The sequence below is a fragment of the Nyctibius grandis genome, chromosome 10, assembly GCF_013368605.1.
Source record: "Nyctibius grandis isolate bNycGra1 chromosome 10, bNycGra1.pri, whole genome shotgun sequence".
Classification (NCBI taxonomy): Eukaryota; Metazoa; Chordata; class Aves; order Nyctibiiformes; family Nyctibiidae; genus Nyctibius; species Nyctibius grandis.
Window position 1 is genome coordinate 16,365,296 of NC_090667.1, and position 60,948 is coordinate 16,426,243.

The 60,948-nt window shown below is 47.7% G+C and overlaps 2 protein-coding genes and 1 non-coding gene across 4 annotated transcripts; 2 read left to right on the top strand and 1 right to left on the bottom strand.

Annotated features, from left to right (window-relative positions):
* Positions 1 to 39,275: 39,275 nt before the first annotated feature.
* On the top strand, positions 39,276 to 44,714 carry LOC137668113 (DNA polymerase beta-like). 2 transcript variants are annotated; one of them, XM_068409407.1, is made up of 6 exons: positions 39,276 to 39,364; positions 40,053 to 40,123; positions 40,758 to 40,844; positions 43,405 to 43,552; positions 43,726 to 43,860; positions 44,456 to 44,714. In XM_068409407.1, exons 4-6 carry the CDS (start codon positions 43,519 to 43,521, stop codon positions 44,515 to 44,517), a joined length of 231 nt encoding a protein of 76 aa, XP_068265508.1. In that variant the 5' UTR covers positions 39,276 to 39,364; positions 40,053 to 40,123; positions 40,758 to 40,844; positions 43,405 to 43,518; the 3' UTR covers positions 44,518 to 44,714. The 2 variants fall into 2 exon arrangements, 1 of the variants encoding a protein (XP_068265508.1); XR_011048876.1 differs by lacking the exon at positions 43,405 to 43,552.
* Positions 44,715 to 46,538: 1,824 nt separating this feature from the next.
* TRNAE-UUC (transfer RNA glutamic acid (anticodon UUC)) lies at positions 46,539 to 46,610 on the bottom strand. Its single transcript has one exon. It is a non-coding gene; the product is annotated as a tRNA-Glu (tRNA).
* Positions 46,611 to 47,099: 489 nt separating this feature from the next.
* Positions 47,100 to 60,403, top strand: LOC137667996 (ras-related GTP-binding protein A). The gene is made up of 10 exons (XM_068409264.1): positions 47,100 to 47,232; positions 47,827 to 47,860; positions 49,816 to 49,915; positions 50,907 to 50,973; positions 51,986 to 52,208; positions 54,294 to 54,389; positions 55,573 to 55,695; positions 57,384 to 57,475; positions 58,274 to 58,389; positions 59,858 to 60,403. Exons 2-10 carry the CDS (start codon positions 47,834 to 47,836, stop codon positions 59,953 to 59,955), a joined length of 942 nt encoding a protein of 313 aa, XP_068265365.1. The 5' UTR covers positions 47,100 to 47,232; positions 47,827 to 47,833; the 3' UTR covers positions 59,956 to 60,403.
* The last annotated feature ends 545 nt before the right edge of the window (positions 60,404 to 60,948 follow it).

The following is a 60,948-nucleotide window of genomic DNA, read 5'->3' on the forward strand; positions in this document are numbered from 1 at the left end:
GAGTTTTTTCACTCTGCGATGAAATGCATAATGAAAGCATTGAAGATGAACAGTCACAGAGGTTCTGAAAACCCCTGATTCTTCTGCCTCTGAGAACAGAAATAACACAACCGTACCTTGACCTGTTATCCTGATGCGAGGCAGCAGACACAGCTATTGAAACGTCTGCACACATTGCAAGTGTCTCTCCACTGTCATCCTGCCAGAGCTGCAGCTGAGACCTCAGGAGAGAAATGAGTTCCAAGCAGTGCCTCACGTTTGTCTCCTCCTCCTCATCGAGAATCACGACTGCAGCCTTTCAGCCCCTTGAGATGTTTGTTTCTCAATAGCCAATGAACCCTGACAAAGGAATAGGACAGGTCCTTGCGATGAAGCGCTTCATCCTCAAACAATCATAGGGCTGGTGTTCACTCATCTGCTCAGCCAAGGCTGTCTGGGGACACAATATAGTAAAGTCATTTGATTTCATGAGAGAAGCCCGTGGGATGATTAGCAGAACGCTTGTATCCTGATGCAGAAAGGATAACATTGCACAACGCTGTGAAGGCTCTGAACCCAACCTGTTAGGCAGCCCACAGCCAGCTGTGCTCCGCTGGAAGGCTCCTTGGCAAGCCCTGCTCTTAGGATTTTGCCCCCCCTCCTTCGAAAGCCAAACCCATGCCCAGACAACAACTCCCAGGTATTGTTGTTTCTCAAGATGATACAGTCTAGAAAAACAGCAAAGAACGAAGCCAGTCTGAGAGATTCGGCAGGTCTGAGGAGCGTAAGCATGTAGTGATGCCCTGGATGACCAGCTGTGGGATGGTGTGTTGGGACCATGTGTTGATGCTGTGGGATGGTGTGCTCGGGAGAGGGGAAGTACTGGGTGTGTTGTAAGGGACAAGGTAACTTGGGAAAGGAGGAGCTGTAAAATGGTAGGGATGCTGTCTCTTACCACAGCATATGAGACGGCTGATTTCCACTGGAGCAAGGCCCTGCACAGGGGTTGTCTTCCTCCATTCTCCCCTTGATGTCTCTCTTCTTGTTATTTTGTCACTTCATCGCTGGAAGGGATGTGCCGAGGTGCAAGAGCGTGCTCTGTGCCCACGGTGCAAGCAGCTGTTAGCTAAGGAATGAGATGCTCAGAGAGGCACTTTAAAATATGGTGTGATTTTGATGGACATCAAATTTCTTTTAGAGGACAGCATACAGAGACACCAGATCTCTTCCCTGTGACTAGACAGCAAAGTATCAATCCTTCCTTTAAAAAAGAAAAAAGGTTTTAATTGTGAGACAAATTAACATGAATGCCTCCCCCTCTGTCATTTTACAAAAAGAGACTGACTAGGAAGCTAATTAAGTGGTTGGTTAACTTTATGCATATAAGTAGCTCCATTTAATTTTAAGCCAAGTTACTGCAGCTTCTTATTGAAACCATCAGCAGAAAGGTGGGCAGCTAAATCTCCATAAAAATGCTGTTAATCTTGAGAAGACCTTGAATAACTCCTGCGTTCCCTAATGGAGCCCTTCATGCTCGTTTCGTTTCACAGCCTCATTCCTATGAGATGCACTTTCGCTTGCGCACCAGTAAAAATACAGTAATTCAGGAAGAACCGTGAACCTTCCTTGAAATTCAACTCCCGTTGAATAGAAATAGAAGTAGGATGCATATTATGAAGCTGACACTGCTCAGCAGTGCAGCAGGTATATGGGACAGCGCCATGGCTCGGATGAGACGCCCGTCAGGTTTCTTCAATACGCGCTACTTAAATTTTAGAAGAACGGATTCATCATGTGAGATTTCTGTAGGTCTACGGTAAAGTTATATGGTGGTTTTCATAACTCCATGTCCATGGTGTGACTTTTTGCACTGGAAGACACAAATTTATGCATATTCTTCATAAAGGAAAAAGAAGATGTTTATGTATTTAAGCTTGGGTTCACATCAGAGACAGCAGGTAAATCTATACGATATTTTGGGTGTGAGCTTGCACCAGTGCTTGAGTCCAAAGTCCCCTTGTATCGCACTGTTTGCACTCAAACCTACGCTTAGATTGGATATCAGGAAAAATTTCTTCACCGAAAGGGTTATCAGGCATTGGAACAGGCTGCCCGGGGAAGTGTTGGAGTTGCCATCCCTGGAGGTATCTAAAGGACATGTAGATGTGGCCATTAGCGACCTGGTTTAGTGGTGGCCTTGGCAGTGCTGGGTTAACAGTTGGACTCGATCTTAAAGGTCTTTTCCAACCTAAATTATTCTATGGTTCTATGATTCAAGCACAGCTTTTGGTAAGCTTTGGTAAACGAGGGAGAGCCTTTGGGTTCATGCTGTTGAAATACAGAATCATAGAATTGTTAAAGTTGGAAAAGACCTAAAAGATCATCAAGTCCAACCATCGACTCAATGCCACCATGCCCGCTAAACCATGTCCTGAAGTGCCACATCTAGATGTTTTTTGAACACCTCCAGGGATGGTGACTCCCTGGGCAGCTTGTTCCAATGCCTAATGACTCTTTCAGTGAAGAAATTCTTCCTAAGATCCAGCCTGAGCTTCCCCTGGTGTAACTTGAGGCTGTTTCCTCTCATCCTATCACTGATTACCCAGAAGAAGAGACTAGCCCCCACCTCACCACAGCCTCCTATCAGGTAGTTGTAGAGGACGATAAGGTCTCCTCTCAGCCTCCTCTTCTGCAAACTAAACAACCCCAGTTCCCTCAGCTGCTCCTCATAGACTTGTGTTTCAGACCCTTCACCGGCTTCGTTGCCCTTCTTTGGACACGCTTCAGCAGCTCAATGTCCTTCTTGTAGTGAGGGGTTCAGAACTGATATATTTCTGATGTATTCAGAAAGGGCAAAAGCAAAGGGCAAGGCAGGGAGAAGGTGGGGCACCAGCTGAAGCAGTGAAGGCAGCAGCAGCCGTCTCCCCTCGTGTGCTCTGTCAGACCAGCCACTGGACACACTTTACCTGCCAAAACCAGTCACCACGAATGTGTGACACCTTGCTGCTGCCACAGGTTAACGTTACTGATTTATTGAGCTTTCAGGAGTGTTTAGAATGGAGAAGAGCTTTCATGTCATTCCCCGACACCCCCTCCAACACTGGCTGTCACTGGCAGCGAGCACACTGTTGGTTGGTTGGTTGGTTCAGCCATTTGCCTGCTGCTTGGGTTTCACAGGGGCTTCCTGGCTTTAAAAAAAGTCCAGCTGTTGGTTTGATGACAGTGCAGAGGTGGGGTTCCAGTACAGCACATGAAATGGCTTCTACCCGTTTTATTTTAATCCTGTGGTGTGCCGTAATGTGTGGGGCTGAGGCTGGAGAAGAGGGTCATACATTGCCTTTATGCATGGCTGTATCATTACCTGCGTACCCCTCACTCTTCCTGAACACTGTGTGCGCTTAATTTCTAATATTTCTTAGAGTATACTTCCTATTTTTAGTGTGACTGCATCTGTACCTGTTTGTGGACTAGACTGGAGAAATCAGTCAGCCTTCTCCTCCCTGTTCCATCTTTGTTGTGGTTTTGTTACACTCAACTGACATGAGGTGCAGCAGCTGAGCGTTGGAGAGTTGTTTATCCCCCGAGAAAGCTCTTGACTGTCAGGCTCAGTTTGTGTTCTAGCAGGAGACTTTTGCTCACGTATTTTACTCCAGAGTTGCAAAATCCAAGGCTGTCAAGTGTCAAACAACATTTTATCCAGGAGCCCAATTTAAGATACAGAAGTTCAGCCATGAGTTTGTCTGGTTTTTTCAGATAATCCAACAGGCAAGAACAGAACTGTGTAGGACGATGGCTAGTGAAAGAGAGGATCACCACCACACCGTTACAGGTAGTACATTATTTATGACAAGTTTAGAAAAACAGACTGGGTCGTACCAGTTCATACCAGACCATTGAGTGTGGACTTCAAGGAGGAGCGCTGGTGATTGACTTGGTAGCAACCTTTATTCCTCCATACTGGGAGGAACTGGTGTTGCTCAGATAATTCTGGCTGTCAAGATAGTGGTCGCTTGCACTTTTTAAAAGGTGAGGTGGCACATTTTGCAAGGGTATTTTACATCCATGTATTGGACTGGCCATATTCCAGGGTGAGTTACTACATTGCACTGTCCTAAGACTCAGATTCGTTTGGGGTATAGGATTCTCCTTTAGTTTCCTCTTTCAAGCTGTTCTATGCTAAACAACTGGTGTGTTCCACCCCAGAGGTGCGAGTTTTGTAAATTGTCAGGCTTGTGCAGCCTTCATTCCTCGGGTCAGCAGCAAGATGGGAAAGTTCAGCCTCTCTGAAGGCAGTTGGGGCTGGAGCAGTTAGACGGTGGAGGTGCCACCATCTCACCCTTGAAGGAACTTGTCCCCTTGAAGCAGCCCCATGCTGGGGAGGGCTGAGGAATTGGCTGCAGGTGTCTGTCCCTCAATAACTGGCCTCTTCCAAGGTCACAGAATCACAGAATCGACTAGGTTGGACCTCTGGGATCATCGAGTCCAACCTTTAACCTAACATCACTGTGTCAATTAGACCATGGCACTAAGTGCCACATCCAGTGTTTTCTTAAATATCTCCAGAGATGGTGACTCCATCACCTCCCTGGGCAGCCTGTTCCAATGTCTAATGACCCTTTCTGAGAAGAAATTTTTCCTAATGTCCAACCTGAACCTCCCCTGGTGCAGCTTGAGGCCGTGTCCTCTAGTCCTGTCGCTAGGTCGTGGAAAGACATAGGGGATTTGGCCCTAGGAATGCAGAAGTGTTTATCTTAGATACATTTTTGACATTTAAAATCCCTTTAAAGAACTCAGAATGTGGTGGTGAGGTGATTTATGGGGTAGATGTGCAAATGAATGAAACCCATGAAGATAGGATGCACCCCTGCTGTATTACTGCCTTTAAATTATATCCATATGACCGTGCGTGGTGTGGTGGGGAGAAAAAGGGGAGATACTGAACTTCAAAGAAATGCTATTTTAAGCGTACTTTATCCCCAGTATTTGCTAGCCCAGAAATCTCAGTAAACACAACTGCTCGTTCAGCGTGTCCTCATTGTTTTCGGGATATGTGGCAGCATGGCACTGATATTAATTGCGTGTCATTGGTCCTGAATTAAAGTGTTCCTATTTACTAACCTCCTTCCTCATTACAGTCCCGAGCCACTGGAGAGTTTGAAGCTCATCTATTTGTCAAATATGTTTTGTGAGTTAATTCTTCTGTCACCATTGTTGGGTCTTTGTATCTACTGGTAACAGCCCAGGAATTGCCATTTTAGCCAGAAATGGATCATCTAACCTGCCTGTGCTGTCAAAGATTATGCAAATAAATAAACAAATAACTTGCGACATTACGTGCCTGTGCGAGGAATACCAAGTCCCACGTCACTGTTATGTTAATAAATTAACCAACATTAATGATTTATAATTGTTATAGATAGGTGCTCATTGTGAAATGGGTTGCTTGGTTTTCTTCTGTTTGTTTTTAGTTAACAACTGCTCAAATACTGCACAGCCTGACTGTTTGCAAGCTGACAACTACTTAGGACCCAGAACAATTTATTTTCTTAAATAAAGGTAGGCAGGAAGTTATTGTTCCTGGAAATTATGGAAGATTTTTTAAGTGTCTCCCATGCTGAAATGGGATGAAAGGTCAAAACTCATTAAAACTTTAGCAAAGCAGAAATCTACATGAAAAGATTCATTTAGTGTTTAATTTTTATAGGCCTTGATTTATCAGAGTGCCTAAGTGTATGTTTAATGTTCTATATCTTTAATTTCAGCCACTTACTTAGGGTTTTATTGAGTCAAAAATTGAGATTTCTGGGAGGCTGGTCTTGGAGTGCCTGGGGAATAAACTTGAAAAGCAGAGAAAAACAACATGCTCTCCAAGCTTGCAGTGAAGTCGTGAACCTCTGCCACTATCCCCTTCCTACGCTGAGCAGTGAACAATGGGAAGAACCCTTTCTTGGCAGAGCAATGGCCCTGTAGAAATCAAATTGTGCTTTAAATGGCACATACAAGACTCATTCCAGACTGCTCGCCCGGAGTGCCTGCAGGAGTGGGTGGCTGCACCTTGAATCCTGTGTCCAGTTCTGGGCCCCGCACTTCAAGAAAGATGATGAGGTGTTGGAGCGAGTCCAGAGGAGGGCGACCAAGCTGGGGAAGGGTCTGGAGGGTCTGACCTCCGAGGAACGGCTGAGGGAGCTGGGGGTGTTTAGCCTGGAGAAGAGGAGGCTCAGAGGTGACCTTATTGCAGCCTACAACTACTTGAAGGGAGGTTGTAGTGAAGTGGGAGTCGGCCTCTTCTCCCAGGCAACTAGCGATAGGACAAGAGGACACAGCCTCAAGCTTGGCCAGGGGAGGTTCAGGTTGGACATTAGGAAGAATTTATTTTCAGAAAGGGTCATTAGCCATTGGAAGGGGCTGCCCAGGGAGGTGGTGGAGTCACCATCTCTGGAGGGGCTTAAGAAAAGCCTGGCCATGGCACTTAGTGCCATGGTCTAGTTGACAGGGTGGTGTCAGGGCAACGGTTGGACTCGATGATCCCAGAGGTCTCTTCCAACCTGGTTGATTCTGTGATTCTGTGATCTGGAAATGGAGCTGTTGTTCAGACCTGTTTATATCTGGTACTGTCCCACGGTTACTTACTTCTGGATAAAGAAAGGAATGAAACTTTTTTACTATTGTGTTTAATGTTTTCCTTTCTGGAACCTCTGCAGGCCCTTCTCTGTAGTCTCAGGGTTCCCTTTCTCTGCCCTGCTAAGTAACAGCTGGGTGATGGAGCAGCCAACTTGGCTGAAGATTTTTAGATCCTTTCAAATTGTCTCTGTCAATGTCAACCAGGATTTTATTCCCATAATCCCATGGCTGTGCTTGGCAGCTTGTACCTCACAGATGTAGGGCAGTGGGAAGGAGTGGATTCCTTCTGTCTTAATCTGCAGCCTCTTATGACTCCTTCGCATCGTCAGTCTTTATTTCCATCACAAGGAAAAAATGTCTTCCCCCAGCGGTTGCATCCAGATGAATGTGTCTTATTCTTGGCAAGATGTGAGGAAGGCGGTTTACAAGGGTTCTGGGCGCTCAGGACGCGGGAGCACGGGTACTTTTCAAACATGCCTTGTATATGATGGATGGGGCATATTATCTAAATGCTAATAAATACCGAGCCACAAATTGCCTCCATTTTTCTTCATTCCTTTGCTGCCTGTGGTTGGTGAATGATGCTAAGTCCAGCCTCAGACACATTACAGTACTAATTAGTGCTGATTTCTTTCTTTGTTCTTTCTTTTCAGTAGGGCAATACGGGTGTGCTGCCTCTGGGCATATTTATGTTTCAGCCTCGTTGGCTTGCCTCCACCAAGAGCGTGTAGTACAGTTTGGTGTGAGAAAGACAAGGTACAAAGCTGGTGTAAACCTCTTGTGCTGCAGGACTCTCGAGCATCGTTTAGAACGGTCAGTAGGTTTGTATTTCTTACTAAACTCCACAGGACTTTCCCATAGGGATGATGTCCTTTGAATGTGCATTTGATCACATACATGTGATGTAACGTACTCTATCAGATGGACACTTGCTGCAGCATCTTCGTTGTAAATTGAAGAACAAATCACAGAATCACAGAATCCCAGAATCAATCAGGTTGGAAGAGCCCTCTGGGATCATCGAGTCCAACCATTGCCCTGACACCACCATGTCAACTAGACCATGGCACTAAGTGCCATGTCCAGGCTTTTCTTAAACCCCTCCAGAGATGGTGACTCCACCACCTCCCTGGGCAGCCACATGCATCCTACAAGTCTTACATGTTATTCCAAATTAAATTAAAAAAAAATAAAATAAAATTTGTGGCTCATAGGCAGCCTCTAGGAAGGCTCTCTGGCACCTTCTGTGAGCTTTAGGGACCAATGCTGACTTTGTAGCAGCTGAAAACTTTGAATAACTTGGCACTTCAGTAGTAGGAAATAGTATGTCCTTTCTTAAAGACCTGGTTATTAAAGATTCAGAGTCTTTTCAGGCTACTGTGAGATCACTAACAATTTTGTGTCTCAGAGAATTCAGATGTTTGCTAGGTACTTGTGGAAAAAACTTTGCAATTTAGTGCAGTGGGAATGGCCTGTCTGAAGCAAAGGCAAAATGAACAAATAAATACATATTTAAGATACCCACTGCTCTCATATGTTTATCCCGTGAAATACAGCAGCAAATTTTTCCATCAATTGGTTTTTGGTCGTCTACCGAAAGACTCCAGAAACTGAATGTACTGAATTTTGCAGGCAGAGATTATGAGTGACTTCATGACAGTCTGTGCACAAGGAACAAAACTCGTTTTGCTCCTCAGTGTGGCAGACAGAAGCGTAACATCATCTGAGCTGAAGCAAGACTGGAGGTAGGGCGCTCACTTTTAGTTATGCCAGTGGTGAATTGCAGGAAACCCTGTCCAGGCATTGCGATTATTTTTTATAACCAGAGTTTTTGGTTGGTCTCATCTTCTAGACTCTTCTGTAGCTCAGACAACAGGTTGTATCAAGGATATAGTTTATGCTCTTTGTTAAAGATGGGATGAAATGATTCAAATGGTTCTTTCTGGCTACAAAAACAGTCTGTGATTCTTATAAACTCTGACAGGCTGCTGTGTGCCTTCCTTGCTAGAGAGTTCTCCCAGGCTTCCTTAGGAAGCTGGGTTACGGTCTGAGATGTACATGGCCTACATCAAGAAATTTAGATACGAGATTGCTGCGTTTGTGGTTACCCTGCGGTACGAGTGAGGCGTATCGGGGGGTGGAACGACAGAAGATCTGTTGGGACGTTCCCATCGGCTCCTTCTGTAGAAGAGGCTGATTGTTGTATGCATTTATCCTGGGGAGTGGGTGATGGACATTCTGTGAGTGAAACATAAAATACTGGAGGTGGGACAGGTCGGTGTCTCCTACCGACTCCTATGGGCCTTGGCTGAAATATGGTTTTTAACTTAATATTTCTCCAGCTTACAAAAATGGATCAGGGAAGACATTTCACGTTCTTCACAACTTAGACATTGAAATAGCTCAGGAGAGTTTGATGGTACTGGACTAATCATACTGTCTGGCTCTGGTCCCTAGCAAAACTACCCCCGGCTCCAGATGCAGGCTTGCACAGCATGTGTGTACTGCCTATATTTCTGTGTTATTACTGTCATCTGTGTGTGTTTGTTTAGAGCCAAGTCTGGACTCACCTGATCTCGTTGATTTCTGTAGGATCAAGCTCAGCTCTGAGCATCTGGCTTTGGGTTTTTTTTTTCCCTTGTTCATCTTTTCTAGAGAAGGCTGATAAAAAGCAATTCAAAGGTGCCCAGTGGGTGCAGAGATACAATATGCCGGCGCTGTCTGGAAGCGGGGATGATACGACCTCAGCAGTCCTGAGGTTTGATCATACTCGTCCAAATACATAGACGAGACAATCTTGTTAAATAATTGAAGTGGTATTAAGTTCAGGCCTCTCACATTTAGTGCTTTTCAACTCTCCTGCCACTTATTTCATTGCTCTTTGCAGAGAAATTACACTTTTCTGGTTTTAGCGTTTGTTCTGCTCTGTGCCACCGGCTTCAAGCAGCTCCTGCAGACCTCCCGACCTCCCTCTTGCAGCCGGTAAGATCATGACTTGTTTCCATGGAGACCAGAGTAAAGTGATAAATAAACGTGGCTGGGAATAGCAAGCTTTCACCTTCCATCACCAGGATAAAGCCAGAGGGGGCATCGTGGCCTGAGTGTGTGGTTACACAAAGAGGCCGGGAGGGCCCCCGGTGCCCTCCTGCTCTCCGTGTCACGGCGAGGTGGCTTTGTGTGGCCTCAGCATCCCCAGGTGGAGGGATGAGCAAGCCCCAACCCCCGGATTGTTCCTCACCGCAGCTGCCTATCAAGGAACCAGTGTATTGGGTGCATCTTCCATCCTCACCGTCACGCCTTGGTGCGGTAGGGATGGCGTTTGTTCCGGGGTGCGCTTAGTTCCACTGACAGATGCTGAAGAGCGTGAACTGGGCGATGCACGTTTAGATTACAGGAGTGAAAATACCCGTGCTGCTTTCCTTTGATTTGGCTGATGGAATTGTAGCCTGGGAGCCAGAAAAACTGGGGTTTGGATCCCAGTCGTGTTGCTGAGCTGCTGTGTGGGCTTGAAAGGTCATTTCTCATTCCTCTCTCATGCTTTACTTCGGAGGTTGTAACACCTTTGGAGCAGGGAATTCCTTTCTGAGCACTGGTGAGGCTGCATCTTGAGTACTGTGTTCAGTTCTGGGCCCTGCACTTCAAGAAAGATGTTGAGGTGTTGGAGCGAGTCCAGAGGAGGGCGACCAAGCTGGTGAAGGGTCTGGAGAGTCTGACCTCCGAGGAACGGCTGAGGGAGCTGGGGGTGTTTAGCCTGGAGAAGAGGAGGCTCAGAGGTGACCTTAGTGCAGTCTACAACTACCTGAAGGGAGGTTGTAGTGAAGTGGGAGTCGGCCTCTTCTCCCGGGCAACCAGCGATAGGACAAGAGGACACAGCCTCAAGCTTTGCCAGGGGAGGTTCAGGTTGGACATCAGGAAGAATTTCTTTACAGAAAGGGTTATTAGACATTGGAATGGGCTGCCCAGGCAGGTGGTGGAGTCCCCATCTCTGGAGGGGTTTAAGAAAAGCCTGGACATGGCACTTAGTGCCCTGGTCTAGTTGACACGGTGGTGTCAGGGCAGCGGTTGGACTCGATGATCCCTGAGGTCTCTTCCAACCTGGTTGATTCTGGGATTCTGTGATTCTGTGATAGTTTATATGCTGTCTGTCCAGGGGAGGACTTTGTCATGGTTAAAGTTTATAGGTGAATTGTAATAATAATAGAAAATGAAGTTCAGGAATGCTCCTCAGGGCCAGTACTATGTTTCACTCTCACACAGAGTTACAGGTCCTGCAGGGATTAGTAGGGACTGCTAATGAACATGGGTCTTGTGAAACTGCCCTGACAATGAAAATAGAAAACTAGTCTCAGACCACCCTGATTTGCTGCTTAGAGAGAGGCTGTTCTCAGAACAAATGACTTTTCTTATCAGAGGATTCAAACTAACGTCACCCTGCAATGAGTATTTTCTCATGCGGTAGAGAAGGTGAGTGTGGTCGGACTGAATGTTTAAAGCTGTTGTAGGTTCAGTCTGAAAATTCTCACCCCAAATCCTCTTCACCTCTGGTGGAATGAAAAGCTGAACCCGGATCTGAGTTCACCTTTAAAACAAATTTAAAAAATAAAATTCAGAACTTCCACATTGGGAGTGGAAACCTTAAACTGTATCAGACTCAAACCGTAACCTGTTCGTGCTTCCTTTGCTGTCAGCTCCTCTCTGTCTTGTCACATTTATTAATTACTGCAAACACCCCTTTTGTCTGTAAGCAGGCAGTCTTTTCCAGGCCTTGTTACTACTCATTACTTGAATCACTCTCTCTTTATCTTGTTGGATTCTCCTGGGACACCCAGGCAATTTTCCAAGGCTGTTAGCACAGGACTGTGTAGAAATAATTGCCTGGCATTGATGCTTCAGCTGAAGATGCTCTCTCCTGTGATTTACCAATAAACCAGCAAGGCACTTTGCTGCTAGGGGCCTTATACTGCTGAAAATTGCTTTTCAGGTGAGATGGTAAATTGTGGTCTTTCACTTTCCATAGACGTAGCTGTTTGATAGATCCAGTTTTGGTGTCTTGTGTAGTCAGACTGGAAGTCCCCTGTGTTTTCCCTTCCTCACGTTAAAAAAAACAGTTGCTTTGTGTCTGTGTTTCGCAGAAGTGGCTGCATTTCATTAGGATTTGTATATGCAGTGTAGACAGGGGGGAAAAAGATCGGCATAGCAGGAAATACCTTCTTCCTTCTCTTCTTGTTCCAAAGGCAACCAGTCCACGCGTGCCGCTGACGGGCTGGGTGTTGTGCTACACTCGTGCCTAGGCATCGCGAGGCGTTGCCGTGAGTTATGTACCTGCCTGGTTTTGTCTACTCCAGTCTAGTCCTTCTGTGATTTATGTTGCTCGTGGGATACAAGTCTTATGGCTGAAGGGACACTGAAGGGAACTGTTCCTTCTGAAAGCCTTTGGCCCTCTGACGTGTGTCCTGTGGTGCTGCCTTACGTGTTATGGATCCCCCATTTTCCGTTGTCTGAGCAGTTCTGTGTGAGCCGTTTACTGTGAGTGAATGCTTCTTTCTCTCTCTACCCGCTCTGGTTCCTTCCTTTAATGTTTGCTAGCTTTATCTTTAGGATTCCTCTTAATTGTGAGTTCTGAAATGGGCTTCTGATTCACCATCACCTATGAATGCCATTAAAAAAATGCCAGAATTGTCCTTGAACTCTGGTCTGTCCTTTTTCTGCTCCGATGGGACTGAACACCCAATTATAAAGAAGGAAGGAAAATGAAAGGAACTGTTCTGTCCTTTCTAGAATCCTGTTTGACAGGCCGATGAGCCTCGAGAAGAAAGGACCATCCTGGTGCAGTCCCAGAGGAGAAGGATTAACAGCCCTGGAAGCAATGAAAGGAGGTTCACGCTGCTGTGAAGAAGACAGATGCGTGTGTAGTTCAAGTTCATCTTGGCAGGCTCATGCTGAAAATGCCAATCTGACAATTTTAATGCTGGCAGGAGAAGAAATGTATGAGGGGGCTGGGTAAGCGATGGCTCATTCCAGCTCAGCACGAGCTCTGGCAGGGAGGCTGTGTGCCCCAGCAGCCCCCCACGTGCCCAGGGTGGCTGTCTTCTGCCAGCACACATCGTGGTGACAAAGGTCGCCAACTGAGAGAGGATAGTTGGTCTTGGGCTGTTGCTGCTTGGTGGTGAGAGACGTGTGGGCTGAGATGGTTTTGTCTCAGGCAGCAAGGTGTATCTCCTGGGAAGACAAAGATGTAGCTATACATGAATTTGCTTTAAAGTCGCGGGTGCTGGTGGTGGGGCAGCTGCAGCAGCACAGAGCTGGGCACGGGCTGCACAGTTCACCTAAGAAGGGAGGTAGATACAGCAGGAGAAAGCTGGTGCTGGAAAACCCTTAAGTCTCAGTTGCTTTTTGAACTTGGTCTCCTTTGAACATCCGTCTCTCAGGAATTCGGTCGTGCTCATCTCCACGGCTGTCTTATCCTTAATATGGGAGGTTTGGGCTTTGGTTTGGGGTTACTTGTTGCTGCAACAGAGGGCTCAGTGTGCAGGAGGATGAAACTATGCAGGAACTAGAACTGGTAATCTTGGTGATGCGGGAGCTGTGCCAGGCAGCGCAGGACAGAGGGACCATGTGGGTGGAGGAGGCATGGCTGGGGGAAGGCAGCCTGCTCCTGCCCTGGGGGCTGTCTGCACCAGAGACTGGGGGAGCGACAGGATGCCTCCAGGTCTGCATTGCTCTAAACTGCAGAAAATTTGGAGTCACAGTGTTTACATTCCATTCTGTTGCTTCTATGGCCCAGCAGTAAGTCAGAGAGATAACAAAAATGATTGAGGAATTGGAAGGACTTACTCGGAGAGGTGGTTAAAATTGCTCAACATGCATCATTTGCCTTCAGGGCAAGCTGGGAGGGGATGGCAAGGGAGTAAAAATTGGGAGGATGTGAAGACAAAGAAGAGACAGGCTGTTCATGGGAGCCGTGGAGGAGCCACCCTAGGGTCAGGGCATAAAGTGAAGAGCAGGAAAGTCGACAAAGTATGTTCTGTTCCCAGCACTGCAACTGATTTCTGGAATGATCTTGAACAAGTTATTTACTTTATTTATTTGGCTGCCACTTCCTTGCACAATGCTAGAAACTTGATTTTTTGTTGCTGCTGAACAAGTTTTAGGTGGAGTCCTGAAACCACGCTCTTCTCATACAGGTGGATGGTTGCTGCTGTGTTGTCTCCTTCAGTTCTAATATAAGAATTTAATTAAGAGTCTTCTCTCTGTATATTAAATATTGCTCTCTCTGCTGAAAAAATAATAGTGGTGGTAATATATCTGTGAGATACTTTGAGTTCTGTGGATGAAAAAGTATATAGATATGGTTGCATCATGTTTTAAAATTACCAGAATGTTTAAAGTTATGGTCTGAGACGGCATCATACACAGCAACCACAAGGTATTGTAGTAAACTGTGTGTCTGGACATACTGCTGCTAAATATAAGACTCCAGCTCTTGTTGCAATTACATAGCCAGGGCTTCTAGCAGGGAGTCGTAGGTCAATGAAAGATGGAAAGTTAAATACAAGGTGAAAATGCAGGCTCATGAGATCCATTAGATGGGGATCATCTCCCTGACAAGGTGCTGATGCTGGAAAGCAATGGTCAGTGCCCTTGAAATTACAACGGTAGAGAATAATCTTGTGATATGCAACGGCATCCTAAATGAAATAAGAATCCTTTCCTGTTTGCTTGCTTAAGACTCGTGGTACGGCTTGAAGAAGAACAGCAAATGCAGAACATTTGTTTCACCCTCCTCTCAGACGTGTGTTTGAGTGCACAACGTACACGGGTGGTGAACTCTGCCCAGCTGGCAGCCCCTGCTTTGGAGAAATAAGCGCTTAGAAAACAAGAGCGAGAAGGAAAGCAGGTGTGTGTGCATTGTACAAGCCATTGTAGTTCTCACTGAGCACTCAGAAAAAAGCCCCAAGAATGTCCCAGAGCCCTGGTGAGGTTAACTGGCTGCTTGAAGCTGTTGCTACAGACTTGCCAGGAGAAAATGATTTTTATGGACTAAAATCAGCAGTTGCATGTCACCTGTCTGTGTGACTGCCAAATGAGCACTGTTCTCCCTTGAAGCTCCATTTTCTAAAGTGGCCAAGCCAGTACAGAGCTGGAGAGGCAAACCGTGTTTGCAGCAGGTCTCTGTGGGATTGACATGTGGCTTAAGGTGTCTTAAACAGGGACAGCAAGGTGCTAGGAGAGATTCTGTGCCAGGCCAAGCAGCGGTAAGTGGTATTTTTGGCATCAGGCAGATTCAAAATCTTTCCAGTCACTGTAGACAGGGTAGTCATAGGTGGTCACAGATAAGTCAAAATATTAAATCTCTATTTCATATTCAGATAGGGTTCAAAACGGTAGTTCACAAAACCAATCCAAAATGTTATCCTGTAGCTCAAACGCCAGCACTACGGAGCCAGCTGACTTCTACCCCAGCGTCTGGTGCATCAGTGTGTTTTGCACCATGTGTACCACCATGTCAGACATCTAGGGGCACATTTGTGATAATAATTCATCACATCTGAGTCTCATTACAGGAGGATGAGGTTGTGCTTAGGTATAAGTGGAAGCAGTCAAGGAACCTGACAATACCAGTCCGAATCTTTCAGGGAGTCGGAAGTTTCAGAGGTGGTTTGCGCACTCCGAGAACGATCTCCAAGATCCCTGCTCTAAGAGTCAGTATCTTGTTGCTGATGTTCTGTGTGAACAGCTGGACTCATACCTGACCAGTATGTTCATCTAAGGGTTTTGTTAAACAGCTGGCATCTGCAGCCTCACCATGTCAAGCAGTTAAGTGTTCTCCAACAGGCTGATAGATGTCATTAGCCATTGAAAGGGGCTGCCCAGGGAGGTGGTGGAGTCACCATCTCTGGAGGGGTTTAAGAAAAGACTGGACATGGCACTTAGTGCCGTGGTCTAGTTGACAGGGTGGTGTCAGGGCAACGGTTGGACTCGATGAGCCCAGAGGGCTCTTCCAACCCGATTGATTCTGAGATTCTCTGTGTGTGTGTGTCTGTGTATAAACAGAGACCGTGGAGGGGAGGCTATGCCCGTTTCCACCTGCAAACCTGAGCCTGACTGTCTTTGAGGTACAGGATTTTGTTTCCAGTTCCTCAAATAACCACCTTAATCCTGTTCACAGCAATCCCAATACCAACTGATTTTTGGGAGAGAAGGAGACTTCCCCGCCTCAGGACAAATGCGCTTAAGAGTACGTTCACACCACTGAAAAGCAGGTGAGCACGTAAAGTTTTCACTAGGGCTTGCTCTTCCTACAGCTGTGAGGTTGGGCTGTATACTCCAGCCACCTTAGTGCTGTCTGTGACGGTGAGTCAAGTATTGGATACTCAAGAGGGATAACAAGGGCAAGTGTAGAGTCCTGCATCTGGGCAAGAATAGCCCCATGTATGAGTACAAGTTGGGGACAGACCTGTTGGAGAGCAGCGTAGGGGAAAGGGACCTGGGGGTCCTAGTGGACAGCAGGATGGCCATGAGCCAGCGATGTGGCCTTGTGGCCAAGAAGGCCAGTGGCATCCTGGGGTGTATTAGAAGGGGTGTGGTTAGCAGGTCAAGAGAGGTTCTCCTCCCCCTCTACTCTGCCCTGGTGAGGCCGCATCTGGAATATTGTGTCCAGTTCTGGGCCCCTCAGTTCAAGGACAGGGAACTGCTAGAGAGAGTCCAGCGCAGAGCCACGAAGATGATGAAGGGAGTGGAACATCTCCCTTATGAGGAGAGGCTGAGGGAGCTGGGTCTCTTTAGCCTGGAGAAGAGGAGACTGAGGGGTGACCTCATTAATATTTATAAATATGTAAAGGGCAAGTGTCATGAGGATGGAGCCAGGCTCTTCTCAGTGACATCCCTTGACAGGACAAGGGGCAACAGGTGCAAGCTGGAACACAGGAGGTTCCACATAAATATGAGGAGAAACTTCTTTACGGTGAGGGTAACTGAGCACTGGAACAGGCTGCCCAGAGAGGTTGTGGATTCTCCTTCTCTGGAGACATTCAAAACCCGCCTGGACGTGTTCCTGTGTGATATGGTCTAGGCAATCCTGCTCCGGCAGGGGATTGGACTAGATGATCTTTCGAGGTCCCTTCCAATCCCCAACATTCTGTGATTCTGTGTGTACTGAGCAGCTCTGGTATCTTTCCCGTATTTGAAGCTATAGCCTTTTCTGGATCATCAGCGGGGCTGAGCCCAGAGGTTTCAGCACCCCCAGAGCCTGGTGGTGTTGCTGTACTGGGGACAAACATGTTCTCAAGAATATCTGAATCTGGCAGTACAAAGCCTCAGTGCATTTTGTTAGCAATAACCCACAGGATAAGAAAGCTTGTCAAAATTATTTGCATGCCTCTGAACGCCTTGTTCCACTAAAAACGTTACAAAATACAACCAAGCGAAACTGGGCTTCTTGTCGCTACTTGCCTGCTTTTAAAGATGTTTAAGACATAAATTATGCAACAAATGTGGTTTGCTACAAAGGGAAGAAATGCACACGTTGAGGTTGATGTGCTGCTCCGCAGTGCTGTAGCTAGAGCTAAGAAAATGGGATGGGAGCAGAAAGGAGGGGAGAGAGAAGGGAGAGAAGAGGAAAATTGATGCAGTGCCAGCCTCTCCTAAGGACTGGAATGGCGAGGAGTAAGTTTAAGGATGCCCGTTACCACTTAATCTAAACATGATTTCTTTTTTCTTTATTGCTGCCAGGATTGGGATGAATAGTTTAAGTAATTAGTTTAAAAAGACTGGATCAATAACTGGTTAAACAAACATTTCTATTCTTGTTTCAAAGCACAGATTTCATTTTGGCTGCTTCTGGAGGGTTTTTAGCAATTTGGCTGGGCTTAGCGATGCTGACAGTGTGCTTTTGTATGGTTTTGGTGGGTTTTTTTTAACCCCATTCGTTTGGCATGCTTTTTCTTGTTTAATATACAAGAGGGAAATAACCACAGAAGAAATTCTACTCGTGCGGCTTAAGGATATGGATCAGGAAGACAATGGACTGCAGCGGATTTGGAGTGGATATTGAGATTTCCGTAGTACTTTAAACTCAACCAGTCCAGCAGTGCTTGGTAACCATTTCATCCACGTGAAATGGCAAGTTATAATGCGCATCAAAAAGCCTCTGTACTGCTGCTGGTTGCTCTTTCCTCCTCCTGAACTGTCAGACTCTGCAAAGTGCTGAAGCAGCTTGCCTAAGGCTACGGATGCAATTGATTACAGGGTTGTAATTAGGAGTCCTAGCCTGCTGGTTGTTCTTTTGGTCTCTCTTATCTTGATTTTTCAGATTAAGAGCCCATCTGAGGTGCTCTTCAGAAAATCCAGGTCAAGTTTTTCAACTCTTAGAAATCTGGAAAACTTCATGTCTAGTCCCAGATTTGGTATTTAAATCCATCTCTTATCAAACCAACATCAAACCAGCTCGAAGATGCACCACACTGTGACCACTCAAGACTTGAAACGCAGTAGAGGATTTGATAAAGGATCCTATAATCTTAAAGAGTTATCCTTTGAAATTCTACATTGCATATGTTACAGTTGTATTCAGTATATAATGAAGCCCAAAGCAGCACACCCGGCTAGTGAGAGATGTAACCACTCTTCAGTTTAGTGTTCTCAGGCCTTTCACATCTTAGATACTCATGGAAAGTAGGTCTTCCTACTGCATTTCCAGAAAAGAGCATGTTTCTTACCAAGGGCAGAATGCTGACGTGTCATTTACAGAAATCTTCATAAGCTTCTAGCAAGGCAAGAAAACACTGTATATATCTTCATTTTTTTCTGATTTTTTTTCTTTTTTTTTTTCTTTATTTTTGGAAGATTGGAAACGTGTTACTTTACTTTCCAACTTCAAGCAATGTTCCCTGTGTACACATTTTATGAATCACTATATTCTTTGGACTGTTTTAAGGGGACGCAGCGTGCTTCCACACTTGGACTTCCCTAAACTCTGTCTCCTTTCCTTTCCAAGGTACCTGAAGCTGAAAACACCGCTGCTTGGTGCACGTTGGTACACACAGCATGGCCTGCCTGCGTGTTCATGCCGAGGAGGGGAGCAGAGAGCGGGGCAGGAAGAACAGGTAGCAGATGTACAATATTTCTTACACACTTCACAGCTATTAAGATGGGCTATGTGAAAAGGAAGATCAGGTCTAGGGGGTGGAAAGGAGAGGGGAAGCACATTTAGAAACAACCCCAGCTGATCTGACCTACTGTGTATTTACTCACTGTTCAACACAGGGACAATGAAAATAGAAGCTTGTATTTCCACAAAAGATTTTCCCTCTCTAGGAAGGCTGTTTTCTGATCTGTTCAGCGTGCTAAGGTATGGGGCTGTCAGACAGAATCACAGAATCACAGAATCAACCAGGTTGGAAGAGCCCTCTGGGATCATCGAGTCCAACCATTGCCCTGACACCACCATGTCAACTAGACCATGGCACTAAGTGCCATGTCGAGTCTTGTCTTAAACCCCTCCAGAGGTGGTGACTCCACCACCTCCCTGGGCAGCCCCTTCCAATGGCTAATGACCCTTGCTGAGAAGAAATGCTTCCTAATGTCCAACCTGAACCTCCCCTGGCGAAGCTTGAGGCTGTGTCCTCTTGTCCTATCGCTAGTTGCCTGGGAGAAGAGGCTGACTCCCACTGCGCTACAACCTCCCTTCAGGTAGTTGTAGACTGCAATAAGGTCACCTCTGAGCCTCCTCTTCTCCAGGTTAAACACCCCCAGCTCCCTCAGCCATTCCTCGTAGGTCAGCCCCTCCAGACCCTTCACCAGCTTGGTCGCCCTCCTCTGGACTCGCTCCAGCACCTCAACATCTTTCTTGAAGTGCGGGGCCCAGAACTGGACACAGGATTCAAGGTGTGGCCTCACCAGACCAAGCAGAGATGCTCACGAGGGCAGGCAGACCAGTGCTGGCACAGGCGTCCAGCCCCAGACACGCACGCCACGAGTTTGTGTCTGGGAGGCACAGAAATCTCGCCCTCTGCGCAGGCTTCCTGCTGGAGCTTCGTGTGGTGTACGGCTGGAGAGAGACGTTGGAAAACAAAGCGTGCCCCGGGGGAGCTCGTGCTGCCGAACCACGGAGATGAGTTGGCAGCATGCCGGCCCCAGAATAACGAGATGGAAAACGAGCTCTGACAGGTTGGATGTGGCACTGCAGGGCCGACGGTGCCAGATACCAGCCTCGGTGTTGGCATGCAGAGGGACTTCAGCTGCAGTAGCTTGCGCAGGGAGAAATAAATACTCGTTCCACTGTAGGATGGAAGCGACAACCTCCTTGAGTGCTGGGGCTTCTCTGAAGGCTGGATCCAGGAGGACACGTTCTCTGAGGCAGGGATGGATAGTCAGTGCCTCTGCCGAGCGCAGGAGGATGCACAGATAGAGGTCAGCTCATGGGCAGCGTGCAAGAGCCCTTGCTTTTCAGGGTTGGGGCTGCAAGGTCAAGGTCTAGCTTGTTTGGGAAAACCCATTCTAGCTCAATCTGCATCAATTCCTGAATCCTACCAGATGGACACCCCTGGCTTTCTGTGTGCAAGACCTTTGGTCCTGGAATAAATTGCGTAGCGCAAATAGGGACTAAAATGAAACTGCTGAGCTCTAGGACGGCTCGAGAGGCGAACACGCAAGCACAGGAGTGGGTGTGGGTGGATGGATGGACATGCACTGCCCAGTGCGTGCTTGGAGAGAGGGTTACAGGGTAGCTCATGGTGTGAATTTGGATGAAGTGTGTTGGCAGAGCTGTGTTTGGACAGGAGCTCTCCATATCCGAGATCATAAAGGAGAGTTGGAAGGAAATGGTTCTGAAGTGGTGAACTACTGACAGACCCGGGTAATGAGAAGTATCTGTCAGCTTTTCTGTGCACACTAGATTTATTCACCTGAACAATAACTTTGCTAGTAAATTTATACCAAGCCTACTCCAGTGGAAAACGGAGCCCTCGTTACTGTGCTAGTGTATTCCTCACACAGGACTTAAGAAAAGATTTCCAGCCTCCCCAAGTCTCTTCCAAAATTGGAGCATGGACACAGAGAGGAAAGGGAAGCTGGGTCCCGATTCATGGAGGTTAGTCTGAGTTAATTCCTTGCTGTAATCAAGCCAAATATTTTCCAGAGTACATTGATGTAAACTGGTTGTTTTCCCTGCAGCAGCTGTTCAGGGAGGAGGAGTGTGTGGGACGGTCTTCTGGATCTGCAGGGTTCATGGCACGTGTTCTGCCCCTTTGGAGAAAACCAGGTTTTATGTTGGCGGCCCCCCTCCCTCTTACTGTGCAAGGAAGAAACAAAATGGGAAAAATCGGAGAGGAACTCCCTTAACTGTGACACTGCCTAGAAAAGTCTGCAGTCTGTGTATTTCACAACAGCTTTTATTTGAAACTTACCTTGATATTTCATCCATCTTATCCATATAGTGGGAGTCGGCCTCTTCTCCCAGGCAACCAGCGATAGGACAAGAGGACACAGCCTCAAGCTTCGCCAGGGGAGGTTCAGGTTGGACATCAGGAAGCATTTCTTCTCAGCAAGGGTCATTAGCCATTGGAAGGGGCTGCCCAGGGAGGTGGTGGAGTCCCCATCTCTGGAGGGGTTTAAGAAAAGCCTGGACATGGCACTTAGTGCCCTGGTCTAGTTGTCATGGTGGTGTCAGGGCAATGGTTGGACTCGATGATCCCAGAGGGCTCTTCCAACCTCATTGATTCTGGGATTCTGATTCTGTGTTATAGTTCCTGCAGGAGTTATGGATTCAGAGGTTGTGAAAATCACTTAATAGGTTTGTAACATATATTTTTTTATCGATAGGTATTACAATACCAGGAACTGTTTGTGGGTCTGAGGTTTGGCACTGCCAACGGAGAAACTAAGGCGCAATCCAGTATGGGCGTACAAGGCAGAAATGGAGCGTGCAAGGCTTCTCCAGGCAGAGTGGGGAAAAACATGGTGCTGCATGAAGGGAGAACAAGGAAGGTGGCAGAGCACGGAGGGGGAAAACTGCAGAACCACAGGAAGAGAGACGGAGAGGGAAGAGTAGGTTTGTAGAGGCAATAGAGGAGAGGTGGAGGAAAAGCAGAAGCCAGGTGTCTATGGAAGCAAACGAAATATTGGGTATGATAAAAGCCGAGCTAGATCGGTACCAGGAGGGGGAAGGAGTTGATAGCACTCACTGCAGCACATCCTCTGCTATGGCCTCCCGTACGCTGCTCGTACCACGCGTTGTCCATGTCAGGCTTTGAAACACGCAGAGAAACTCCCAGCGCAGCCTCCGGTGGTCTGGCTCTCTGTGTCTTTGCTTCTGGCTCTGAATTCTCCAGGGGGACCAGAGGGCAGCAAAGGGCTTAAACAACGACTTGGGTTTTTTTTTAAACTTTCTTTTCATCAAAATACGTGGTCTTTTCCAGCATTAGTCTGAAGCCTCATTTAGTAGAGGAAACTTTGCATTTAATCCACGGGCCTACTAGGGAGACAGCCCAGCAGGAAACTAGTTAGACTGTTGAGTAGAAAATAGACTTGTAATAAACCTCTTGTTCTCATTACAGTCCCACGATGCTGAACGTTTTTTTGTTTTAATAAACAGAAGTTGGTGATTTTGGATGACACTTCTTCCCCCCACCCCCTTAAATTAATACCTTGCAGTCTGGTTCCAAGGCAACGAAATGGGGTATTTCAGACAGACTTGTACATTTCTTGTGTGCATCTCATCCGTTTGCTTGACAGATATAATCACAAAGAAAACAACAACAATATCAAGGCAAAGACATAAAAATTTAAATTTAAATTTAAAAGTGTTATTTCACCTGGGCACTGTTGTGAACTGGTATCTGTGGGAGCGAGAGGAGCTTGGGACCAGGAGCTGTTAGTGCTGGTAAAGCCCTGACAAGCATCTATTGGTGAAGGTTTGAAATCCCTTCAGATGTTTTTTCCTCCCCCAAGGATGTGCTAAAGTCTGTGTCCAGTTTGGGTGTGGAACTTGGATATCCTGAGCCCCAGATCTCGGCTTACACCATTTCTGTTCATTCTTCTCCAGTACTTTTTGGATGTAGCTACAATAAATGGGAAAATTCTTCTTATGTCTTCAAAGGTAAAGGCTTAGATGAAGCTACTGAATTTATAAATACTCCCTCCGAGCTGTGTCAGGGCCCTGAGCAGTCCTGCCTGGGACCCCCCTGGTGCAGGAGCCCTGCTCCAGCTCAGCCCAGGGCACCGAGTCCTTCCCACAGCCGTGCTGCAGGAAGGAGCTTGTAAGCTCTCAGCAGTGTGAAAAAAGAAATGGATCTATTTTGGAAGTGCCAGAATAGTTACAGACACCCCCAATAATAATCTAAACGTCACCAATCCCCGGGCGTGTGGGACAAGAGCACCTACAGTCAGACCCGCGTGTGTGTAGGAGGCGAAAAGTCATTGGTTTCTTTTGATTCTAATCAGTATTTGTTTATTAGTCTTAGTAGTAATGGTACTGATTTTAATAGTAATCACTGTCTGCCATGGTTCTTACATTAATTTTGTGTCATCAACTGAATGCTTCACAAACATGCTATCAAAGGGTGTTCCGCTTTCTTAATAAGCGACCTTACATCAGGTAATTAAAAATCAAATCCAGTGTAAGGACAAAGACCTCGCATGCTTTTTAAGTACTTCTAAGGGTAAATCTTGGTTTTGCTGGAATTGATGGGAGTAATTTTCTTTTGTTATCACAGGTCTAAAAAGGAATTTCGTATTTTTCTGTTCCATTCACAGAATTAAAAGAGGGATGGCACTGGCAGAGATGTAGCCCTTCTGCTGGCTAGAAGGTGAATTTGGTGGCCAGTTCTGCACGTTCCTGTAAACCGTGGGACTGGCAGGCAGCACCAGAAGCTACGTACAGAGTGTGAAATCCTAGAGTTCTGTTTTCTTCAGATAGTTCTGGCTGTAGGAAGATGGGAATTGCTGCAGGGGGTTATAGCACGAGCCTCATCTCATCCTTTCTCCAGTCTCAAAGAGCAGCCACCTGCCTTTTAAGGACTCTTGTAGAGAACAATTGTGGAGGGACCTGTCTAAAGAGAAAGCTCCCAGTTGTGGGTGAGTGTCTGACACAGACCACGTTTAAGCATATCTTTTATCCTGTTCCTATAACTATAGATGTCCTCTCTGAGGCAGATTGTCAGTCAGTTGTCATTGCTGCAGTGGCTTCGGTGGGGCTATGACAACTAACCCCTCTGAGAGCCTACTCTGCTCTCTCTGCAACAGTCTGTTTCTGAGACCCTCTCACCATTCTAGCTCTTGTTCAGATTTGAGCCATGGAAGTCCAGGGCTCTTGTCTCCTGACCTCAAATGCCAAGATTCAGACAACTTGAATGAGGTGTTTGATTTAGGCATCAGAACCATCTTAAGGAGGAATTTCCTCTCCAGTCTGTGGACAGAATTGATTACCACCACCGAGGGGTCCAGAGCATCGACGGGAGGCACCGTCCTCTCCCCACTGGCTGCAGAGGGGCCCTTGGTGGCATCAGGACGTAATTTTGGTGTTCTTGCTTTAGTCTTGTTCACCAACTTGAGATGGGCTGTGTAGCCCCTCAGCAATGTGTCTGTGTGTCTCTGGACCCTGCGTGCCTGATACACGCCGGGAGCCTCCATCAGCACAGGATCCAGAGACGACTGACTGGCTGTAAAGTCCTTCCAGGTACAGGGGAGCACAGAGCATCAGTTTTCTGAACCCTCTGTGGGACTTAACTGCCACTATTGTGTCAAATACAAACCCGAGGGGTATTTAGATAGTCTTAATCTCATCCTAAAACAATTAGGAAGAGTTTTTCAACTTCTTGAAACCCTGATAGGTAGATCTCACTCTGTCTGTAACAGATGATTTTGTTGATATGTTCAAATGAGGGGGTTAATTTTTCCTTAGGGTAAAAAAATGTATGAAATTCCCTTATCGTCTGATACAAGTAGAGTCTGTAACTTCTCTCTCGTTAATTTTCAGCCAGTTTATCTGTTTGAGTTGCAACTTGATTCATTTTCTCAGGATTAGGGCTTCTTTAAGGGCCTCCTCTTCTTGCCATCCTTCTGCTAAAACCAGTTGATTTTCTGAAGAGCAATGAGTCCACTTAATTTGTAAGTCTTTTCAGAAGCCTTACACATTCTGTGAGGTTGTTTACTCTGCGTTTATTTTCATTGCCAGTTTGATTAGCTCAGTCTTTCATACTTCGTTCTTTGCCGGAAGATACGGCTCTGAAGTACATATCTCCACAGTACCAGCTCTGAGACAAATAAATCAGTTGGCTTCTTTGCAGTGTCTCTGCTCGGATTAGTTGCTCTCCGTCCTTTATACAAGGACTTGTAGCATCAGGCCCAGATTAGCTTTTCTTGATTGGATCATCTGTCTTGTAAAAGACATGCCCTTCTCCTTCTTGCTGCTCTGAGCGTGCTACTTATAAGCTGGTGTTCATGGAGATGGCTGTGAGAGTCTTAGCTTCAATCCTCAGGAGAATTTTTTCTTGCAGGGTGTAAGCAGCCCAATCTTTCTTTTGAAGCCGAAGGATGTGACTGTTTAGGTTAGAGAATGTGAAACTCTTGAAAGAAAATTAGCACTCTTGTACTATTCAAAGTAACTTAATCACTGGTGATCAGTAATAAACCAGGCCATTTGTTGGACAGGTTCTGTCTTTGAGGGCATGGGAATAAAGACTTTGGCAACAGAAAGACAGAGACAACTACTTTTATATAATTTAGGAAAGAGATTTCTCTGAGGAGACGTAACCGGAGGCTCTGTCTTCAAGGTAACCCAGTATATATCCCTTACTTTGCTAATCCCTTTCCTGTGGGACAGTATAATCCGTTTCGAATGGTGATAGGACAGAGAATGATGACCTGAAGCTAAAGCAGCAAAAATTTAAGCTAAACATCAGTAAAATTCTTCAGGAGCTCTGAAAGTGAGCACCAAGAAAGGGTACAAATGTTAGAGGGATTAAGTACCATTTCTTAAGCGAAGCAAAACTGGCAACAATTAAGGATGACGCACCAATATTATTTAGAACACATTTAGCATATTAGAGAGCGTGTCAGTGTTTAGAGAGCCAAAGCACTCTCTGTAGTTGCTGGGGTGGAAAAAGTATCACCTTCCTTAGCAGTGTTGGTAGGGCAGTACGTTTTTATCACTGCAGCAAATGCTGCCAGGATTAGTGTTATTTTTTTTGTCGTTAGGTGGCCAGGGAACACGTTGGATGGCAGCAAAATTCACCAAAGCATTGGTTTGTTTTTGTTTCTGGAAACAAATAAAACCAGGTACAGACCAGATTTTATTTTCTGAAGTAAATAAACCTAAGAATACATTTAGCTAATTACCACCCAACAAGATAACCTGTCGGATTAAAGTTATTTACAGGTCAGTGGCAAGGTCTGTGCAAGGAATTTAAAAGCAATGGTAGTATTTTAAGGCCAAGAACTCAGACATTAGGAGACAGTAGAGTTACCATTGCTCAGAAATGTTAATTTGTTAAATATGTGTACCAGAGTACCAGACTGCCAGCTCAAGCCAGCAGCAGATTTCAGTCTGTTTCTGTCTTGGTCGATCCCATTTAGGATCAGGAGTAACTGGCACTGATAAACCCCCGAGCCTAAAAGTAGAGATGGCTAAAATTTTTCCTTCTGTACAGGTTTCCTTCTTCGGTGTACTCTCAGAGCTGAGTGGAATCATCTGCATAACGTTTTAAAGGTCATATTTGTGCATATCCTATTTATCTCCATCTCTTGGATTGAAAGGCGAAACACTGGTTGTTTATTTTCCTTGCTGCTTTCAGCCGCTTCAGTTCCTGGGCTCAGTTTTGCTAATTCAACCTTCTGGGGTCCCCTTAATTCTGGGGACTGCTCGTGTTTTTAAAAGGTTTCAGAAACCACTGTCTGTGGCATATTCTGAAAAGCTTCTGTAGCGTTAAGCTTATTTTCCAAAGCCCTAAATATTCCAGTATCACTGTTTTAAACTGTACATCATTAAATGTATCACATTAAACTGGAGTTCGGGCTGGTCTGTCTGTGTAGTGAAAGAGTGACTAAAGGATGCTGGAGGAGTTGAGAGGATTGTTTCTATGGGTATAAAGTCCTTTGGAAATGGAAACCATTTGCAGCTCTCTTGATGCTCTTGCTCAGCAAAACTGCAAACAAATTGGTCCCTAACACCTTATTTATGGGTCTGTTTAGCAATGAGAATTCTGCTGGTGTCAAGATGCAAAGCTAAAAAGGGGCTTAGACAGGGTCTCCTGTCCTGAAGCTACTTTGCACTCAGGAAATCCTGTATCTTACAATATACCAGACTAAAAATGACTCAATAAATCAAACCAGAGGAAAGGACTTCAGTTCATTCTTCACTTAGGTGGAAGGTTAAAGCTGTCCAGGTAAATCTAGCTCTTCTGAAGCTAAGAAAATGGGCTATGAAATAACCTTAAATCATAAGTTATGTCCTGAAGGTTGTACTTAACATACCTAGCATGTATAATTCATTTTTTTTTCCTGCAGGACACAGTTCAACGCCTGATTAAAGAGCATACTGGAAGTGGGCCAGGCTTAAGTCGATTTTGGTAGACAAAAATGGGTTGAAAGGGAACGGAAAGGTTAAAGTATTCCTTTATTTATGTGGATAACATGAACCGAACAAGGTCGTACTGGAGCAGTACCTGAAAAGCCAAGAAGTGAGGCAAAGCATAAATACAAAGGGAAGCTAAACCAACATGTTAGTATGTGATCAAAAGAAACAAAGTGGCTTAGCACATTATTTCCTGTCAGCTGAGCCACAGTAACAGTTCACATGCACATTTTCAGTCCACACCAGTGAGCTAACATCCATTTCACACCCGCAGCGGGCTGAGAGTGAACGTGCACTTCGTTATACAGGTTAGCAGCCAGGTAGCAATTCGCAGTGATCGCACAGAATCACAGACTCAGTGAGGTTGGAAGAGCCCTCTGGGATCATCGAGTCCAACCGTTGCCCTGACACCACCATGGCAACTAGACCATGGCACTAAGTGCCATGTCCAGGCTTTTCTTAAACCCCTCCAGAGATGGTGACCCCACCACCTCCCTGGGCAGCCCCTTCCAATGTCCAATGACCCTTGCTGAGAAGAAATGCTTCCTAATGTCCAACCTGAACCTCCCCTGGCCAAGCTTGAGGCTGTGTCCTCTTGGCCTATCGCTGGTTGCCTGTGAGAAGAGGCCGACTCCCACCCCGCTCCAACCTCCCTATGTGTTCATTCTCGGCTCTGTGCCTGTACTTTAAGATGATGACTGGCTGTAAAATGCAGATTAACCACTATTAGTGACAGGGAGAAGGATCAGGTCACTGATTTATTTTTTCGCCCCTTAGGTTTTATGCGGGTCAGCTTAAGTTGGTACAGATGCCTGTTTTACTGTTTAGCAACAAAAGCAGTCAAAATATTCCTCAGCCCATTCTAGGTACGTACCATTGTTGAAGCCATTGGTGATACAGGACGGGCTCTCCTTGCCAAGGACCCCCACAGACTGGCTGTTTCTTTGGAGCCCTTGACTAGCCCTCGCGTGCCGAGAAGCGTAAGCAGCAAGAAGCACCGTGTGGTTTGTCACCGGGCTCTTTGCTGCCCTTTCTTGATTGTGCAGATCCATTTAACATCTGACTCAGCTTTACAATTTTCCACGGGAACATTGTTAGCAAGTCAAGTCCCAGTGCATGCTCAGGGTTTTTTTGCACCCCCGCCCTGCATAGTTATGAATTTATTGGCTACATTATAGAAGGTGGCAGCTGTTGTTTTGAATTTGAATACAGTGCTGATTTCTCTCAAGGAGTCTTTGTCCCCATATGAGGAGGGAACAGAAGGAATACTGTACTGGAACCATCTCATGGTATTTTTACTGCATCCTACTCATTTTTTTTTTTTCTGACAGAGGGTTATATATCTTAATTACCTTTTGGCAAATCGTTATTTTTTCCAGTTTATCATTTATTATGTTTGGAACTGAAACTATTTATAGCCTTCCCTTTTACTTGCTTCTGTCTAAATATATTTTATGGTTGCTTGCAAGGGACAAACAGACAGACAGAGACATCCTCTTTTAGGAAAACTGGGGAAATACATCACAGACTCTTTTTTTCTTTCCTCTCAGACGTAGTCACTCAAATTATTTACTTTGAGGGCGACAGAGCATTGGAACAGGCTGCCCAGGGAGGTTGTGGAGTCTCCTTCTCTGGAGAACCCACCTGGACGCAACCCTGTGCAACGTGCTCTAGGGGAACCCGCTTTGGCAGGGGGTTGGACTAGATGATCTCCAGAGGTCCCTTCCAACCCTAACCAGTCTGTGATTCTGTGATTCTGTGATTTTACCACTATTGTGTGGTCAATGTGGAGAAGCAGAGTGAAAATAAGCAAAAAGAGATAAAATAAATATGCTCCACTTTTTTCTAAGTTACTTAATATGGCTGTATTAGATGGCAGTTGTGTGAGAGAACAGTACAAGATACACAGGGCATCACTGTTTAACAAAAGCAAGGATGTATTCCAGCGTGCTCAGAACGCTTACCCGGGAACCTGCTTCCCACTACGCTTCAAGGACTTCTCTGGACATCTAAATTTGCAGTTCTATTACCTTCCGCAGTTTCTCGTTTGTGTCTCATTCAGTGACGATTTTCATCGCCCTATGAAGCAATTGGAGGTTTTTCTTTCCTGGAGAGCAAAGCTAACAGATGATATAGTAAAGAAGAAGATGTGCAGTTTCTAGAGGTGGTTTATTTTGTTATGTTCTTGAGACATCTTGCGAGCCCGCTGGCCAGGGTTGGACAAGTCCCACTGAGTCTCAGAATTCACAGTAAGAGAATAATGTAAATGCGAATTCTTTGACAAAGGCTAACGACCAGATCCTGCTCTCTGCTTCGTTAACTGTAGGAATTTCAGTGTATCAGCAGAGTCATTCTAGTTTTACACTCAGGTAATAGAATTTGGCCCAAAGAGACTGAAAATAACGGATATATCACTTTTATATAGTTGAATATTGTCGTGCTCTGTTCGGGAGAGTATTTTAATCAAGCCCCATATAATATTGCCTGTACTCTATGACTAATTTCTACAGCAATATTAATTTAATTCTGTAGCAATTTATTGACTAAGAAAGAACTAAATTGCTTGGCAGGATAATGGAGAGAAGGAGGAACCTAGCAGGAGGGTTAAGTATGGCTGATTTCATTGACCACAAGAGTACTAACTACAACCCAATGAAACAAAGCTCCTGTAAGAACAATAAATAACGAGTTTAATATATCACTAGCAGGTACGAGCTGCGTGATCTGCTGAAAGACCTTGGGCTTTTGTCTGCTTCGAAGCCAGGCTCCATCCTGCCCAACATAAAAATTGCTTCAGAGCCTCAAGCTGTTAGCTCGTAAAGAACACAGGAAATAATGTTGTTATTGTAGCACTTCTGCTAATTTCATCTCCATATCATGGCCATGCTAAATCAGAAATAAAAATGTTAGAAGATGTAAATTGTTCTTAAAATCAAGGGGGAGAGTGTTTGTGTGGTTTTATTGTTGTTGTTTTTTTTTAAACATTATGGATGATGTTGATAAACTCGTATTAAGTGGAAAGTGGTTTTACTTCTTCCCCTGCAGGTTTTACAATTATTAAAATACAGAGGTTATAATGTAATTTATTTAAATCTGTTCTGAGGAACATAGAATGAAATATTCAAAATGACTCAGACCTGCTGAGTTTTTGAGGATCCTTTCAAAAAGATTTCTAAGTGTCTGAATGAATCCAGGAAGATTAAGCATCAGAAATACACTGCTTAAATAATGAGCTTGTAATTGCAGCTTTTATGTCCTAGGAACAGGCAGTTTGGTCATTTGCTCTCCTTAGCTGAGATGGGAACTGCCTCCTCTTAATTCGCTTTTACTCTACCATGGAACATAGTTTATACAGAGCGCTGAGGCTCCGCTTGCTTCAATGGGGAGGCTGTAACAGCAGACTGGATCATCAAACATCCTGTTATTCGTTAGAGGAATTCTGATTTCAGATTCCTAATTTGCCAAACCAGAGACCGAGATCAAAATTCATTGCTGGTGTAAGCAGATGTAAATCCACTGGTCTGCAAAGGTTAAAGATCATTGGAAATCATCCCAGTACAAGCGTGGAATATCAGAACTCCTTTTGCATCACCCATTTCTTTGAAACCCAGCCCTCCTTCTTCACCCCCTAAAAAGAAAGCAGAGGCCATGCAAGCCTCAGACAGACACGCTCTCAGAGCTGGATCAGGAGAGGGTTTCAGGATGATGAAGAAAAATAACAGGGTTTTCCCCTCTCCATCCAGCTGCTCCCTTTGCGGAGCAGAGCCAGGACAGCTCATCCTCCCCGGGGTGCTGGCGGGGGGAGTGTGTGGCACCTTTCATCCCCTGGTCCCAAAGTATTTAAGCAGCAGTGACATCTCAAAGCACGCCTGTAAGAAGGTGGCACCTCTGCACAATCTTTTTTCCACACGGGAAAGAGCATAGAGCACTGAAAGATGCGACTTTTGCGTGATGACGTGTTGGTGCTGCCTGGGATCGGTAGGTTAATACCCACCCTTTGGCTAACGAGGAGCAAGCAGTTGTGCATTTGTGGTGTTTGCATGTGCATCTTTGGTGCACAGTTTTGTATCTAAATGTTCAAAAAATTATGTCTCCAGGCTCCTGTTGAAAGCAGCAGCGTGCTCACAGCTTTGCTAAAGACAGTCTGAGTCCTGCCCCAAACAGCAACGTACCCGACCTGAATCCTGCCTGCTTTTCGAATCTGTATCCGACCTGTGATGGTTCTCATGTAATGTTTTTATCTACTTATTTTCCTCTTTCTGCTCCCCCGCCGGTGAATAGGCTGATCTGTTGCAGTGGGGGAAGGTCCAGCGTGCAGGTCACTGCTGCGATACCCCGCTGCTGGCTCTGGCAGAACGCTGCTCTCGTCCAGGGTGAAGCCCTTCACCTCGTCGGCAGGTTAGAAACTTCAAAAGTACAGTGCTGAGAAATGTATTAGTGTGATCCTTTCCAAACCTGAAGGCTTGAATCCAGTTTTGATCAGAAGATAGTGAGCTAATTTCTTGGAAAGATAAACGTGGTGTCAGTCCTCCCTCCTAACCCCCTTCTGCAGCTTCTGGCCCAGAGCGCTCCTCAGTCGTACCTCGAGCTGAGCAGGACCCAGCGCCTCTCCATCCCCATCAGAAGCTGAAAACATGTTTCAGCGTAATGATAATAGCATTTCCATTTCATCTGCGGGCTCCAGGCTGGCACGCCTGTGACTGGAATCGAGAAGGAGGTTTCTCAGAGCCACAAACGCTCGCCTGGCTGTTTGAGGGGACAAACAGCTCTCAGCTCATTACCTGGCCATCAAAATACATTTCCTATATAGAATGTGTCAAATCCTTTTCCTGGGGTGACAGTAAATGCTAAGAGGATTGTCAGTCTGGGATAGACAAACTTGAAATGGTGCTGGAGTATTGCTTTTTTTTTTTTTTTTTTTAAAAAAAGGGGAAATTTAATGCTGGAAACTGTCTTTAAATAGACATTTGGAGCTAAGGAACATCATGACATACCTGTTCACTCTGCACCCAAGCAGATTCCCGACGTGTCAGCCACTACAGGGTCTGTTCAGTGCGAGACGTTTGGAGGCTGGGAAGCGCTCTAGACCATGTTTACACCCTGAGCAGTTTGGATGTGAGACAACTTAAGACTCAGAGGTAGGGTTCTGGCCCGACTTTAACAACAAAGCAAACGTAGCTGTGATTTAACTGGCAGCAGGGTAAGTTATGAGAGTTGAAAGGCCTGTGCAGTGCATTCAAATGCATAACAGAGCTGTTGATGTTGAAATACTTTATTTCTCCTTAGACCATACTTTCTTACAACTGATGAAATATTGATGAGTGTTTCAGCACATGAAGAGACTATTAACTTTTGGCTTTAGCCAACTTAGTGAGGAATTTGAGAGCTGCGGCAGCTCCGTAAAGAATTCTCTGCCACCAGGTCACTCCTCCTCACATGAACACCACCCCAACTCATTTCTCTCCCTGGTCTCAGCTTCAGCATTTTTGACACTGCTGCTAAAGAATTCTGTGCTTTATGGATGAAAACCAAACATCCCAAATTCCACCTGGGTCCTGCTGGCAGCGAATGCAGGGCCCAGAGCAGTTGTGTGGTGTTTTCTCACGGTGACACGTGCCTTGGTAAGCAGGATCTCACGTTACCTTTTGCTCCCCAGCAGTTTCCAGGTGCAATCCCACAAAGAATGCAGTGTAGAAATCTAATCTCGAGGTGACAAAAATAGATGGTTGCAGCAAGATTCCTGCATAGGCGGGGGGTCCCACACACGTCTGCAGGATACTTGCAGCTTGTGAAGCCTTTTGTAGTTGCTCCAGAAGGAGTTTTCAGGGGTGTGTTAGATTGCATTGCAGGTGGGTTTTGCTACATGGCTTCCATCCTGCTCTCCACCCAAGCAGCCTTTCTTGGACAAAAGTCTGGGCTAGTGCCCTGCACTTAGGACAGTGTGTATATTTAATAATTACAATTAATAATTTAGTAAAAATGTGCCTGCTTTTCACAACTTTCACATGGCTCAGCATGCTTGTACTTCTTGCTTTCTCATAACGAGCTGTCTACAAAAGCTGTATCTTCAGTTTCGTTCCAGACCTTTAACCTGAGCTGAGGGAGAGAAACAAACTGCCAGAGGAAGCAATTAGCTTAAAAAGTACCTGAAACCAAAGGCTTACACAGTGACATGAATGAATCCCGAGTGGTTCATGCCTGGGAAGGAGCTTCAGCAAGTAGAGATCAAGTCGCTTTTCAGCTTGGATGCTCTCAGGCTTTATGTCCCTTGTTAGATGCCTGCTTGTGACCCTGTTTTCCTCAAGAAAGGCTTCACCAGCCTAAGCTTGGCCCAAGGTCCTCCCTGCATGAAGAACAGGGTATATGGATATAGAACTGGATTTGTCCGATAGAACAGGCATTTTGGGTGACTCTTTGGATTATCCTTTGGTAACTTCACGATGCTGAAAGCTTACCTTCTTTACTGGCCTGGGCTCGATGATCAGGGGTAGACCAGAGGGGTCCCAGGGATCCTGCCCAGCAAATTACCAAGATTACCTTTGCACCAGACAGGAGGGAGTCAGTCTGCATGACCTGACAAGCGTTCTGTGTGTCAGGATTTGATTTAGCTGAGGGGCTGGACAGCAAGGTGCAAGTCCTGAGCGACGGGGGCTTTCCTTTGGAGTCTGTTTAGCCATGTGTTTGTGTGGAGGCAGAGATTACATAAATGAGTGGGAGATGGGGTAGTGTTATTTATGTTACAGGCTCAGCCTGTATGTGTGAAGATTGCAAACCTGAACTGATCATGTGTGCTGCCACTGCGTGCGGAGGAATACTGATGCTGGGTGTCCTTCCTGCCTGGTTTAATGCTGCCACCCTATAAACCCATTTGTAACTAAATAATCCATGCAGAAATGGCACGGGTTTGGTTAATAATGCTTGGCAAACAGTACGGGCTGGGTATCAACATCATGGTCAGATCTCTAGGCAACAGCTTCTCCTCTGCCTCGTACTGTTGCTCTTTCTGAAATGGGAGGGATAAAGAGTATTAATAAGCACCCAGGCAGGCTGTGAAGGCAGCACACCGCTCAGGAAGAGGGTGCTGCTGTATCTTCACTCATAAATCAGGACCATTATCACACCAGGGGAGAGAAAGAGAACCCAGAGCAAAGGCAGCTGGTGTGAATTATGTCTCTGAGCCTGCTGGAGCTCTCTGTCTTCCCCAAGCACTTGCTTCAGCTGCGTACAGCCTGCCAGCAGCCATTCATCCCATCCCCTCCTGCCAGAAAGCTGATACCGGGCCGAGGAAAATATTTCTTGTGTCTGACAGTTTTTTGTGTTTTTTTTTTTTTTTAATGCTTGCTGTAATGAGCAAGAGCCCAGAAGTGCTTGGAGTGCTTTCTGCAGGGTCTACGGACGTGTGTGTCAACACAAGAAAATACGAAAGCCAGAGCAGCTTTCTCTTTGTGCAAGTTCAGTCACCCCTTTTGGCTCCAAACACATGTGCATGTATAAAGAGGGGAGTGACAGCTGCTGAGCACGGGGACTTAACTACAGCACTGTAGAATCCATCTCCTATACAGTACTTCTCCTTCAGGGGAATTTGGGGGGAAAGCCAGTAGCAAAACTGCTGAATCCATTAGTTTCTGGTTTCACCGAGACTTGTTAAGACACAAATGCCCTGCATGTGATTTTCTAAGAGTAATCCTGACTTATGCAGCTAATCCTAGTTGTATTTTTTTTTTGATGGGAGGGGAAACACCAAAGGGGCTTTTTAGATGGAAAGCTTGCTTGGACAGAGCTGTGTTCACACACTGGTAATGTGATGCTAGAACCACGGCCTGCAGACCTGCTTCAGGTGATGCGTGCTAACGTAACACAGCATGTCAGAGAATATTTTACAGACATTGGCTCGGTATTTGTGTCAGATTTTCCCAGGCTTTACCATGGTACAGGCCTTACATGAGTAAGAGCTTGCATTTTTCAGCCAGTAAAACATTATGGATTTGTCTGATAGCCTTTTGCCGCTCAGCAAAGAAGGTGGAACTTGAACCCTCGATAACCAAGTCTGGGTTTTTTAGAAATAAACGTGAGTGACAAGAATAGATTTGACCTCCTTTTTCTATAAAATGACATCACTAATGCCAGCGAGCCCTCCTTGAGGGGTTGTCTCAGTGACCTCTGAGGATGTCCTTAAGAAGCTGCGTTGGATGGGCGCGTGTGGTGCCACTGCCCTCTAACAGAACATACTGTTCTATGTCCTGCGTGTTTTCAGCAGCCTCACTCTTACACCACTTCCCTCTGCTGCTAGTCTGGAACTGAAATACCGCGTTCCTGACAGCCACCACACGGCTGTTACTAAGGGGCTGGGTCTCCTCCAGTTGTTTGTTTGGAGGGAGCCTGATAACTTGGCATGGCACTGCAGAGCAGGGGTAGATCTCAGCACGGCTTTTCTCCTCCATGGAGACTGATTGAGACTAATTGTTTCCAAATGAACATACCCAGCAGCTGGGCAGGTTCTGAAGCTCTGGCTCTCAAGCTGCTCTGCCTTGCATGGAGCATGTTTTGATGACTGGGGGCGGGCTGGATGAATGAAATTCTTCTCCCCAAAATGTTGATTTGCAGTGCCTGGTGCCAGTGCTCTTGCGAAGCTAGGGAAGAGCTGTGTGCTGGATGTTTACCAAGTGCTGAATAATGCATAGTAGTGAATCACGCACAGATTTCCCTTTCTTCCTATTAGAATTATTGTAAGCAATAATGGGATTGACCCAGAACAAAAATAACTCTAACAGAAGACGGTATAATGAGATATTAGGAGACTCCCTCTCTAATAACCAAAGCTTAAGCACTGAATTTACTGTTTCCAAAAAGTTTTAGCTGCAATGTGTTACAGCAAGTGGTATACTAAGACCTTTCCTTTAAGGAAAACAAAAAAGAAAAAGAAGGTGGTAAAAATTGATGCTTAAATGTTATAATAGCTCATTTAAATGAAATGCAAAGTTTATCTGTTGGCTATAGAGATGGAACCAATGATAACAAATAGTGACAGGTAACATGAGAGAGGATGGGTGAACAGGTTTGTCTGCATAATACCTAATGAACTGGATAAAATCATGGAGCAGAAATGCAGTTTAGGGGACCCTTGATATCACCAGAAACTCCTCCAGAAGGAGGAGTTCCAGCCTAGGTGACAATCGTGAGTGACCTGGACAACAATCGTTTGTTATTTCTCTCTCCTTAGGCTAGCACAGAGAAATAAATAAGCCATTCCAACCACGTGGATATTGTTAACTGTTTCTGCCTTAGCTTTGCTCTCACTGTTTCTGCTTTGTTATCATATTGCATGTGTGAAAAGAAAAAGAGACAAGATTTGTAAGTTCAAGAGAAGACAACCAGGTAAAGTGGCTGAAGGAGTAAAATCAAATGGATCCAACTTACAGCTGCCTCTGTCTCTCCAAACAAGAGAAACCCTGCTTCTTGTGGTGAGGAGGGATGGTGTTATTCATACTGCTATTAAGAGTGATCAGGTAACAGATCACTGATACTCCTTTTCCTGCAACACCTTTCTCTTCTGCTGTTCTGGTCCCTCCAAACAGTTTCTGCCTCCGGTATTAGTATTAGGCTGTGAGTCGTTCCAGAGGTTTCCTTGAAGTCAGCAGGTTCCAGTATTATTTGTACTCTCGGGGCAAAGGACCGTCACAACTGATGTGTTACTGGTTGTTACGCTCTGGATTTTGCTCTCATGAGTTACAGCTACAAAAATAGCTGTGTGATAGCAGAGACTTGGGGTTACACCTCCACCAGCAACAATGGGGTAGCGCACAATAGTGCTGCAGTCTGCAGTGCTCTTAGTGCAGTAGTTGGACAAAACCAGTCCTGCAACACCCAATGTGTTACTGAAAGGTGGTTGTTTTCATTAAAAATCACTAAATGCCCCGTTTGATATGATGCTGTTATGCACCTGAGTCCAGCGCTGACTGGCTGTGCAGAACAGCAGGCTCCTTCTTGTTGAGCAGAGTTTTCGACTTCAAAGCGTGTTCCTTTCTGTGAAGCTGCTGCCTGTGCTTTTTCCTGACTTAGAAAAACCTCTCTCAGATCAGCTGGCTTCCTTGCAAGGACTGATAGCTGCTGCTGTTTTCCCCTGTGCAACTGTAGTTGCACATTTTTGCCATTTACTCGTCATCACCTCAGTAACAACAATCTCTTTGCCATCAGCTTGATGTGTGAGTACGTATCATGGACGCACAGCACTTTGCAGTGCCTGTAACTGAGGGACCTCTGGCTTCCACTGAGTGTAACGTTCTGCTTTGCCAAGGCAAGGATGGATGCAGGTGCCGTCCTCGCACTCCCTGTGCTGAAAAGCTACACCTAAGGGGATGCAGTCTGCTCGAGTACAGTGTGCTGGGGAGAGCGTTTGTCGGCTGAAGTGATTTGCCTGAGCTTCTCCTAGATCTCAAAAATGTTATATTTTGTGGGTACATAAAGTTATTTCTCTTTTTATATGCCTGCTTTTCTATGTTACATACAGAGATGCTGGTGATCTGTTCACCACTGTAGACAATAATAAGAGGAAGGACATTTCTGCTTAGTGAGAGAAACAGGATTTCTCTCAGCTGGAGGTGGAGAAAGCTTTGAGTTAGATCCATTGTCTTCCTGCTTCTCCCTTCCTTTGTTTACTGTTTGCTGTTTAACTTCAGCCACGGTACTTCATCTTAAAAGGCATATTATACACACACTTATCGCACAGGCCTCTTGATCTTTCACTACCTAGAAGAGGGACAGCACTTCATCTTCCCTCTGTTTCCAACCTGTTGCTTTTTGATGCCTCTCTTCAATTCCTTCTGTACTCAGATGCTTGCCTCAAAGAAAACGACTGAAAGAAACCCAACTGTACCGCTGGGTCAGGCAGCTGCTCTCAGAGTTGTCCTTCCTTGGAGGATTACCCTGCAAAACCAGCCAGGAGGAGCGCTGAGGCCGGCTGTCGTGGCGGGAGAGCACGTTTCCAAACCTTAACTGTGGTTGATGGAGCCACTTCACCTTACTTGGAGCCACATCACTCTCTTACTGAAGCCTAGTTTCCTTTACGTTCATTCTCAGGGCTTTTTATTGTTGTTGAGGTTTTTTGTGGGGTTTTTTAACTTTACATATGCTCCATAGGTAGACACCTCCAGTCCCTTCTGCTTTTACATCAGTTTTGGAAATTAAAGGTGGTAATTAAAAACACCTGTAGTAACCCATTTCTCTCTCCCTGAGGCCATGCCTAAAAGCCAGGTTGTTCCTTACGGTGGGGCTGGGGCTCCCCGCAGCCCTCAGCATCCTCTTTGGCTTTTCCTGCTGCTGTTCTTTTTTCAAGCTCTGCCTCAGGCTGAGGTTTTTCCTTCGTGCCCCATTTAGGCGTTGCACAGGGTGCTCTTGTGCCGGACCTGCCACGGTAGGAGCAGCGTCCTCCACCCATGGCAGGTGGCTGCCGTCACTGCCTCCCCCCGTCCCTTTCTTCATCAGAAGATGGGCCAGGGGGGGTTTAGGTTGGGCATCAGGAACAATTTCTTCCCCGAAAGGGTTGTGAAGCATTAGAACAGGCTGCCCAGGGCAGTGGTGGAGTCCCCATCCCTGGAGGGATTTAAAAGCTGTGTAGATGTGGTGCTGAGGGACATGGGTTAGTGGCGGCCTTGGCAGTGCTGGGGTAACGGCTGGACTCGATCTCAAAGGCCTTTTCCAACCCAAACGATTCTGGGCTGAAAAATTCCCTTTTCTGTAACAGGGGGAGGCAGAGGGGAGCGGCCGGCAGGGGGCGCCACGGAGCGGCGCGCCTCACGCATGCGCCATCGAGCTCCGTCCCCGCGGCCGCGCTCCGGCATCCCCGGGCCCTCCCGCGCGGCACCGACCGCGGCGAGGCCCCACAGGCCGCCGTAGGGACACTGCGCGGCGCCCGCGGCCCGCAGAGGCTGCGCTGCCCGTCCGTGGGCACCGGGAGCGGCGCAGCGCGGCCCGGCCCGGGACAACCCGGAAGCAGCGGTGGCAGCGCGCAGGCGCCAAGGCAGAAGGGGCCAATCGCGGCCGCGGTGCTGCCACGCGCGGTGACGTCAGGCAGGCGCCGTGCGGCCGGCGGCGCGCTGGTGATGTCACACCGGAAGTGCTCTGTGGAGACTTCCGGTTGGGGGCTCGTCTGTCTGTCGGCGCTGCCGCGAGCCGGGCCGAGCTGAGCCGGGCCGCGGGGTGAGCGGGCGGGGGGGCCCGGGGAGAGCCCGGCGGGAGGGGCTGGGGCCGGCCGAGGGCCTGCGGGGAGCTCCAGCGGCGGGAGCCGCTAAGCAGCGGGCTTCAGGGCCGGTTTAGAGGCGCTCCGCGTTGCTGCGGCCCGCGGCCGCTCTGGGCCAGGCTGGGGCTCTGCTGCGTTCATTGGGGACGGGGGTGTGGGGGGTACCGGCGGTTCTGGCAGCTGGGAAGGGTTCGTGTGGCTCCGCGGTGCCCCGCTGGAGAGTCGGGGTGTGCTGGAATCCGGCCCTCCGAGTATCGGCTCATGGCCTGTGCGGCGCTGAAACGCCCACAAAAATGTTTTCCGCGATAAAGAGCGGCGTGAATTTTTGTTTTACCTTCCGAGCACCTGTCCTTCCTTACTCTAAAATATAGTAGGAAGTTTTTGAGTGATTTCTGAGGTGCAGGGTGATGCTCGTTCTTTTTGTTTGAGGGAAGGTGCTGTTTCCACTTAAAGATCAGGTTTTTTCCCCCTAAGCTTGGGTAGTCGCTGAGGGGTTTCTGTGAGAGAAAAACACACAAGAGCCGGTGGGGTGAACATCTGTAGCACTGACTCGGTGCCAGGGTTCAGACCCAAAGCCTGGCTTTAACTGCTGCTTTAAAACGGGCCGCAGGGCTCACCCGGAGGGGTTTTCTTTGTGTGACTCCCTAGGCGCAGAGGCGAGCAGGGCGATGGATTCTCTCCTGGCACATCCCAGTTTCACACCAGACTCATCCCAGCAGGTACGTGTTTTCGTGTCGGTGCTGTCCCTTGCCAGAAGGATGCGTGTGTGGAGGTGGTGTCATCTCAGGCTGGTACTGCAGCTTCTCCTCTTGCAGAAATACTTTGTATACTTACCCTCCTCCTTCTCCCTGCCCTGGCCACCAATTTTGTACAATTTTAACACCTCTAATTGCAACAAATACCCAAATAAAGCAGTGATTAAAGTCAAACTAAGTATGTCATCATATGGTCGTGACCCTTTGGAGGAGAAACAAACACCCTGGGTGGTTTGTAATCTTTTTCTGGGTAGATCCTAATGAGATCTCGCACTTCTCACGTTGTTCCTACAAATTAATTACTCTGAAAGCTCAGCTTCAACCTAAGAAAACAGTTCTCTCCCTTCTAACAAAACCAAGCTGACAGCAGGTTCAGTGGAAAAATTTATGCACCATTTCACATCTGTAGTTTTGTTAGTTTTTGTCACAATTGTTGTAATTCTTTCCCTTGGCCATATTTTGTGTAGAAATATAGATACTTACAGCAATGTATAGTACACGTGAGCCATTAGGTGGTAAACAAGTAAGAGTCTTGTTGTTTGTAAACTAATTTTATTTCGGTTTTTTTTGTTTGTTTTGGTGCTGTCACTGTTCGTAGCCAAAATTTTTGCAGCAGGTTATAGAACAGCTGAAGAAAAAGTTTGTGTGGTCACAGCTGCTGCCAAAGCATGAAACAGAATTAATGGTGAGTGGATTTTGTGGAGGGTGGGGATGTGGGAGGGATTACAGCTCGTGGAAGAAGTCAGCATAGAGACAAAACTTGTTGGTTGGACGGTCAGTCGTGAGGTTTTGTGTGTTCTTGGAGGGGGTGCCCTGCCTGGGGAATTACTCTTGTAAGTATTTCAGTGCTAGAAAATCTACAGGTATTGCTGTAGCTGTTCCTGTACGTTTTATAGTTGAATCCCACTGACATCACAGTCACAACAGTGTTGTCCCTGTCTCTGTTTAGCCTGTATTTCCCCAGAAGCTTGGCACCACAACACTTTTTCAGCCCACATTTCCTCCACCCAGTAGTTTCAAGATGCTTAGGACAGAATAACACAACTTCTGGTTTCAGGTGCATCTTTACCTTGTTTTGTCTAATGTTTAATGTACTTTTTTCTCCGTTGCTGTGGGTTTTATTGCAGAGTGGGGATAGAGGATATGCTGGTAGGCTCAGGATGTAATAGAGAATATGGGAGGTGTCTGGTGAGCGCAGCGAGTTCTGGCATTGTGTTTTCTTAGGTCCCTTGCTCACCACACAGCTTTTATTTTTTGGAACATGTGGCTTGTGTGTTGCCTGGCTTCACCAAAGAGTTTTCTTTACAGGCTGCAGCTATGCTGGCCTTGCAGGCTGGGTGAAAGACAATTCGAACAGTGAAGTACAGCTGTAAGCAAGAGAGAGTGGAAGCAGGGAGTCATGAGTTCCACCATCACAGTAACAGCTTTATGAAATCCCTTGGAGGAGAGGTCCTGGAGGGCCACGAACCAAAAGGCTCTGCCGTGTGAATTCCTGCTAAAGAATAAAAATATTATATTAAGCTAATCTTTTGGGAGGTGTAAATGCTTAAAGGTGTTTGGTCTGCCAAGGTGCAAGAGATTGTTAGAGCACGTGATGTCTTCTTTTTCGCTTGAAATAAGAGCTGAAATAATCTGAAGTGAATTTGTCTTCATCAGTTCAGCTTGCAGGGCTGTCTGAGGGGGAGTTACCCGGTGTCTTTCTTGGCCTTCAGGAGGGGTAAATGAAAGTGTTGCCACTTCTGGGTTTAAAACCTCGGCTGAGGGAAAGCACATGAAAGAGGCTAAAGTTGTGCTGATGCCAGTTGTGACTTTGCCAGAACAGATTTAGTTGAGGAACGTGGGAGAGGTGGCTGCTTAGGTGCTTGGGACTGTGGTTCAGTTTGTGTTGCAGAGCTCAGAGCTGGAGGTGGTCTAACCACAGGACTGTGATAATCCTGGGAAAAATCACTCCCTGGAGAAGCCTCCCAGGCTTAGCTGGGTGAGTGAAAAGAGCTGCTTCGAGCTGTGATTTATCCATGGGGGGGCACATTAGCTGAGCTTCCCTAAATCGCTGCCGTTTGTGCGCTTACTGGTTTTTGCCCACTTTCTGCACAGGCTATTCAGGCTCATCTGATTTCCCAGGACAGTTACATTGTGAGAGGAGGAGTAACCCCTGTTCTTGCCCGTGACTTACAGTGTGAATGTTGTATTGATTTAAAGCTAAAGGCACGTCTGTGAGCTAGAGCAGAGCACTCGTGTCCCAGATTGCATTCAGAGCCCTGCAAGCTCATTAACAGGTTGACTGCTTGCTCTGTGTAATCCTGACAGCTATTAGAAAGGATTTTGTAGTCGTTGTCTTCAAAGCAGAAGATAAGAAAGGAATGTTGCAGAAAACATAAGTGTGATTACAGCTGAGAATTGGGAAGAGCAAAGCCTTGGTATGGGAGACAGACTGCATGACTTAAAAAGCAAAGGCAACGTCTGGCTTTCAAAGTAAAGCTAAGAATAGAAGGGGGAATCTCAGCGTGAAGCTGGAGGATACATCTTACAGGACTCTCTCCTGTGCAAACATGTCTTAACCGTTCATTGATTCATTTCTTTACTTTCCCTCCACATACTGCGTGATCATTTTAGGTGATTACAGACAAGACCTCAAACAACAAAGCTGAAAAGTGGATTACACAGAGACTACGAAGGAGTGTGATCTGGAAAGCGACAGCGGAGGTCTCAAGAAAGAGCTTTCCTGTTCTGTCAGCTTGAGCTTTATGCACAGCTACGTGACATCCAGATACTCTCAGAAAACACTGAGCGAAGCAGTTTGGCAGGGCATTAACTTTGCCCTCCAGGTGTTCAGCCCCAGCTCCAGATATAGATTGACCCTGACGGGGGTGGGTTGCAGTAACTCGCTGACCGCAGCCCTGCGCTCACTCCGAGGGACAGAGTTAAGGTGCAGATCAGCTACGTTAGCGTGCTGTCGAAAGCTTTCAGGACCTTTCCGAAGTATTTTGCTTCTCCTTTTTAATTTATCATAATGTCCATGTGGCGAATCCCTTTGAGATTGTTAAAACTTCTGTGTTATTTCATTCCAGTTTAACGAGCACCATCTGTTACCAGCCTCTCAAGACTGCTTGTGGTCACAGAACTACAAGTATTGAGGGACGTGCGCTTCTAAAAGTGGTGGGGGAGAGGTCAATGAAGCTCCGTGAGACTCTCCCAAATCTGTTTATCTCAAATTTTGTATTTTTTGCTTTATTTTCTTCCTCAAGGTTTCTATCACCTGCCAAGTAAAGAGAATGCCGTATCTCAGCTCACAACTGCAAACCAGGCTCTTTATGTCAGCTTCCAGGGTTAAGGAGCTGCTGGTTGAACACCAGTAACTCATGGGCCACGGCAGCTGTGCAGTACTAGCTGTTGGTAGGTGTTGCAGCCTAGTGTCAGGCTTCTGGGAAAACAAATGTACAGAATTCTGAATCTGTGCGCTTCACGGGCAGTAAATCGAGAAGAATGGCTGAATGGTTGAATTCCAGACAGCTTCTAACTTCATATTTGTCTTCTGTGGTTTTTTTTTTCTCTCTCTTTTATTTCAGGCTCACCCTGTGGAGAAAAGTATTACTGCAGTGTGCTGTATTTCACAAGCAGTGACAGATTCAACAAGAACATAAGAATTCATGCTGTGGAGATGGGCTTCACGATCAACGTGCCCATGAGCATGGGCGTGACAGGTCAGTTCATGCCTTTGTGCAGGGTATTTTTTTCTAGTTACATCCTCCTTGTGATACTCTTCTTAAATTGCTCTCTCAGTGCATTGGAAATGCTTCTGGCAGAACTGCAGTTCACTGGAATGTTTCATTGTCTCCTGGGTGCCACTGGGCAAGGAGAGGCAGCCTGTTTTACAGGCAGCACTGGCACAAAGAACTCACCTCTCCAGCCCACCTCACCTACTCTGGAGAGTTTTACTGTTAACCTGCAGCTTGGGTCTTTTGAAAGACAGGAGTGCTGTGCACAGTGCACTGTTTTCCCATTCTTTTAAACAAGATTTATTCATGTCCTTCAGTGAGGTTGGCAGCAGGAGGAGAGGGGAGGGCTGGCTGGCTATTTCTCTTGCTTTAAAATTGCATGTAGCTCCAAAGGTAATTAGGTATCTTATTTCCTTTGGTGTAGATGGTTGTTAATACTTAAATACCTTTGTGCCTGTATGCAAAGCTCTGTGGTTTCTGTGCACATCTGTTCTACTTAGAGCAGTTGGTCTTAATCTTGTTCAGCTCAGGGTGGTACCAAGCTTCCACCTTCTAAATCTCACCTACAACATGCTTGCAGGCAATGCTGGGAAGGCCCTTCCAGTGGAACGTGAAGATGACGTCTTTGACGACATCCGCTGAAGTACCTGCAGCCAAAGGACGAGATGAACACCTGCTTGCCTGCCTGTCACCTACTGACACCCACGTAGTCTTCTACAAACAGCCAGCCTTGAGTGCAAGTGTATGTTCATTCCTTAAATGTTGAAAGAAACACACATTACTGATGTAAGCCCGTGGTGCCAGGGTAGCACGTGAAGACTAAACCTCGTATTACCTCATTTTGCTGTCTCCCTCTGACGTAAAAGCATTTAAAGCAGATGAAAACATGTAGTGTGCTGAGAAAAACCTGCAGTGAGGGCAGTGCAGTGGTCAGGCCCCTCAGAAGAAAGTATCTTGTCATTTGCTGGAGCGCTTAGTGCAAGTTTTATCAGACAGTGAATCACAGGCTGGTTTTTAACCCTGGGGAGCAGGAAGTTCACCCTTTTAGACAAAATGTTTTGTCTTAACATTTTGGCAGCTCAGTTTGAAGAAGGTGGGTCCTGATCAACAATGACAATGCTGTGGAGGTTGTCTTTCAGACAATCACAGAATCAACCAGGTTGGAAGAGCCCTCTGGGATCATCGAGTCCAACCATTGCCCTGACACCACCATGGCAACTAGACCAGGGCACTAAGTGCCATGTCCAGACTTTTCTTAAACCCCTCCAGAGATGGGGACTCCACCACCTCCCTGGGCAGCCCCTTCCAATGGCTAATGACCCTTGCTGAGAAGAAATGCTTCCTAATGTCCAACCTGAACCTCCCCTGGCCAAGCTTGAGGCTGTGTCCTCTTGTCCTATCGCTGGTTGCCTGGGAGAAGAGGCCGACTCCCACTTCACTACAACCTCCCTTCAGGTAGTTGTAGACTGCAATAAGGTCACCTCTGAGCCTCCTCTTCTCCAGGCTAAACACCCCCAGCTCCCTCAGCCGTTCCTTGGAGGTCAGCCCCTCCAGACCCTTCACCAGCTTGGTCGCCCTCCTCTGGACTCGCTCCAACACATCTTCCCTCTCTGCACTCTTACATACTTTGTAGCTGCATATTCTTCTCAGATCCCCTTACTGCATTACTGATTGTCTTTGGGACAGCACTTCTGCTGCCTTCCTTCTTAAGTTACCAACTAGTTGATTTTAATTCAGTTCTTACAGAGCATCGGCGTGGCGTGTGCTGCTATTTGGGAGTTAGACAAATGCATTGCAGGAACTGCAGGCTTGATGAGGAAACTGAAATATTGACTACAATTATGGGGCTGTTCTGTGGTTTGTGAACAGGCCCCCTGTGAGCCGGTGGGGGCACAGAGGGGTTTGCACCTGGATGGTGACTAGGCTGCTACATCAAAATTGACACAAAATTGACTTTCACTCTTACCCATCCTGAGCCTACAGAACTACCACGTTTGTACTTGTTCTGACATAACCAAGGGTGATCGTTACTAGTAACACAGGCCACGGACTGACACTCTTGATTCCCTGGTTCTGTTTCTTAGTGAGAGAGATACTGTCTGCGACTGTTCCCCGTTCACAGGTGAGGTGTGTAATGTCGTGGTGCGTAACATGACAAACTTTGGTAGTGCCTGAAGTCTTTAGTTCTTCGTAGTTTAGACATTTAGCTGCTTACTAACAACACTACTTAAGCAACACTTACTTACTTAACAACACTTACTTAAGCAACACTATTAGTGTTGCTTACTATTGAAGACAACTCCACCATGTATCTATAACCCTGTATGATTCTTCACTGCCATTTAAGTAGCATCAAAAAACAACAGCAGGAACTGCGTTTAAAACACTATGGAACACAAGCAGCAGTTTTCTCACCTGCGTTAGAGAAAAAAAGCAATTAACCCCATGTCAGTTAGTTAGGTACTGGGTTGTCCAGTTTACTGGAACAATTTAAAGTGAGGCGGGAGCCAGGGTTCGCAGTGTCAGAGCACTTCGGCACTGCAGGAGGCTCCTGGGGTCGAAAAATGTCGCCGTAGAGGCGCAGAAGTGCGGCCGGGAAGAGTCAGGAGGGGACAGTGCGGAAAAAAGGGGGACGGGGGCAGGTTCAAAGAAAAACTTGAAGCTTCCCATACCGGGAGTCGAACCCGGGCCGCCTGGGTGAAAACCAGGAATCCTAACCGCTAGACCATATGGGAGGCGCTGGGTAGCAGTTTCTGCGCCCGCCCCACAGCCCTGCCCGCCCGCACCCTCCTGCCGCTCGGGACGGTGCGAGGCTCCGGCAGGCGCCGCCCCGCACGCACCGCCGGGGCCCTGCCCACCCCCGGGGGCCGCTGCCCGGCCCCGGCCGCCGCGCCCCCTCCCGCCGCCATAAAGCCCCTCCCGCCAGAAAGGCGCTGCCCACACCTAAGATGGCGGCCGGCGCTTCGCTGCCGTCCGGCCCCGCCCCCTTCGCTCTCCTGGCCCCGCCCGTCTCGCCGCTGGCGGCGCCGCGTCACATGACGGGAGGGGGCACGGGCGCGCGGGAGAGGGCGGGGTGAGCGCTCACGTGACCGGCGGCGGCCGCCGAGCGCTGGGTCTCGTGAGCGCCGCTGGGGGGGGGTGGGGGGTCCTGGGCGCCGCGGCGGGAGCGGGCGAGACCCCGGCGGCGCGGCGGGCCCACGCGAGGCCGCGGCTTTGAGGCCTACCCCGGAGCGGCGGGCGCTCGGTCCCGCTGAGCTCCGCCGCCTGCGGCGGGCAGGCCGGCAGGCACCCCCCCGCCGTCGCCGCCGCCCGCGGGCAGTGCCGAGCCGGCCCGGGAGGCGCCTATCGCGGCTAGAGGTAGCGGGGGGCGGCGGGGCCCGGCGGCGCTGGCTGAGCCGGAGGGCGAAGCCACTGTCGGGTCCGGTGGGGCTGGGGGTTGCGGGGCCGGGGGCTCGCTGGCCCGGGGCGGGGGGGCAGGTCTCGGCGGCAGCAGCCGAGCGGGGTGCGGGGACGTGACACCGCGGTCATGGGTTGCTCGGTGCGGGCTCCGGAGCGTCCCGGGGGAAGGGGTGGGGGCTGCGAGTGAGGCCGGCCCCGGCTGCCGTGTGCCGGGAGACCCGAGCAGCGTGGGAGCGGAGCGGGTGTCTCCCGCTGCCTTCCAGCGCTGGCCGCGTTTATCCTGCTGAGGCCTGTTTCGGCCCTGTAATCACGGGGATTGTTCATCACGGGCCTGTTCGGGGGGTTTCTAGGCGTAGGATTGTGCTAACGTTTCCCCGTGCCGTCTGGGGCAGAAGCTGTCAAGTGCCCGGTGCGGTGGAGGTTGGGGGAGGTATGTCAGTGTGGAGCGCTTCCCTTTTGCACGGCGCTTCTGTGGGTGGGATCTGGGTGTTGGAGTGGAGCCTGTGCCTGAGGAACGCAGAGCGGTGTAAGAAGATGGTCTTCTCTCCGTAGGTGGGTGATGCCAAGCACAGCCATGAAGAAAAAGGTAAGAACTGAAAGGGAGGATCCTTTGTAGTTGGGTTTTCCTTTATCATCTGCGTTTGCTGATGTTACGTGTTTGTATCTGCACCTCGGCGTGTTCTTTGGCTGTCAGGTGCCTCGTAAGGCTCTCGGTGTCAGCAGATGCATCCTCTGCTTAACGTGCTAGAAATTAAAATTGGGGTTGAGTTTATTCGCTGACACGAACAGCAGGGCAGGCTCGCTGCAGAGCATCCACGCTGACTGCTGGGTGAGTGTTTCTGGTACGTGTTGCAAAACCCTCTGCAGCGTGAGGGAAGAGGGTATGCCCTAACCTGCTTCCTTGGCCCGTGGGGAGACCCTTGGGGTGTGTTACAGAGCGTGTGGGGAGCCCGTGATTCACTGAGGGCTCCTGGGAGGATGAAACGTAACACAGAGGGAAGGAGTAGTGCTTTTTATGAGAATTGGGGGCATGTTGTCCAGCCGTAAGCATACTTTAGGCTGTGTAGAGAATATACGTCTGTCTTTCTGTGGTGCGCTGGGATTGGGTTTCCTGCCTGGCCCTACGTGCTGGTGTCTGACCCCTTTGAAAGGCCCCCGCAGGCTGAAGCCTGGGAGCTGGGTTGCCCTGGAGGCTGGCTGGGGCTGTGCCTGGGAGCTGGATTGAGTTTCTGCGTGTGCTTTTCTGCAGGTGGTCTGAAATAAGAGCTGTTGATGTTCTCTCTTTCTGCTCTGTGTGTAGCTCAGGGGAGAAGACAGCATCGCTTTATGGGGGTTTGCTTTGGACAGGCTGGTAGGGGTGACCTGACCAGCCTGCCTCTGTGAGGAAGACTCCTTACCAAAGCACCGAGGCGTGTGGTCAGCTCCTCTTTGGAAAGGGCGCTCACCAGCCTCTCAGATGTTGCAGTCGCTCTCAGAGGGGCAACTTGTGCAAAGGGGATGGTGCGATCCTGCCTGCCCTGTTGTGCCCTGGGAGTCTGGCAGCTGTTGCTGTGCAGTCCTGGAGCGGGGCTGGGAGTGGAGCGAGCACCTTCCCCGCTCGCATTTGGCACCGCTGCGGGCTGGGCAGGCAGACTCCGGCCGGTTGCACTCTCGTTAAACCTATCCTTGATGATAGATTTTCAGAGCTGTTGCCAAAGGCTGGCTTTGACTTTGTAACTGGAACTTGTTTAACAGCTGTTTTTGTGAGCGAGCCTGTGTTGGCTGTCACTGTTGGGGTTTTTTAGTTTTTATTTTTAGATCACAATGTAGAGTCCTGCCTTGTGCGACTGTCTCCCCTCTTCCCAGACACAATCATCCCTTAGTTTTTGGCTGCTAAAGGTGCTACCTCTCCTTTGGCCTGATGATCTGCAAACAGGACTGTGGGGTCAAGTGTCTCCCCGACACATTAGCCTGCTGCACTTGAACTGGGCTGTCCCATCTGCTTTTAACTTTTTGCTGGTCTTCTGACACCTGGAACTTGAAATGTAGCTGTCCCTGCCTGTGGCAGGGGGTTGGAACTAGATGATATTTAAGGTCCCTTCCAACCCAAACCAGTCTGTGATTCTATTTCACTTCTGTTGGGGATGAGAAAATAAGTTATGAGAAAGAAAAGAGCGTGATTAGGAGAGAAGTAATGGGTGGAGGACACCAGTGCTGAGTGGGCAAGGGGATGTTTCCAGCCTGGTCTTAAAGGTTTGAGATAAAGCTGTTGTTTTGTCTTGGCAAAGTCCTTTGCTGTCATCAAAAATGTCACCCCTTCACCTGTGGTGCTGGTGCCTTTGGAAGGCATGCAGGTGTGAGGGGCTGGGGAGGCTGTGGCCACTTCGGGAGCAGCTCCTGCTCTTCCCCGAGTGCTGGTTACAGACTCCGAGTCCTCTCTCCTCCGATGCGTTCACATCTGCTGTGTTTGGGTGGCTTCATCAGTAAGATGGTAACCCAAGGGAGCTGTGAAGGACTCGGTGCTCTGTGGTAGCTAATTCTTTCTTCTTTTTGTCTTCCCAGGTGCTGCTGATGGGTAAAAGTGGGTCAGGGAAGACCAGCATGAGGTCCATTATCTTTGCAAACTACATCGCCAGGGACACCCGGCGCCTGGGTGCCACAAGTAAGGCTTCTCTTTGAACTGCAAATTCTCAGGGCTCAAACCCCCATCATTAAAGGGGTGAGGCTGTTCCCTCCAGCAGTGCCTCTCCTCTGCTCTGCCTGGAGTGGGTGGGTGTCTGCTGATCCTCCCAGCTGCCACACCTCCCGGGGAACTTCCCTCCTGAGTTCAGCTGAGGGCAGGTAGGACGCAGGAGTGAAAGGGAAGGCAGCCCTGGGTTCAGTTTGCTGCTTTACTGTGAACTTTTATCCTTAACTCTTCTTTTAAGCAGGAAGCAGCCTTTGCTGCTGCTACACCTGTTACTGGGGGGGTGTTCAGAGCCTCCTCAGGGTCCTCCTTGTTGGTGAAGCTTTCCTGTTGTTAGCCAGCTGATCACCAGTGAGGCTGGAGACACAGTGATCTTGCCATGCACCTGTGGCTTTGGGAGGATGATGCACTAGGGCTAATTAGTGTCTCCTGCCTCTTTATTTTTCTCCTCTCCGAAGCCACTGATCTGAAAAAGCAATAAGTGATTCCTCTGAAACAGGGCAGTGAATTGTCAGGATCTAACGCTCCTCGCTGGGAAGCACCTGTGAGGACTTAATGTCACGGGTTGGTGTACGTTTCCTCTTTGCTGTAAATTTGGCCTGTTCATAAAGTTTACATTCTTTGTGTTACTGACTTATTTTTAAGGCTTGCTTAAGGCCTTGCAGAGCGTGCTGGAACTAATGTTGTTCTTAAAATACCACAAAGATCAGAGAATGTGGTGTTAAAGGGAAACCACCTGCTCTGCTTCTCAGGAGAGTGGTGTCCTGGGTAGGGAGTAGGAAGGCTTGAATTACTCTGGGAACTGTCTTTTTCTGTGGTGCCTTCAGCTACAGATTTACGTGCTGTTGAGCTGGGATTTTACAAACCGTGGGCTGTGTTGTGAAGAAGGGCGTTTTTGGCTGCCCGAGGAGGCCGCTCTGATCTGGGTGTGTGGTACAGTCGGTGAACTCCTGTTTTCTCTTTCCAGTTGATGTGGAGCACTCCCATGTTAGATTTCTAGGAAACCTGGTGTTAAACCTCTGGGACTGCGGAGGGTAGGTGCTGTTTGTTCTTTTGCTTTTGAGGCCGTTGGGGGTTAGCTCTGGGGAATAAGGCTGGGGCTGTAACACAGCAGAGGTCCTCCTGCCCCGGAGGGACGAGGATGCTGCTTGTGTGCGAAGGGAGCGGAACAAGCGTTGTAAAACTGGTGAGACAGCTCTGGGAAGAATGGATGCCACATCTTAGGCTGGTGGGTGGAAGAGGTTGGCACGATTACGCTGTCTTCTGAGCTATCCCTACATAAAAGGAGCAGTGTGTAGGGCCACCCTTCCCTCGCTGGCTGCTTGCTTCAGCTGGCAAAAAGCCCGAGCCCCTCACCTGGACTTTCTCCTGAGGTGGTGGGAGGTGACGCTGATTTCAGAATTGCTCATCACCAGCTTGATCCGAGTGGGGTGTGTGCTGAGAAGCGATGCTGAAGGTTGATGGTGATAGTACAGCTCCTGGAAACAGGTTTTTGAAGAATGCTCTCCCACTGCCAGAGCCTCAGCGGAGCTGCCTGGCTTTGCTAAGCTCCATCAGCTCTCGTATCCTCATGCATTGTCTGAGCCATATTCAGCAAATGTTAAAGGAGGTTTAAACCCTGTAATAAGAGGCCACAGTGATGGTTTTGGTTATATTTTAGCTTCTGCTGCTGTGGCTTTTTTATGCTCAACTCTCCAAAAGCCAGTCTGGGTCCAGAAGCAATACAGCTCCGTTTGCCCAGGACACTGAGCAGCTGGCTGTGACAGGAGGGAAGCCTCAGCTTCCTGGGAGACTGGTGAGCAGATGCTCTCCAGGAGCGTGCAGCTTTGCTCCCCTGGAAATACCTGGGGAGCCTGATGTCATGGGGAATGCAGCTCCCTGTGGGGCTCTGGTCTAGAGCCCTGTGATGGGTTCTCTAGCTCAAAATGCAAACCTTGCCTTTCGAGCAGGAGGTGTTTTACCCGTAGCACCTCTCTTGGCAATGCTAAGCAAGACCTGGTTGCTCTAATGGGAGTCTCCTTCCTTTGTTGCTCTGCTCCTCCTCAGACAGGACACCTTTATGGAGAACTACTTCACCAGTCAGCGGGACAACATCTTCCGCAACGTAGAAGTCCTCATCTATGTCTTTGATGTAGAGAGCCGTGAACTGGAGAAGGACATGCACTACTACCAGTCATGCTTGGAGGCAATTCTTCAGAACTCTCCTGATGCAAAGATCTTCTGTCTAGTGCACAAGATGGACTTAGTGCAGGAGGACCAGCGGGATTTGGTGAGAAGCTGATAGTTGCCATAGAAATGCTTTCAAATAGAGCATCTTTTGACTGTGCTCATGCATTGCGATTTCATACTTCAAATCCAGCCCATCAGCACTGTTCCTAGAAGGGTTTCTCATATGTTAAGAACTGTCGAAGCCCTCTGAGCTTTTTCTGCCTTTTCTAAATTTATGTCATCGCTGTCTCGTGCATGTAACCTAGTGGAGAACAGAACTAACCATTTTTAGTGACAACTGCTCTAAACCTTTTCTTTTATAGCACTGATTCTAGTACTTTCACCAGACCTTGGCTCCAGAAGGGAGGTAGAACTGAAAGAAATCCAGCGACCTTAAACTTGCTGCTCACCATTTGGGTGGCTTTGAGGATGGTGGTGGTGGCAGTGATGGTTGGTTTCTCTGTAGCTGTTGCTTTCAGTCCAGCATAGGCTCTGCTCTAAAGCATAACCAAAGAAAAAAGATCTGAAACTTTCCCAGCTAACTAGAAGGTGATTTCTATGGGTTGATTCTGCTCTGTGTTAGTTTGGCCCCTGCCTGCCCAGAGGCCACCTTTAAGCACTTCTCCGCCCCAGGAGGCATCCTGCAAAGGCTGGGGATCAACCTTTCAGAGACACTTGGTGTTTTCTGTTCTTTTTGGAGCTTTTGGAAGGTTGCAGGGAGGTCGGAAGGTGTTGAGTTCCTACCAGCCTTGCTTTTTCAGCTTGGACTGAAAAGCAACCAACTCCTGATACAAAAGAAAAATGAGCTTTGTGGGTCAGACAAGTACATCCCTGGCTGCTCGGCCGCTCCCTGGCTTGCAGCAAGTTTGGAGGCCTCTTTAGGCTCTTGGCTTTTGACTGAAGTAAGAAGTCTTACTAAACTTTCTTCTGATTCCTGGTGAGTATGTGCCTGGGCAGCTGCAGAGGAGGCCGCGCGAGGTCCTCTGGGTGAAGGCACACCCTGACCTCCCTGCATAGACAGGCTCCTTCCCCGTAGCAGGTTGGCTTCGGATCACTCATGCTGCCTGAGACCGGTGATCCTCCTCTTCTTGCAGTTTGAGTTCTGCCCTCCAGCTCGGTGCAGAAATAGCTCAACGAGCTCATTCATAGGGTTGATGGGAGGAGCTTTTCCTCCCTTCCATCTGCCTTCCCTCCAGACTGAAGGATGAGTCTAAAAGCTTCTTGATGCTGTCCTGTCCAGGTTTGTTTTGGGACTAGTGGGCAAACACTGGTTTTATATAGTTGTGCAGACCCTAGTGAGGCCCTGAAGTGAGGGCTGGACAGAAGGGGGGCCTGACTTCAGGGACGCTTTCAACGTGTGTCATTGCACACCCATCAGGATCTGTTTTAAGGTGTATACTCAGAAGAACATGGAAATCCATGGGCCAGCTCCCCATCTCTGTAAACCTTACTGAAGCCTTTGGTGTCCCAGGACCCAAATGGGAAGTGTTGGTCCGTGCAGCATTTCACGGGGTTCGCTTAATGTTCTGTCATGTTTCTAAAAGCAGTACGCTGAGGTGAAGGTGGTCGTCGTGTCTTCCCCTGCAGAGGGGGAGCCACATTGCTGGCTGTCTTGCTGCTTTAGGAGCAGTTCTGTAGGAGCCTGGCACAAGGTGGTCTGGCTTTGCTGTTCCCCCTGCCCCCTTTTTTCGTAACCATAACCTCTAAGGGCAGAGTATGATGTGAGAAGAGAAGATTGTGTAAGTACACGCCTCAGAGCTGCTCATGCTGATGAACCTCAAGGCCTTTCTTCCTATCGTGTTCTCAGCGATGGGGCTTTTTGCCTGTGACCAGAGACTTGTCAAAATTTAGGTCCTCAGAGACACTCAGCGTGTCTGCTTCTGTTCCTACTCCACAACACCCATAGTTATTTCTCCATTGAGTCCCAGACAGATCTATTGCGAGACAGCCACGCTCTGCTTGTCCCTCCTGTTCCAGCAGAAGGAGTTCCTGCCAGCCTGTCCTGGCCAGTGTGCTCTGCTGTTTTCTTTTCTTCAGTGCTGCAGGGACTCCAGATTTGTTCTAATGCATGTTGTAAATGCAATGCAGCAACCACACCAAAGGCAGAAATATTTCCACTCAGCTGCTAATCTTTTTTTATTTCCAGATTTTTAAAGAGCGTGAGGAAGACTTGAAGCGCCTTTCCCGTCCCTTGGAGTGTGTTTGTTTTAGAACTTCCATCTGGGATGAAACACTTTACAAGGTTTGTGCAGCTTCCTCTCCCTATCTGGCTTCTCACCTCCGACTTGAAAACAAGGGCATGAGGAAGGCGAGTGGTTAGTTGCTGCTGGTTTATTAGTGACTGGCCCTCTTCAGTTCTGCATCAACTACTTCTGGAGGTTAGCTGGTGTAAACTGCATCTGAGCATCCTGGCTTTAATTAGCAAAAGTAAAACCCCTCCACATGTTGGAGTCGTGGTGTTAATGCTGATTAAAGAATTTGCCTGGCTACTTTAGAAAGAGCTTCTGCATCTTTCAGTCGTGTTTATCCAGCAGGGAATTGTTTCCTGTGTTTCTCTGCAGCACTGTTAAAACAGGAGCCTTCACCATCCTGGGAATCTGCTTTGCTTTCAGGAGTGGGTGGGGTTTTTTGCTATCAGTTGTGGCTGCGGTGCCAGAGGTCTTCCAGGTGTGGGAGTGGTGAGTGCTACCTGGGCTGTGCTGAGAGCAGATGATTGTTATAATTGCCAGCCAATGCTAACAAGCAGTGGTGGCAGCGTAGTGGCTGGGTTGCTTGTCTGGTGGTGAGGACCATTTAGGTCTTTCTCTTGACTTCAATGGGACTGCAGGTGGCAGATTTCACCCTGACTGCTGGGGGGAAGCGTGTGGTCAGGCTGACACAAACCTGGGTGAGGACTTAGGCACTGAGGTGAAGCTGAGCTTAGAGGACCCAAGGCTGAATGAGGACAGATGCCTGTTCCAGCATCCCCAGTCCCTTCTGGGCTTGTTCCTGACTCACTGGGTGAGATGAGAGCTTTCTGTTTGGATCAGCAACGAGCTGCCAAGTATCCATCTGCATGTTGACCTTGCTCAGGATTAAAAAAACTGTGGAAACTTGAGCGGGTTTATCTAGGAGCAGTAGATAGAAGCATTGCCAGCTTAAAATTAGGATGACTTAAACCTGTTTAATACTATTCTGGTTTCTCTGTGACTGATGTGGAGAAGAACTTGACCTAGTGAAGGGTTTACTCAGGTCTCGGGTACCACTGGTAGTCTCCACTGTAGCAGAGATACCTAGACACGGAGGTGGGGGAAGGTCCTTGGTCTTGCCTAGGCTATCAACACCCAGAACTGCCAATAATCACGTTTTGAGCACGTTGCATAACAAGAGGACAAGGCAGAGAAGTGCTGATGTGGCCCTGATGTTGTGTCTTTCTTTATTGACAGGCTTGGTCCAGTATAGTCTATCAGCTGATCCCCAATGTCCAGCAGCTGGAAATGAACCTGAGGAACTTTGCTCAGATCATCGAGGCGGATGAAGTGCTTCTGTTTGAGCGAGCCACTTTCCTGGTGAATACAGCAGTTCTGCCCCTCGTGTTCCCCTGCCCAGAACTGGCACAGAGTTCCCTGGGTGGAAAGTGCTGTCGTGGCAGCAGCCCAAAGAGAGGTGCCAGGCAGCGGAACGCATCGCTCCGGCCCTTGTGATATCGAAAGTAGCTGACGTGACCCCGTGGCTCACGGGACCTTCCCAAAATTTCCACTTCTAGCAGCTGAGCTGAGGGCTTGACTGGTGTTTCCCTCTTCCAAGCTATGAGAGGGTTTCATATCCCCATTCTGGGGTCGCCCGTGGGACTTTTTGTGAGAATTCCTGTCTGCGCAGGGCAAGAACCTTTAGCTTGAAATGAGCCTTTTCAGTTCCTCCTGGCCTGGCATTTTAACTGGTCTTGATTTCTTTTTTTTTTTGGTGTGATGCTCTACAAACCCAGAGCATGGATGGAGGATCACGGCGATGGGATTGCAGTGGCTTTTGAAGTTACCAGCTGTGTGGTAACTGTGCTTCTGACCTGTTGTCTCTGCGAGGTGAAAGGTGTTGGTTAAAACCGCCGTTGCTGTTTGTCCCTCCATACTCTGGGCTTCTGGATTCATCTCTTCAGACTTTGCACCAAAACTCCTGCTGACCTGAAGGAATGGTTCTGAATTTTTTTGAGTGCTTTCCTCTGATTTTGAAATGACAGAGGGAATGTGGAAAGGGAGCCGTTGCTTTTCTCACTTCTTAAACTATCAGAAGTAAACACTGTTTCTGGCGAGTTCTGCTTTTTGACCTTTTGTAGCTAATAAATAGTTCCACTGTGGTGGTATGTAACAGTACTTTTGTTATAAGTACATTTTTTTACTGAAAAAATAATCTTTGCTACAAAAATTCTATGCTTATTTTCAGCGTAATGGTGATTTTTAAGACGACTTTCTTCTCGCTTTTTTTCCTATATTTAAACTTCCCCCAGGACTCCTTTTGCCTGCAGTGAACACAATTTCAGAGTAAGATTTCAAATCACAACAACAGAAAAAAACCTACCTGGAAAGTTAAGGAACAAAGTTGCATGCAGTGAAGGCTTTGCTATGAATGTAATCCTTGAGTCTGGCTAAACCTGGACTTGTACAAATAATTGGGCATGTTTAAAAAGTAGGAACTACCTGATGATCTTTTTAAGGTGCTCAAGGAAAAAGAAAAAACCCAGAAAACTTAGTTCTTGCACACCTCCACGGGCAGAAAAGTAAGAGTTTAACATCCTTGTGGTAAGGGTGTGTGACACTTCCAGCAGCAGCTGGTTTCATGATCCTTAAGAGCTTAAAGCACACAGCGTAAGGTTTTTTAAAATAATCTAAGTGTCTGTGTCCCCTGCCTGAGGTGATGGGCTTGCATTTTTTTTTTCCACTCCTTGCACTTTTTTTTTCTTTAATCAATATTTAAATTGCTGCTGAGTTGGAGTATTCAGACCTCAAGTGGACAATGGTGTCTCTTCATACCTTACATACTTGCATCTGCGCCTGTGACAGGCTTCCTGGTGATTGTGTTACTGAGTCTTGTCATACCCTGAAAGCACCACAAGTATTGTTGCAAATAGTTTCCAAGATTCAATCAGCAAAAGGCAAAGGGAATCCCTGTCCTGGTCACCACCCCTTTCCCGTAATTGGTGTTGAGCCTGAGAAACCTGGGCTGAAATAAGTTCCTGACTAACTGCACTCTTTCTGCCTTCCAGGTCATTTCTCACTATCAATGCAAAGAACAGCGGGATGTCCACAGATTTGAGAAAATCAGCAACATTATTAAACAATTCAAGCTAAGTTGCAGGTGAGCTGATTTAATCATTAGGTGGGGGAGATGCCTCAGGAGGTATTTTGGCTTCATCCAGAAGCACGAAGGCTCTCCAAATTAGTGCTAGTTCTGTGACTCCTCAGCGAGCTGAGACGCCGTAGTTAAATTGCACCACGCTTAAACACAGCCGAGTTAATGGTTATCTTTTGTAACTTCCTCCTTTGGGGATGGTTTAAAGAGGTTTGTTTTGAAACAACCGTTTTATTCTAGGCCTGGTTCTCCTGGGTGAGGTGGGGAAGTTCCAGGTCTGAGCTGATAAATTAGTGACAGCAGCGGTGCGGAAGGTCGGGTGGAGAGCTTCAGCGCTGGGTTGGGGGGAAGAGGCTTGTGGACACCAGTGATCAGTGTTGGGAATGGAGAAGGGGAAAGCTTGCTCTGGAGCAGCTTGGCTTTGGAACAGGCTCCAGGTTCCCCAGCCTGTGGGTAACATCTGCAGCTGCTGGGAGCCTGAACGGGACGGAGACGTGGCTGCATGGTTTGCAGAGCTGGCTCCAGACATCTCAGCTTTATACTTATTTCTCCTGGTTATCCCCAGAGTGTTCAGCACAAATAATTTCATATTCTCAGTTAGCCTAAAGCTAAAGAGTTTTTTTTCTTTTTAAAAAAAACAAACCAACCAAACTTGCAGTTGCAGCTGGTGTTGCTTGCCAGGTGGGGACTCAAACACTCAAATGATGGGATGGTGGCTCTGTGGGTGCAGAAGCTGTTTGAGCAATGTTACATAGTTCATTTGCTCTTTTTTTCTCTTTCTTTTTTTTTTTCCTCCCTTCTTAGTAAGCTGGCAGCTTCTTTCCAGAGCATGGAGGTCAGGAACTCTAACTTTGCTGCTTTCATAGACATCTTTACATCAAACACATACGTGATGGTGGTTATGTCAGACCCTTCGATACGTAAGTTGGAGCACAGATAAGCCTCTGGCCTGTTTTTGTTTGCAGGGACAAAAAGCTGGATAGGTCTGGTTTAAACTGTGTTTTCCTCTTGGGAAACACCAGGCAAAGCAATAAAAATGGTTGTAATTAAAGGATGGAGAGGGATCTACTGTCCTGCTGAGCAGAGGGTGGGAGAAGGTGGTTAAAGAGTGCCTTTACCTTGTGGAAGGTGAGACGTGTGCCTGTGAGAGCCGAGGGGTTTGTTGCTGTCGAGTGGAGGATCGTAGCAGTGTGGGAAACCACTACAACAGATGTGACCTGGTTTAGTCGGTCGTGTCCAATAACCTATTTTGGGCTGTTGTGAGCTGGCAGCCCCAGTGATGTTTTGGAGAGGAAGCAGAGATGGATCACGCTGGTGCTGCCTGCACTGTCGTGGTGGGCAAGGGCTCTAATTATAGTAGCATTGATTTATCTTGGAGAAGGAGCCGGAGCCAGCAGTGCCAGCCCTTCAGGCACAGGGTGACCAGTGAGCTGTGCACCCAGCTCCAGTGGGAACTGCTCCTGTGCGGGTCTGAGGTGCTTAAGAGACGCTGTCCAGGACTTACAGTGTTGATGCTTCCTGTCACAGAATCCCAGAATCAGTCAGGTTGGAAGAGCCCTCTGGGATCATCGAGTCCAACCATTGCCCTGACACCACCATGGCAACTAGACCAGGGCACTAAGTGCCATGTCCAGTCTTTTCTTAAACCCCTCCAGAGATGGGGACTCCACCACCTCCCTGGGCAGCCCCTTCCAATGGCTAATGACCCTTTCTGAGAAGAAATGCTTCCTAATGTCCAACCTGAACCTCCCCTGGCGAAGCTTGAGGCTGTGCCCTCTTGTCCTATTGCTAGTTGCCCGGGAGAAGAGACCGACTCCCACTGCGCTACAACCTCCCTTCAGGTAGTTGTGGACTGCACTAAGGTCACCTCTGAGCCTCCTCTTCTCCAGGCTAAACACCCCCAGCTCCCTCAGCCGTTCCTCGTAGGTCAGACCCTCCAGACCCTTCACCAGCTTGGTCGCCCTCCTCTGGACTCGCTTCAACACCTCAACATCTTTCTTGAAGTGTGGGGCCCAGAACTGGACACAGGATTCAAGGTGCGGCCTCACCAGTGCTGAGTACAGAGGGAGCCTTTTCTCCTCTTCTCGAATGGTTTACTGAGTTAGGGAGAACCTGTGTACACCCCGTGAGTGAATTACCAGCTGTGACATGACTGTGCTTGAGGAGCAGCTGTGGTGACTTGCACAGCTGTCCCCCCTTCACCGTGGTTCACTCTGCCTCTTCCTCAGTGTTGTGCTGGGGTCAGCAAACAGCCCAGACCTTCCCGCGGGGTTGAAATAAGAGCGTGCTGACGGGGACGTTGCTTTTAGGCAGCACTTAACTTCTGAGGACTTGGTTGCTCACATCCCTTGTAACTTTTTTATCTCCCCTGTCCCTTTTCCGCCCCAGCTTCTGCGGCGACGCTGATCAACATCCGCAATGCCAGAAAACACTTCGAGAAGCTGGAGAGGGTGGATGGACCAAAGCACAGCCTGCTCATGCGCTGAACGTCGGCCGAGGCACATGGTCTTTGGGGGGAGAAAAAATGAATTGGAACTACTTATTTTTAGGAGAATCTAACAATGTTGATGTCTTTGGGCTTTGAAATGAGTGTGCTGCTTTATTTTTTCTCCTTTTAACGTTGGACTCTAGTCACTCGGAGGATGTCTGGATGCACTGCGGACCTTCAGAAGAGACTTCCCTGGCGCGTGTGGGGTTGGGAAGCAGCAAGGACAGGTGACGTGTGCGCGTGGGCTCGTACTCCTGGCTCTCGGGGTGGCACGTGGCACGGCCCTTCTGGATGTTTTGCTCCTGGGTGATCGTGTAAGTCACAGGAATGGAATATTTACTGGTTTATTGGTTGTTTGCTAGAATATGTTTATAAATTTCTCCTTGTCTTCAGTCATGAAAATAAATTTTTGCTACCAGGGATTTCAGATCCTAGAGCTTCGGAAAGCGGATTTTCTTTCTTCTAAAACCTGGGGCAGCTTTGGCAAGCGGATGTGTAACAGCTGCTTTCCTCCTTTCACGCTCTCGGGGGGCTGTGGACTGAAGGCCATGCCAGAGTTTCATTTAAGATGATTTTTTTTTTTCCCCTGACACGGAGGCAAAATTCACTGAGCAGGTGAAACAGTCCGGCTGCCATCGGCCTCTTGGCGCTTGCCACAGCGAGGGAAAGACCACGGTGAATAAAAGGGGCCAAAGATCCCGCCTGAGCGAGCAGCAAGGTGGTGCTGGGGCGCCTGGTCTTCGTCCTGGCGAGCCAGGAGGAGCCGTGGGACGTGGTGCTGGTGGGTGGCGTGAGCTGTATTGGCGACGAGGCAGTCGGGCGGGGTTCGGCACCGATGTTACTTGACGTGACTATTTTTTACTGAATTTTTTGTGTGCACTTTAATTAAACGCAGGAACAACCCAAGCCCTGTGAGTTAGGGAGATCTCTGGCGTGCAGGGGGGGAGCTGATGCCTGTCAGCACCTCTCATCCTTTTTTTCTCTCTTGCTG

Bases quoted from the DNA above. Each gene is read 5' to 3' on its own strand.
- LOC137668113 (XM_068409407.1), top strand. From the start codon at position 43,519: ATGGGCCACGGCAGCTGTGCAGTACTAGCTGTTG. The intron at 43,553-43,725 runs GTAGGTGTTGCA...CTTTTATTTCAG, and splicing joins CTGTGCAGTACTAGCTGTTG to GCTCACCCTGTGGAGAAAAG. The intron at 43,861-44,455 runs GTCAGTTCATGC...ACATGCTTGCAG, and splicing joins CATGAGCATGGGCGTGACAG to GCAATGCTGGGAAGGCCCTT.
- LOC137667996 (XM_068409264.1), top strand. From the start codon at position 47,834: ATGCCAAGCACAGCCATGAAGAAAAAG. The intron at 49,916-50,906 runs GTAAGGCTTCTC...TTCTCTTTCCAG, and splicing joins CCGGCGCCTGGGTGCCACAA to TTGATGTGGAGCACTCCCAT. The intron at 57,476-58,273 runs GTGAGCTGATTT...CTCCCTTCTTAG, and splicing joins CAATTCAAGCTAAGTTGCAG to TAAGCTGGCAGCTTCTTTCC.